The sequence below is a fragment of the Ruditapes philippinarum genome, unplaced genomic scaffold, assembly GCF_026571515.1.
Source record: "Ruditapes philippinarum isolate M1 unplaced genomic scaffold, ASM2657151v2 ctg823_1_1_1_1, whole genome shotgun sequence".
Taxonomy (NCBI): domain Eukaryota; kingdom Metazoa; phylum Mollusca; class Bivalvia; order Venerida; family Veneridae; genus Ruditapes; species Ruditapes philippinarum.
This window is the reverse complement of record NW_026853081.1, coordinates 12,729-73,676: the sequence shown is the minus strand read 5'-3', so window position 1 is coordinate 73,676 and position 60,948 is coordinate 12,729. Positions and strand designations below refer to the sequence as shown.

Here is a 60,948-nt window from a genome sequence, read left to right as displayed (position 1 = left end):
ATTATACTTAACATTATGAACTGCAATAATATTGTCACCTTTAAATATTCAAATATCTACATTACTGTATCTCCCCTATAACCAAATCAACCAAGTACAATGTACATGTATATATAATTTATCATGAAATACTGCCCTAGAAAATATACATTTATGATTTACATCTTAATTCGTCAACACAATTCCTATTTACTCCCACAATTCCAATTAATGCCCATTTTTTAATCACTCAATTATATTGCCGAGAAAAAATATGTCTAAGTTCACGTTCTTTCAAAAAATTCATACATTTATAATAATTCTGTAAGCAATGCACTCTACAACCCAGAATAGCTTCTGCCATAAACAAAAACAGCGAAAGGAAATAACAAACAAACAAGCTTAAAAATAACTCGTTAGCCTGGCCTCGTATTTCATTTCAGAAAATATTTCAAGGACTTGTTAATTAACACAGTACAAGTACATCTATTATTATCGGTGTTGTCATACAAGAAAATCATGTTTCATAGTCATGATATAGAAAATATGAATCCCTTGCGTAAACTGCTATTTCAAAAATTTAATTTTGGCCGTCACTCAGAAATTTTGAAACAAAATACACAAATATTAACTGGTCTATATCACATAACAAACTGCCAGACTTTTCTCCACAAGGCAATGTTAACTTCTACAAATCAAAAGCATAAATCAAAGTAAATGCACCAGGGTGCAAAGTTAAAAATATTAGAAAACCTGAAAGCCAGGACTTTAATATTACATGTATTTCAATTGGTTTTAGAATAAAAGAGCTTTCAGGAAAGGAAATGCTTGATGCCTGAAAACTTGTACCCATATAAATGTCTTTTCCTGATTTTTTTTTTAGTAGATACCCAAATTTGTAAAAATATGCAGTAGTAAAGGCTTTAACCTGGTACCTAAGATTTCATAGTCCGAATTCTCAACATAATGTCAACAGTCAAAGATCTACAAGAAAATTAATGAAAATGCTTCGTAAGGTTAGTTAAAAATTTCAAAGACATTCGCCTTGTACATACTATATCTTATATATACGCAACTCTTTTATATTTAATATAATTTGTTCTTGCAAATTTCCAGTATTTCCTTATACCAATACTTAAAAACGAGATAGCTTTACAGAAATAATACAATTCCATGAACAAAACAATGATGTATTTATAATCTAACCTTTCTGGCATTAACAATCAAAACAAAATAAAAATCAAAAAAACATCATTATGATTCATATAATTTTTTATACAAGAAAATATGTTTTTTTTAATTAATTAAAAAAAAAAATTCAACAGTAAAAAGACACTGAAAACCAGATAGTACTGTATTCACAAAGATATCTTTATCTACACAAATAACAAATAATTCACATTAAAAACAACACATTTGTTCTCAATACATAAACAAAACTCAATATACATGTATATATACTATTATACTATATGGCGATTGAAGTCAAACAGAGTAAAGATGTGACATACATAAAAAATCTGCTTAAAAAAACTTTTTTTCCTATGCTTCGCTTTTGTTCTGTCCAATCTTTAATATTTATTTTTAACACAAAGTTCACTTAAATGTAGGGGGAAAAGAAGGAAGTTGGAAATATAAAATGACTTGGCTAAGTATAGATTTTTGTAATGGCCAGCTTGGTTTATATATGAGGAATGTGTCATCAGCCTGTATTACTCATTGTACAGTTTTAACATTTCTAAACTGTAAAAGACTTTGTCCTGATCTAGTTTTAATACAGATCACTGTAACTTCAAGTTGAACTCTAATTTAATAAAAGCTAACATAACATCATAAGCAGTTTTTGAAGAACAGTTATTATATGAAATTCAACTTCCCTTCCATGCATTAAACTGAACACCTAGGTGATCAAACTCACAACCTATGACTTATATCGCTGATATATTATAGTAGTAAGAAAATTACACCTCAAGACACTAGAAAAACTCCTTTTTTTGTCTACAAAAAGTTGGTCCTTTATTTCTGATCAAATTATTAATAGTTGAGACATAATCAGACAAAGCCCTACAACGTTTGAGCTTATACCGTAGTTCAACTGTCCTTGAGGTTACAATGCAGCAGACAGGCAATGTTGGCACTCATAATAACATAGTTGTGCTGTCCTTGAGGCTACAATTAAGCAGACACATCAAGTTTGTGTAAAGCTGACTCATTCCCTAATTGCTCATCGTTCTTAAAGAAAGGATTACCACTTCATAAAAATAAATATAAACCCTTGAAATGAAATGGACTTGCCCTGTTTTACTAAGGAACAGTCCAATGGAAGTTTAAGGGGTTTCAGGATGATTAATACTAAAATAAAGTAGCATAGTCATAAAGCTGCCCTGGTTGACCGTTTTACACTGGTGGCATATAGACAAGTTTCCATCTCTTTGTGCATCAATAGCAAAACCAACCTTTAAATCAATGTTGATAAAACTTTCAATTTTTGTAAAACTGTGGAAAAGTTCAACAAAAGGTCATCATCAATAAGGCTCATTCATTCATAACCTCAATTATCTGGAATGATTTTCACTTATTTGGTCTTGTAAACTCAACTACCAACTTCAGGGTCATTAGTTTTTTTGTTTTCTCAGACTAAAAAAATATGATTTCATAAAAGGTGTGCCATGTTTACCTTGGAATATTTCCAAAATAAAAATAAGACAAGAAACATGGCAATGCCATGAAACCAGGTTTTCAATTATCACCATTGTAGATAAATATGTTGTATTTGAAATACAAATACAAGCAACAAACAATGTAACTATGTGCAATGTAAAACATGAATAATGTAGGAGGAATTGCCACTGAAGAAGTGTTCACTATAATATTATGTATAAGGAAAAAAACAAAGGGCCATAATTAGGTCAAAAACTATCCAATCACAAAACCCCGACAATATGTGCCAGGGTGCTTGATGACAAAGCTTCTGTGAAAGTTTGAACAAAATCCGTTGAGAAATGTAGGACGAGTTCAGCACAGAAGAATTTGTTCACTATAATTATATTGATAATTCTGTATAATGAAAAACAAGTTACAAAGTAGACATGAAATAATATATCATATCTTTTTAAATTACCTCCAAAGATGATATGACCTTTGACTGCCAAATCAAGTTAAAATCATGTAAACAGGATTTTCAATGTTAATGTCACTGTGACCTTGACCTTGGAGCCAGCCATGCGGAACATGCGTTCTGCACGTCATCTTGATGTGGTAAACATTTGTCTGAAGTTTCATCAAAATTCTTCAAAGGGTTGAAGAGTTACAGAGCGGACAGGATTTTCAATGTTAATGTCACTGTGACCTTGACCTTGGAGCCAGCCATGCGGAACATGCGTTCTGCACGTCATCTTGATGTGGTAAACATTTGTCTGAAGTTTCATCAAAATTCTTCAAAGGGTTGAAGAGTTACAGAGCGGACACAATTTCGTTTGACGCCCGCCCGCCCAGCCGCCCATCCGCCCGCCATACCCCAATCTAATAACCAGGATTTTCAAAATTGAAAACCTGGTTAAAAAACAAGAAAAGAAATTTCCATTTCGAAAACATAAGATTTTTTTTTTGCGTTTCTTAATGATGACTGGCCAACAACCATAACACTCCCTAAAAGTTAAAACCTTAAAACCACATCCCAAACTCTTAAATACCCCATGAAAATAAAAAATAAACAAATAACAATCATTGATTGAAGGCATATGAGCTTGTTTTTGAAGCATTGGAATATCTAAATTTAGCACAAATGTAACTTGATGACAAATTGTACCCGCACAGAGGTATCATATTCCAATGTACCAAACAAAAGAAACGCTGAAGTTCAAAGAGGTATTTTAAGTATAATGAGGCAAAAGAAGATCCAACTATTTGCTTGCTAATACAAAATAATAGTGTTCCTTTACTGCAAATACCTGTATTAAGCTGGTATAGAAACATCTTAGTTTTTGACAAATTAAAGTACATAATTCAGTAAAAGATAACTATTAAACATGAATGCTGATAAAATAAAAACAAAATCTTTTTTTAATCTTTACACAACTCTGACAAAATACTTTAACTAGATTCTATATTAAATTCAGTTCAAAACATCAAGAACAGTGATAATTAAGTTCATCTGAATCGGTGTCGAGTGATTAATATGAAACGCTTAAAAAACTTTCATTTGTCCGAAAAAATAATACTTTTTTCAACAAAAACAAAATACCTTAAAGCCTTGATACAATGTGAATAAAGAGCTGTTTTTTTGGTAGTGGCCTTGTATTACAATTTTGACACCTGTATACAAAACCTATAACTGGTAAACAGTCGCAGTTCAAGGCCAAAAGATAACATTAAGCTGTAAACATGCCAAATTACACCATGATTTTTGTGTTTCCTCAGCATTTTGGGAAACCGTAGTTTCACAATGCAGTTAGTGGGTTTAAAGCATTAAAATTTTGTTAATTATAACTTCATCAGATGATCTGTTCATGATTTTAAACTGTTGAATTAAAATTTCAATTGAATTTTGAAGTGTTGAAAATTTTAATAGACCGCAAAATGCGGTAAACTCAAGTCATTAAAACAGTTTCATTATCTTGAAAAACAATTATTCCCAGTTAATGAATATTAAACACATAAAACTGAGGGACTTTTGTATAATGAATCCATGATTTTCTCATTTAACGCCAGCAAAACAGAAACGAAATTTCAAATAAATTCTTAATTAAGAATAAACTGTCCTATGTAAAATCATGGCCATACGCAACCTTATAAATTACTAGTTACAGATCCTTAGTCAATAACAGCTGAAGAGACATATATAAAAATAACCCTAGCGCGACCCGATTAAAACCACAGTGATAATTCACCATTATTGATTCTAGCAACCTTGAACTAGACCATCTGTCCTATTTTTGGCGATACTAGATATTTGTTTGGCTTGTTTTCATTGAAAAAAAATCCATTAAATAGCAAGGAGATTTTTTTTTTTTGGTTCTTTTATTACATATTGCGCAATACTTACTGATTAACAAATTACTTAAAACAGTATTTTTTCTTCTATCAAATGAATTTATTTCTTGAGATAAAAATATCTGTGTACTTCAATTTGTAATGAGAACTTGTTTTCTTTTTTTCTGTTTATTTTGTCATTTTTATTCCAACCAGATTAACAATACATGTATAAAATTGCTCGCAAGTTTGATATTGGATAAATTCCTTATGGCTTGGACAATTTATGGGGCTCCCATTAGTTTTGCCCCCCCCCCCCCCCCCCCTTTAAAAATGATCTGGACATCCATGGCATCAAAGAATCCATGGGGGATCTTAAAATTCTGAGTACTCATGGCAAATGCACAGTATATGCACTCATGGCACATTCCTCATGACATAAAGTTTGAGTACATATTATATGATATATCCATCAAACATCAACTCATTCCAGGAAAGTATGAATATGTGCTCAATGCAGTCATATAAGATCTCATATAAGATCTGTATACACATGCCATGGAATTCTTATGGCATTATTCTTATGACACCCATACTCAGGTCTGACACTGCATACCATATTTAACATACTTGAGACATGAAATGAAACTTTTTTTGAGACAGAAGAGAAGTTGTAAGAAATCGCTGTAGACTTCACAATATATGTAAGTTGTTTTTCAACCAACCAGTGAAATAAACTAATTTATAATCTTTTGATAGCATTGCCAAAAGTGAATTTGCCAGTATTCTTTCCTATAGGGCATTACAAAATGACCTACATTGCAACACAAAAATAAATCAGTTAGCTTGACATTAAATAAAATATAGTTTAATCAAAGGTTGTATAAAATACTTTGATAATGTCATATTAAAGAAGAATAAAAAATAAATTTTTATGATGGGTATAGGAAGATAAAATTCTATTTCAAAACATTCAGACTTTTAACAATTCATCAAGATAGAGTTTTGCAAGTATTATGCATTGAAATGTAGGTTTTAAATATTTTTGAGTTTATTGTGTGGCAAAAACAGGCCACATTAAAGGCCAGAGTTGGGGATTTACCAAAAGTTTAATTTTTGGAAATAGTTTAAACTACTTCATTTCAATACCTTTATCATAAGAAATACTCAGACGAAAGTATATTATTTCAAAAGTTCTAATTGTTATTTAGATGTGTGGCAAATAAAATATTATTTTATATAAATGCTGCAGTTAATCAATGAAATACAATAGTATAATTTAATAATTAATGCAAAAAACAAGCGTATTATCTGTCTGCTTAAATAATTTCTGACAAATGAATGTATAAAATCCAATAAACAGTAAGTTTGAAACTTGTGAAATAGTTCTGCATCAATTAGCATGTCTCGGCCATATAGATTTTTCTTTCAGAAAATCATGAAAATGCATTACAGGTTACAAAATGTTTAGTCTTTTTTTACCATTTTTTAAGTTTTTAACCAGTTCGTTGTAATTTGCGCCAAAAAAAAAAGAGAGTTCCAAAATTTGATCAAACTGTAAACAAGAAACATTCATTAGGGTACCGCTGAACAAATGTCCGTACATTCTTTACACTGTGGACACATCCTTCATACATACAATAAAATGTTCACATATTTACCTGTCATCACATCATTCACAGATTTGTCAGTCACACTTTATTTGTTACATGTCAAGAAAGTAGTTCACACTTCCGATATGGTCAAAAAATATAGTTTTAAAAGCAGTAAGGTTATGTAAAAAAGCTGCACAGAAAATATCACTGCATATGTAGTTGCCCTATAAAGTAGCTTCAGTGGATATATTTGCTATGCTTTAGTTCCATATAGACATCTTCACGGCAAAGGTTTCGCAAAGAGGTCGTATGAAATGGTAATCATATGCCTTGCAATATGGACAAGGTATCATGTGACTGTACTCACTGAAGTACGGTAGACCGCTCCCGACATCTACGACAGCCCTTCGACAATGCTTACAAGTGAGACGCTTCTGACAGCAAGGCATTGCCGCAAATATGTCGTATGAATACATCGAACCTAACAGCAACGAGCTACCATCCCATTTACGTTTACAGGCCACACAACGTACATCATTTCCACCCTCTAGACAGGAAACACAGACCGCGTTGATATACTGGAGTCGTCCCTCTGAAATCACTTGTAGTGCTTGATTGTCATAAGCCTGGGGAGATAGGAATAATGTTCCATCAACTAACGGGTAACGATCGAAAACACATAGCTCATTTTTGCACAAAAGACAGTGGAGTGATGTAATCTTGTATGAACTCAAGTGGTTGAGAACAAACGAATGAACATCATCATTTCCATTCAGGGCATCATCCTCCATCTTTATATGATAAGGATTCTGCTTGTGCTTTGGAAGAATGCTGAAGGCTGACAAGTCGCAGCGTTTTGCAAACATGCTCGCCAAAGACCCGCTTATAGGACTATTATCAGGACTGGATGAGGATTCCATGAAGCTGAACCTGGAGTTGGACTTGTGTCCAAAACGTATGACTGCAGAATTCTGCGGGGAAGGAGGCACCGGTGAATCAGAACCTGAGGTTACAGATGAGGCAGAATTTGGTGGACTACTTCCGGTACTGCTTATACTGTTGGCACGCAGACGTTCATCATTTCGGTTGTTTATGATGGTTATACTAGGGCTTGCCTTTCGTATATGAATAGAATTGCCATTCACATGATCAGCATTATCAACTTTTCCATTTGTAACAGTATTGTTAGTTTTTGTGTTAGCATTAGGAGTGTTTGCATTTGTGTTGTTGTTACCAGATGGTCTTCTCTCACGTGGTACAACATTGCCAGTATTCAGCTCAGGTTTGCCAGTTGTTTGCTTCTTCTTGTGTTTCTTCTTACCAGCATTATCTACATGAAGCGGTGCTATATAGTCCAAATCTTTTCTTAGATGCCCTTTTCCACAGTTGCAATCACACGCTTTGAATGCAAGATCATACCCTTTCTTTGTCCATAAATTTTGCAATCGTTGTTTTTCACTCCAGCTACGTGCACGGCCGCACGAGCGTAGATACGATAGCACGCTTTCCTCGAAAGATTCAAAACAACTTTTATGCATCCAATTTCCTTCCGTGCATGCATCATTGTTGCATACAACACGGACCGCATCCGCAACATTTTCAGTATCTATCATTTCATCCTTAACCGGGCAGATTCCAGGAAAACAACATTTCTGCATACGCTGGCCATTCTGGACAGGTCTGGCAGGAGCATGGTTGTCGTGATTCCCCGGTACGTTGTTGTTTGTATCCGCCCTATTCGCGTTACTGCGATTAATTTTAACATGCTTTTGGTGCGGCATGATAGAATATATCCACAAGCAACAGATTCAACCTTTCGAATAAGTTGTCACAGAAAATTTCACTAATTAAAAGCAGTTTATTTCGCGTACATGCGTTGAAATCCCGGCGAAATGTTTGTTATGTTTTGCTCGTTCAATGGCTTAACTTAACATGCGTTACGATTGGTTATTTTCTGGATCAGTGTCGTAATGTAAATTTTCATTGGTTAATGGATAACCCTGACCTTGAGGTCGTATTTTATTATGATAATAAGCGCGAGCGATGAAGTTGTTTACTACGATCAAAAGTAGGTCAATGGTGTTGAATCTGTTTATAAATTTAGATATTTATTTTTCATTGAAAGCTTAACTACGAACAATCATTACAGAAAAGGAATCGCTTAGTTTATCGCACAGTAAATTTAGGCCGCATAATATAGAAAGTGCAACCGGCCTGATTTTGTTAGGAGGCCCTGTAGGGGTAATTACTAGTATACATGACAGATAGTGCTCAGTAATTCGCTGAAACCCAACGCACACAACTGTGTAGGCCTACACAGGTACGTGTAAATTATTTTGATAATCCACTGTTTAATTTGAAGTATAAGCCTGTTTGTTCAAAATCAGGGTAGGTTATATCTATTTAATATACCTCAAATGAGGTAAAAAAAAAAAGAAGATAAAATCTGAATTTCTTAAATAGATCAGTTGGGACACTAAACACAGAAAGATACGCAAACATGGTTAAAAAGTAAAAAAAAATACACTAGACTAGTATACTCATCATACAAATTGAAACTATTAAAAAAAAAATTAAGTGAAAAGTGTTGCAACACTTCAAACTTGGGTCATTTTTCATAATAATTATTAGTAATATCATTCTGGAACAACGATTTTAAATTTTGCATACTTGTAAGTTATATGTCAAATTGACTGAGTTCCCTAAATAACCGCAGTGGAGTCCCTTTAAAATTATTTTTTTTTTATAATATTAGATAACAGGTATATCAGTACTTGTGACACGCTCTGTAAGGTAAACAAATGTTTATTATGTGACAGTTTAAACGTTTACCACCGGTGTTTACATTCGGTTCAAACCCAACCGAATTAACATCTTCTCCCCAACTAGATTTAATTAAAATGAATGCAGTTAAGTAGATCTACTTAATTTTGAATTATTTCAATATCTATATATGATGATTTTAGGCATTTAATATATTTGCCTTTACCCCTGTCCCTCATCCTCTCTCCTAATTCAAAATAGGCTAGAATTACTTTCAAAAGCTCTGAAGCTGAGGGTCGTGGGTTCGTTTAAACATTTTTATGTGTCTCTCTCAGATCCACTTTGGAAAGAAAAAAAAGTGTTTAATTTTGATTATATAATCATTAGCCATTATTTATTGACTGGATAATAATAAATTTAATAACAATTAAATATTGAACCTGATATTTTCAAAGTTTGACAAGATCGGCAAATATACTTTTCAGAAAATTTAGGCATACTTTGAAAACAGCGCCTCGATCATTTTAGTAATTTTTAGGTACTTTTTGTATTTTCTGATCGCAAGATCAGTAAATACATAGCTAACATCCACGGTCTAACACAAATTTTCCTAACAGACCTAACAACGCAAAGTAGCTCTCACTCAGAAGTGCTTAAAAACCAGCAATTTAAAATAAAGAATAATTTTTAATGTATGTATTTAACGAATTACAGTGCATTAAAAGTTTAGAGTAGTCAATAGAAATATGAGGTTACAATCACAAATTTCGCGGATGAATATCATTTTTACCCAATGAAAAATGTTCGGCTATTTCCGTAAAGCTTAATCAATAAAATTGCTATTTTTAGCTATGTCGATTACCCGAATACTCCAGAGCGTAGTACACAAATAAATCTGACTGTCGAGTAGTGGAATATATACATGTCGTACTGTTTTGTCGAGAAGATTTTCGCTAAATTATTTTCATCAGTGTTAAACAACAGGTTTATAGTGAAGAAAATACCTCGAAATTAGTAAGGATTACAAACACGGAATGGAAATTACAATGTATTTGTTATTATTCAAGCTACATATGTATTACTTCACCGTGGTGCAGAGGTAGCGCGCTCGTTTAGAGTGTGAGAGGCCCAAGGTTCAAATCCTAGTCGAGGCAACTTTTTTTTTGAAGTGTCTTTTTTAAGGAAGTAGCCACGATATGCAAGGATAAAATATGGCTGTCATAAAATGAAAAAGATTTTTGATGCAACTCTAGTCATGCAAAATTCCATATGTATCAATCTCAAACTGTTATAGACGCAGTCGCTGCGTAAGATTAATTATAGAATATAAAAATAAACTTATATAGGAAAATACATACAGATAGTCAGTATGATTTAGATTGCAAAGATCAGAAAATACCACAGAGGTTGCAGCCCTTTGATTGTATTTTCTGATCGCAAGATCAGTAAATACATAGCTAACATCCACGAACAGACCTAACAACGCAAAGTAGTTCTCACTCAGAACTGCTTAAAAACCAGCAATTTAAAAGAAAGAATAATTTTTAATGTAGGCATTTAACGAATTACAGTGCATTAAAAAATTAGAGTAGTCAATAGAAATATGAGTTTACAATCACAAATTTCGCGGATGAATATTTTTTTTACCCAATGAAAAATGGTCAGCTATTTCCGTAAAGCTTAATCAATAAAATTGCTATTTTTAGCTATGTCGATTACCAAATACTCCAGAGCGTAGTACACAAATAAATCTGACTGTCGAGTAGTGGAATATATACTCGTCGTACTGTTTTGTCGAGAAGATTTTCGCTAAATTATTTTCATCCGTGTTAAACAACAGGTTTATCGTGAACAAAATATCTTGAAAATAGTAAAAATTACAAACACGAAATGGAAATTCTCAAATTAGAATTACAATGTATTTGTTTTTATTCAATCTACATATGTATTACTTCACCGTGGTGCAGAGGTAGCGCGCTCGTTTAGGGTGTGAGAGGCCTGAGGTTCAAATCCTAGTCAAGGCAACTTTTTTTTGAAGTGTCTTTTTTAAGGAAGTAGCCACGATATGCAAGGATAAAGTGTGGCTGTCATAAAAAATGAGAAATGATTTTTTTGATGCAACTCGTCATGCAAAATTCCATATGTATCAATCTCAAACTGTTATAGACGCAATCGCTGCGTAAGATTAATTATAGTATATAAAAATAAATTTATACAGGAAAATACATACAGATAGTCAGTATGATTTAGATTGCAAAGATCAGAAAATACCACAGAGGTTGCAGCCCTTTGATTAAAAAATAGGCTCTGGTGTAACAAGACTTAGTGTGGGGGTAGGGAATCATATTTATGTATTTCAAGCATTTTGAATGTGAATTGTTATCTGAATGCTATCAATTTGTTTCTTAACGATATGAGTCTAATCAACGGGGGGGGGGGGGGGGGGGATTGTCTAATCAACGGGGGGATTCCATAAAGATGATATATTTAACGTTTCCTCATTTCTGAAAGCTCTTCCAATATACATGTACATGCTTAATTTTAGAAAAGCGTCCATAACGCATAAACCATATGGTAAATTTTCTTTAAATTATTACATATAGCACCTGGTGTCTTAATTAATAATTTAGGCATATAACTGACCTCGGCCCACCACACTTGTACATTCTGGGTTAGTTAGTGACACACCTTTCACTGCATGTTCGCACAACGTCAAAATGTTAGCGACATATATATAAAGTTATGGAAGCCACAGAACTACTTCCACTGATATTGCCATAATAGCGTTAATAGAGGTTGTTTGGCGATGAGGTCAACAACCTATACAACCTTAAGCTAAAAATCGATTGTCAAATCTTGCAAATATTTTTTTACGAAAGAAAGAACATTGCACATGTACATTCTTTTTCTCCTATCCTTTTATTGATAAATTTTGCATAACATGACACCCCTGCATTTAAAGCTTTCAAATAGTAGTTAGTTGTTCAAACAAATGTCCGTGTACTAGATTTTTTCCTTTACCTTGACATTTGGACGATAATTTAACGCACGAAGAACGTTACTCAAAAGATAACGTCTGTGCTTTTCAAACATTATAATATCAAGAAATATCTACAAATATAAAATAGTTGAAGTTATTGCGGATATTCATAATCGTAAGTGACATTTCTTAATTACTGTAAAAATAGATAAATTGAAGCAAAATAGAAATTGTTTAAGTGTATTCTACATGGTTTTTCGCGATATTTATAACCTTAACTATGGAAGGCCAGGACTGTCATATTTGATTTGCTGTTATGAAAGCGGACTTGCATCATAATTTAAATTTTATACTTTGGTTTTATTTGGATTTTTTTTTAACAAATTTTTTTAAAAAATTCGGGATTAATTTACTTGTAAAATTTTTCTTTTTTAAAAAACAGTCCCCCAAAACCAAAATTTTAAAATTATTCCCCTTTAAAAAACTTTGGTTTTAGATCTATTCAATTTCTCTATTTTAAATTTTATTGTCTTGTTGTTTTCATTGAGCACTGTAAAAATACAGCATGCATATTTTTTTCTGAACTTTCAATGTACAGTAAAATTGCATTTAATAAGCCTTTGTATTGTAAATGCGTCGTACGTGTATTCATTCGGAACATCTCGCCGATTTTCAATCATCATCATGGAAACAATACCTTTTTTTGAAAATATAGTAATACCACCTGACATTTGATAAGGGTCTTTGCACATTGCACAAATTGGACATCCATAGGGTATTTCAGTAATACTAAGATTAAAAAACAACAACAACAAAACAACAACAACAAAAAACAAACGATGGTTATATAGATATGTTTACGATAAGAAACAAAACGTAAAATACAAAGTTTTATTTAAAGTTTACAGAAAAAATCCCGGGAGGGCCCTTTTCCCTAGATTTTAAAAAAACCACATTTTTATTTGCCCTATAGCAATGAATAAAAGAGCTTACCCTGTTGTGGGGTATATAAATTTTTTAGGGGGTGATTGACTCTTTTTCAAAAAAAAAATCCTTACTCGTGGGTTTTAAACGATAAAGCTGATAAGATCAAACTTTTCCAAAATTTAAATTTTAAAAATTAAATGATAAATTTTTTTTTGAACATGAAAAAATTGTCCAAAATAAAAAAATTGTAAATACTGTAAATTTCGGCAAAAACGGGGAAAACGCATATAAAACTTATAAAAAAATGCAAAAAATCTGAAACGTATATTGTTTTTACTTAGTTTTTTAAAAGACCCTTGTTAAATTATGAATAATAGCAGAAATGTTCCTGTTGTGAATAAGTATCACACAAAGACGGATAGGATCGCAACTCAAAAGTGTCACTGAAAAATAGTTAACTTTTCTGTTGTTGGTTTTTATATACAGAAATGAAATTAAATATACAATTCAAATGATATAAAATAATAAGTCAGTTTGAACAGAGACCAAGGGCCATAACTCTTATATATGAATCGTTCATTTTTCCTCAAATAACAGTAATTGTGCTGTATTTTGAATTAGATTATAGTTATAGCAGGCTATATGGCCGTAAATATATTTGAACCGCGTCACGACAAAACCAACATAGTGGGTTTGCGACCAGCATGGATCCAGACTAGCCTGCGCATCCGCGCAGTCTGATCAGGATCCATGCTGTTCGCTTACCAACTCTATTACAAGTGGAGAAACTGACAGCGAACATCATGGATCCTAATCAGACTGCGCGGATGCGCAGGCTGGTCTGGATCCATGCTGGTCGCAAACCCACTATGTTGGTTTTGTCGTGACGCGGCTCATTTATGATTTTGTACATGGGAAGATGTAGGGAAAACAAAACTGATATGTTTGAATGAATAAAGGGCATTTTTTATATAATGCCTTAAAATTTTATTCAATGTAATAAAGCACATATATAAGTATTAAGTTTCCCGTAAAACATATCTGTGTGGTATATTTGGCTATATCAGAAACTTTTATTAATAACAGAAATTATAATAAAGCTCTGTGGCCATAATCAGTCAAAAACTCTTCTTAACTGTTAAGGTAATGGGGTAAATCAGTTTAACATTATTATTTTTTTATAGTTTCAGTACCCGACTTTCCAGTATGGCGTCAGAATGGTTTAAAAACATGTGCGGGTTCAGGGTGGATGACGAGGCTATCAAGAATGTCCCATACCCAACTACAGAGTTAACGATTCACGTGACCATCAAGACGATTCAAAGCTTCGGTCTTCTTGGAACCGTCTTGGTTGGTCCTATAGCCGCGGCCGTAAAGAAGGACACAAGAAATTGGACAGGCGTAAAACATAAAATGACTCGATGCGGTAGGGGCGGATTGGTTCTAGGTGTTTTTATGGGGCCTTTTATGACGTATATGAAAATTAGAAAGGAAGAAGATCCATATAAGATCTGGGACAGATGTTACAGGTTACGTCATAATCGTGGTCAAATCCTTGTCGACCAATCATCAGTGGTTGGAGGAGTAGGTGGTGCCGCCATAGGCGCAGCGACATCTAGCGGTGCTCTATTTGGCGGGCTTGTAGGAATGTCGTCGGGTATACTTGCAGCGGCAGTTTATAATAATGTTTTAAAGAAGAAAGACTAGGCGTTGCACTGACAGCATTTCCGGTGCGAAAAAGACGGCATTATACTTACTTTTGTGCCATAATAATTCAGCTTGCAATTTAAATTACCCTCCAAACGAGAAGATATGCGCACGCGCGGACACTTGATTAATCTTTTATCAAGTTTAATATAGAAAGGAGTGAGGATTGTGTTTAAAATAGTATTAAAATGTTTGATTTATATTTTAGAATAAAAAATTCTGCTTAGAGAAATGTGTACAGGGTTGAATTGAAACACAATGACCCCATTATATGAACCACAATATTTCTTCGAACCAAATAAATTTGTTTCAATCAAATATATTTTATATAACCAATATTCAATTACTCTATTCTTTGATAGACTGCCATATTAGAATAATATAGTTTATGTATATATGCCGTGTTTGGACATTGTACAAATATGTGTGAAGAATGCGTGAAATGAAGATGTAGATTTATATATATATTAATCAGGGATAAAAATTAGCATATCATGTTTATGTTCTTGTTATTGCATGTGATACTGACTCATTCAAACAGTAACATATGGTAGCAGTGAATCATACAGAAATAAGTTCAACCGTCCGATTTTCACATTAATGGATTTCAGATAATGTTCTAGCATGGTAAACTAAAGTGGAGTTGTTTTTCTGCAGGCAACTCCTCGATTGTTTTTGATGAAAACCATATTTTATACATGTATATTATCAATCCGGAACACGGCGAAATTCAGTTATAAAGCACAGATGTTTAGTAAATGAAAAGAAAAACACACCAAAAACATACAGTCTAACTAATATTTTAAGGTTTGCTCCTTCTTAAACATATATTTGCACACATGCAAAATTTATGTTATCAAATTAATGAAAATGTATTTATTTCAGCTCAATTGTGATGAAATCTTCATATATACGAGGGTCATTCATAAAAGTTCCCGGACTTGGACCATAACTTGTTAAAAAAAATCTTTATATAAAAAAATAATGAACAGCACAGGCAGTAGGAGATTGTCTTCTTTTATACAGTCATAAAATTGTTTTCAATTACATAAAAACGTGTATAATATATATAGCAACACTTTGTATAACCATTGTAAACAACTCACGGAGCACATTACGTCAAAACGACGTCGTATTTAGGCTACTATATCTTGAACTAACAGTACTTTAGTCGTATGTAGAAAACGTGCACCTGGTAGTTCTCGAACTCACGATCCCTGGGTTAAGAACTGAAAGGGACTTCACACATGATGGGACTTGAAATATTCTTTCGAGATGTAACTTGTGAGCAAAATTTTAGATCATTCGCTCACATCATTTTCCAGAATAATTATTCTAATTGTGAGAAATTACCCAAAATTGAAAAGCGTTGCTACGAATAGCACAAAAATATATTTTATATATTTTACAACAGATTTGCGGTAAACCCTAGATATAAATGTTGATTTGAGGAATGTAGAAAAATTAACATATTGTTGCCACTAACAATTACCAAGAATAAGCTTGGACCATGGCGTGTACTGTTCAGTATTTAGGGGCAAGTAATCAATATTCATAATAAAATCAGTTAGCAGTCAGACCGAAAAAACGTGAAGGTCATCAGCGTTGATTATATATCTTAGAAACTTTATTTGGGCAGGTTCATGGGCCTAAATCGCAAGAAGGTTTTAGCAGTTATATGCTGTATGTAATTGAGATAGAAAAAGGTTCAAAGGTTGTTTGTCATAAAATATATAAAGTACGCCGAGATTTGCCACAAGCACATTTAAGTGTAAAGTTCGCCTAGGCCTGCCACAAGCACCTTTAAGTGAAAAGTTCGCATAGGCTTGCCACAAGTACCTTTAAGTGTAAAGTTCGCCTAGGCTTGCCACAAGTACCTTTAACTGTAAAGTTCGCTTAGGCTTGCCACAAGTACCTTTAAGTGTAAAGTTCGCCTAGGCTTGCCACAAGTACCTTTAAGTGTAAAGTTCGCCTAGGCTTGCCACAAGTACCTTTAAGTGTAAAGTTCGCCTAGGCTTGCCACAAGTACCTTTAAGTGTAAAGTTCGCCTAGGTTTGCCGTGTAAAGCTCGCCCAGGTTTGCCACATGCACCTTTAAGTGTAAAGTTTGTCGAGGCTTGCCATAAGCACACAAAGTGGATATAAGCATTTATTAGCGATTGTTAATCATGGACAAAAATGACAAAATACAATATGAATCAATGTCTTTTTATTAGGGGCAATTGGCTTTGTGGCCACTACCACTCAACACGGGTATCGAATTGCTGCCATGACCATTTGGCATAGATCCTTAACGTGTTTGAGTTCGAGTCAGTATTTTTCAGCAATTGTCTACTATATTTGACTATAACGCTGTTTTCTTGGTTCACTATGGTGGGAGACCGCTGTTCTTTTGAAGTGTTCTCGATTTATATGATATCAGATAAAATCTTAATGGCTCAGAAATTCATATTTTTTCTTTAATTTTTTAGAAATGTGAAACATGTTTTTATTAATGTCTCGAGCATGTTGGATGTAATTATTGTTTAACGCAAAACGTTCCATAATGTATCGCAAAGGTAGCAAAATGTAAACAAAGTTGTATTATTTTTGACGTCTATACAAAATACTAATTCACTATAATTATACCAATTGCCAACAGAGCAAAAGAAGTAAAGGGCTGTTCACCTATATGGCAAATTTGTAATTTTTTTCGAAACTGTAAAAGGATACCAAAAGTTAAAAAAAAATATTGAGAAATGAAATTGCTAGCACTTCTGGGACTTAATGAGCCTTTAATATTCAGCAAATTTAAACTTAAAACCAAATGTACATGTATAGTTTTCTATATTTTTTTTAACCTGAATCGATTTTTGGGTCTTGCCGGGGCAATCTTATCAGCTTGTCTCATTTTTAAATCCAAATTAGTTTTTGGGGGGCTCAAATTCAATCCATATTAATTATATCATACCCCTATGCTGTCGGAGATAACTGGTATAAAAACTAGAACATCTTAAAATACATTTTTTCGCTCATGTACATGGTATCTTTGCACCTTTTCATAAAATGTTCTAATATTTGCTTTGCCGACGCGGTTGAAGAGTTAAAGTACATTGTATATACCTGGGTTGATAACAGGAGAAGTGTTACCTTAACATCGGTGATTTCTTAAAACAGTAAGTGATTTTAATTACATTTTTATTTTGTTTTCCTGACATTATTAACTTGAATTTAGAATTGCATACGATAGATCGTACTTATATGTAAGATCGATCTCAAGCTTAAATAAATGCTGATTTAAGAAATCTTTTTATGCATAATATTATATGTATTGGTGTCTTTTGAATATATTTAAATAGGTCAGTAACTCACGAGTTCAAAATGATGGAGCGTAGCAATGTCCAAAATTTAATTGAGATACTTCTAGATATATTTGCAATATCATTTAATTGGAAAAGATGTTTGACTTATCTTTAAAGAAAAACGGACAGTACTATTCAACTCTGTTTAAGCAGAAATGAAACTTCAATGTTTATAAACATATGACTGCGCTTATTGGACGTTTTTTTACGTTACTAAATTTAACTTTTAGCTTAACCTTGACGATGCTACGTTTTTAAGTGCAGTTCGCGTCGATTGTAAGGGGAGGTAATTAGCTAACAAATAGAACCATTTTTACGAATTAAATTGTGCCCCTTTTGTACAAATTTGTCCGACGATTCATATTGAAACTTCTTTTTTAAATCACAAATTAATACAATATTAAAGACAAGTCTTTTTAAAAAATCTCTTTTGGACATAGATTTACAACAATATGCAATTAATTTGCTTTATGTCGTTTTCTCGTAAGTTTTTCAAAATTTGCTTTGATCATCATCATCACGTTTCGGAGTAAAACGCGCAATTGCTGGGACAACTATAATGTTAAAGAGAAAGAAAATATCAGCTTACTAAATTAGAATTCAGAAGTCGAATAACCCGCGTGATGATTTACATTTACTAGTTGCAAATGACATTCTAACAATGTCATCATTGTTGTGGAATAACAAAATTAGCCATTTTTGTTGCCTGTCGTCGAGTTAATCAGGATTTTGTCGTATCCCTAACATCCTTACAGTTTTATATATTATGCTACAATTTTTTCTTTTTCAGAATAACAATGGGTGGCGAATGGATGAAGAACATGTGCGGGGCAAAACTAGATGATGAATCCATGCAGAGGGTAGCACATCCTAGACTCGAACTTACGACCCACGTAACAATAAAAACTGTTCAAAGTTTCGGCTTCATAGGTACTGTATTAGTTGGCCCTATCAATGCCGCAATTCGACCAGAAACTCGAAACTGGGCGAGTGTCCAGGAGAAAATGACCCGAGCTGGAACCAACGGCTTAATAATAGGGGCTGTCTTGGGTCCGGTATTGACATATCTAGCAACAAAGAATGAAAAAGACGGTTATAAGGTTTGGGATAGGTGCTATAGACTTCGTTATAATCGGTGCCAAGTTCGAGTTGATCGACTGTCAGTCCTCGGAGCGGCTACTGGAGCGGCTATTGCGTATGGGACGGCGCATGCAGGAGGTGTTGCGTTCGGAAGTCTTGTCGGAATGTCGTCTGGAATATTACTTGGGGCAATTATAAACGCTACGTGTGTTTAATTGATGACAAAATCTAGTATAAGACGAAGATTTGGAAATAAGACATACTAATCTAGTATGAACTACGTTTTTCAGCCTGTTAATTTTACACAATTAACTTTATGCATTTATGTTTTTTATAAATTGTGTGAAGCAAATCGGAAGATAGGTTAAACCTCAAATCAAAGTTGTTTTCTTTTAATATCGAATAATGACAAAGCACGTGAAATGCACGAAATGCCCTCATGTCGTCTGGATATCCGCAGAGCATGCTAACCATTCATTGCTTATTTGACCCGTATTTGACCTTTTCTGTCGTGACTCTTTGACTTAGCCTGACCGTGAACTTGAGTCTCCTACAACATAATTCTTGTTGTTTACAAAATGTTTCATCCGTTATAACAAAGAAAATTTATTGAATTTCCCCTACGGTGCCCAGCGTTCAAGGCCATGTTTGTTGTTATTTTTTCCTCTGCATGAAAATTGGATATAGTGGATTGTTAAAATCGATATGTGAAACTTAAGCAATTAATCAACTGTCTAAAATCAATTAAAAAAACGGGGAGCCAAAAATGAGTAATTAAAAGAACATTCACCGAGTAAACAAGTACGTTTTGTTTAAAAACATTCTAATGGTATGGGCAAATATTTCATTTGAAATAAACAAAACTCTTAACAAATTCCTATTTGTTCGTCTGTTGAAATATTTGTATTTAAAATGTCCCACGTATTTAACTTACGTCAATAATTGATCAAACGGAGCAACTGATCCATGCAAAAGGAAGTAATTAAATGAATATTTCAATTAAGTTATCCAGACAATTAAGAAAAATAACGAAGATCAATTAAGGTAATGAATTTTATGCTACTAGTAAATGAAAGTATCTTACACGTGTACGAACAAAGTTTCAATGAATTGAGCGAAAGAAGAAATCTTGAAAAAGAAAATGTATTAAAAAGTCTGTTCTGTCATACAATTGTATACTGTAAGGTTTGAAGTAAAAATACTTGTATTAAAATACATCACAGTATAAAGAAAGACAATAATTTGTTTTGACAAAGGTTGGATTAATACTAACCATGGGATATTTCGTTTCAGACGTCCTGCAAAGTCGGTGAAAAGTTCAAACTCATTCTTAATATGTTAAATGTAGATTAACAATTAAACAATCTACATGGTTCAGTCAACAAATTTGATCAGTTGTGTGTTATGTTGTATGGATGATAACAAGAGTCAAACTATTCTACCATTTAATACATGTTGTTAAGACCAGAGCTCGAGTGAGAGTTAATTGATTCCTTTGAAGAAAGTTAAATGAAAATAGTAGAATAGTTTGAATCTTGTTATCATCCATACAACATAACATTGTGTAAAATACGTTTTTGTTCATATTGAAACTCCCTATTAAAAGGGTGGTAGTGGTTTTACAGCATTGTCAGTACATACATGACTACGATGTACTTCAACATAATTATTTAGTGAGTTTGCAAATAGAAAGTGTGCTAATGGTTACAGAGGGATTTTGTTTGTTTTTTTTTATGCATGATATTGGCATATTTGGTATCAATATTGGCAGAAATGTATTGACTGCACGATGGTTTATACTTATTTGGAAATTTGATTACGTGTTAACAACTGGTTGAAAAAAAAACAGTTACAGAAGCTTAGTTGTGCATTTTGTAAATGCGTCTTTGCCCTTGGATACTTGATTTTTTTTAATGGAACAGCATTTAAATAGCGTTAAGTCATGTACGTGCAGTCTTGGAACATTTTCGTTGATCCGTAGATGAGATGAACACAACAGATACTGGTTAAAGCTCACGTAACGAGATAAAAAATACGTTACAAAATCATATTCTGCAACTTTTACTTTTCAGCCTTCCGCTATTTCAACGTAATCAATTCTAATGCTCAAATTTCAGTACAAATTAAACCATTATAATTATGTCCAATACATTTACTATTTTCGCTCTTGTATGTAAGTAACCAAGTACACAACAGAGTATAGTAACGGACAGTATTATACCGAAATACAGGTATAGAAATCTTATTTTTGTTGGTATTATTAGACGCCTTTCAAAATTACTAAAAATAGAACGCTGCATATCATTACTGACCACAGGTTAATTATCTCTGGAGGCAGAAAGCTGTCTGCTAATAGCCAAAGTTCATATAACATTTAGTTAGAAAGGAGTCAACATATGCTTAAAAATAACCATGTCTTTGGATTTAACTCAGCTGAAAATGTCGGATTATGCTTCTAAGCTGTCAGCAACTGATTTAGTTGTTTATTTAGATAAACTAACCATTTCTGCAGACAAAACACTTCCAGATCCTTACGTAATTGACAAAAAATCTTGGATAAATGATCCCAAATTATGGCCAGATATTGGCTACCCTGATATCTACAACTATTTTGTTCAAAGTAGCAATTACTACTCAAATGAGCAAATGAAATGCTACAAATCTATGGATGCCTACCAGTACTTTGTATGTGGACATGTTCAGCCAGTTCTGTTCTACGACACAGGGATTGAGGATTTTACTTATCTTATGGCTGAAGTGTTGCCAAGCCAGCGACAGGGTACAAAAAATACATTGTACAAGGCTTACCTCATATTGAGAAAAGATGGTCGGATCCACACAACCCATTGTACCTGTATGGCAGGGTATGTTCATAAGATTATAAATTTTTATTTATATGATTTATACCTATTTGTTTTATCTGAGCTCTAACACAAGGCCCATAAAAAACATTTAGCAAGAATGTTCTGGCCAATCAGTAAGATTGACAAGATTTTTGTTAATTCATCTGGAGTATTCAAAAAAGTCATATTCTTCAGTAACAGGTGTAATTTTTATGTAAACCTAATTATTTTCCTTTTAATTTACAGAGCCGGTAAAGCGTGTAGCCATGCAGCAGCCATAGCTTACAAGGTTGAGGCCGCTATCCGAATGGGTCTTAATGTCACTGCAAGCACGAGCTCACTTTGTAAATGGAATGATATGTCAAGGCGAAAGGCAGAACCAGCCCCTGTGTCGTGCATAGACTTCAAGAGGCCAAAATATGAAGATGATGTAAGGCAGCCCTTGACTAAATCTAGCACGAATATTTCCACATGTCGCACTTTGGATTTCAATGCACTAAAGCGTATCCAGCCTAATGCAGCAATATTTACTCATTTGGAAGTCAAGGTAGCACCACAGGTCCCGAAAACTATAAAAGATAGCATTAAATCATTACAGTACAACAAAATGACACCAGATGAAATACTTTCTTCCTTGAGTGAACAGCTCTCCATTGAATTAGTTTCAAACTTGGAACAGTCACAAAGTTCGCTTTGGTCAATGCATAGGGAAGGGCGAGTCACCTCAAGTAGGATGCACCGTGTCTTCACTTTGCGAGACACAACAGAAAGATCGGCAATAGTTGATGAAATATTACATCATAAACGCTTTTCTACATCAGCAACCAAATATGGTTTAGATATGGAGGCATTTGCCAGAAAAACCTACCAAAAATATCACACTATTCTTCATGACAATTGTTTTGTGTTTAGAAAGTGGATTGGTGCTAAATAAAAAATATCCTCATCTAGGTGCCTCTCCTGATGGCATTGTGCAGTGTTCTTGTTGTGGAAAGGGATGTCTGGAAATTAAATGTTTGAAGACCTTCGAGAACGGAGTGCCGCAGCCAGACAGTTTAATAGCGAAATCAAATGCCGACTATCCTATAAATGAAAATTTCGAGCTCAAAAAGACACACAAGTTTTACACTCAAGTGCAAGGGCATTTGTTAATATGCAATTTAGAATACTGTGACTTATATTTGTGGAGTAAATCTTCCAGTGTTGGTATAAGGGTATACAAAGATGATACCTTCATAGACAAAATGTTGAAAAAACTAACATTTGAGTACAAACGATATATTTTACCTGCTATTATTGAAAACATTAAATGAAAACAAGAACTGGTTTTTGTAGTATGTTTATTTTTTACACATTCCATATATACAATATTGCTTCAAACTAGCCTTTGACAATTGGGGGGAGTAAGTTATGTAAAGTCCCTATAATGGTTACTATGTCATCCAGTAGATGCACGTGGCAAAGAGGTATGTTGGACTCAAGAATGAGAAAAGTTCTCATTCGACCTATCACCCTCTCTACATGTATTCTAACATGAGAAAGTTTTCTCGATGTTTCGACGTCTTTTCCGCTCAGTTGTTTCTTACCCTTTGTAAAGGACGGAATTCTTAACACCACACCCTGTGATGCCATTTCCTCTGACAGAAGAAACCCTCTATCAGCCAAAACTTCATCTCCGTGCATAAGATTTTCCATAAACCCAGATTTTAATGTAATTTCCTTATCTGATACTCTTCCACCCCAACCAGATGAGAGAAAATTTATCGCTCCTGATGGCGATATAGATATCAGATACTTTACAGTATTGTTATGTTTGTAATTACTCCAAGTTTGAGCCCGGGCGGTAAGGTTCTTCGGGCGTTCAATGAAGATCTCAAAGCAGTCAATAATTGATACACACTTATTATAGTCCGGTTTAAATGACAAAGGCACATTTGATCTTGCAACATCTCTCTCTGGCCAGTGTATCAAAGGCTTCAAACATTTTGAAATAACTGGAATCCATACATTCAATATCCGAGACGTAGATGTTTCCGTTATTCCAAACCTATAAGAAATATCTCTGTTCAACAGTCCAAGACGTATCTTAACTAATACTAATAAAAGATGATCATGGAGTGACAGTGCTCGACTTTGTCGTTTGTTTTCTACTAGTGGAAATATTTGATCATATATCCATAAAAATAAAGCTTTTGTCAGCCCAGTGTAGAAGGCGACCATACCAGCATCCATGCTAGAAAAAGACAGTTTTAATTTACTAATTCTCTGTTCCTGCAGATATGATTTCTTCTCAAGACATTCATTTGCTTTTGTTCCCTTTTTAAGTTTCTTTTCAAGCTCTGTGACCATGGATGTTTGTCCGTCAGTAAGCAAATCACACTGAATGCCTGGAACAAAAGTAAAGAACTCATAATTAAGGTGTGTAAGCTATTCATACTAATGTATTGTAATGAAACTTACACTTGTTTAAGTCTGATTTTATGCACTTTTACCAGAAATTTTATCTAATGCTATCAATTAGATGTTTGACCAACAAGTATTATTATACATTTACCAATGTTTATGTCCAAATCAGGCTCCTGGGACTGATGCTCAGGTATGGAAACAGCGTCATCATGAGACATTCCTGTTTTCTGTCTTTTCTTTGATCTTTTGAATCTTTCCATTGTAGTAATATTTGTTCTGCTATGTCCATTCTTTCCACCTAAATTCTGATTAGGTATGAAATCAGGATGAGTTATTTCCTCACATGGCTTTCCTTAAAAGAAAAGGTATTTCGAAATGTTATTTTATTATACTATCATTATATATAACTTTAGGCAGAAATTGACAGTTACATAATTACAATTAAAAACTACTTTTATCGTGAAAAATTAAACTGAACTATATAGATATATTTACAAGAATTCTATTATGAAACAAGACATACAAAAAATTAGGCAAAAGAATTGGTCTTACCCGTTATAAAATGCATACTGCATACACGAGAACTATTTGTAGGTTGCCAGGGCTTTTGTTTTCCCGGTGTACTGCCAATTTCTAATCTTTTTAAAGCTTTTATCCATGCTTCCCTTCTCCACAATGGATATTTAGGAAATCTATGTAATGATATGTTTTTTTCTGTGCTTTGTCTATTTGAACATCCAACTGCACAACAACTATGAACCATTTTGTTTAATTAATATTCTCAATTTTCACTGAAATATCACAAAATATTCTCTAAATTTCTGAAACCGGTTGAAGGTATTCTGCTGATAATGGCTATTTATCGTTAAACAGTAAATGGCTAATTAATGTGAGACTAATTTCTCTCTGAATCATGTTCTGGAGGCTTATCAGCAAGCAGCTTTCTGCCTCCACTAAATAATGCATTAACGACCTGAAATTGACCTCAGATTTTGCAAGGCGTCTTATAACTGTCAAGGCTATGCGGCGACTGTGGAGGAAGACCTCAGGTGCTCATCCGTGACCTTTAGTGTGTACACATTGACTGACGTGGTAACAAAGACAAAATAATGATAATAAATGCTGCCATATCAAAGTTTTCTTCGTTTTAGACCTGCAAGGTGAACAAAAATCTACAAGCCTTAGTTTCTCCTATCTATATGCCCAGCAGATTTACCTCCCTTGTATTAAATAATAATTCAAAACCTTAAAAGTGAACCTCACATAAATTAGTATTTCTTTTAAATAAAACAAATGCGCATTATTCTAAATTTATTGTACACGTTGTCTTGTTGTTGTTGTATAACAGAATATTAACATTTTATATCTTCATTCACATATCTTAATAATATAAATGATAATAATGTTTAAATAATGACAAATCATACTGACACTCATTCATTTATTATTTACTTGCATGTGAATGTGTATACATGTATATACATCTATTTGTTGGGTCACTGTCAACCTTTACATGTAGAAGGCCTCAGCTGCGGCTCTGTGTATTTGTTTAGGCATCAGCCGAGTTAAACCATTGACCTTTAGTAAGTTAGCTGGTTAGCTTTCCTCATGCGACAAAATTCTGCACTCGCTGGCAGGATTCAAACCCGCGACAGTAAATGTCATGACAATTCAAAACTACTCCGTCTTGGACGCTCTATTGACACTTTTATGGTCATATGAGGACGGTGAATGCCTAAATATCTTATTTGATAACACGGTCAGCATTATGGTAGACTACTAGATTAGACGAGTATGTTCCACAAAGTTTTATTAACATTACTTCCATGAAAAGAATGTCACCATTAACACTTCCTTAGTTCAACATTTTATCTTCCACAAAGCCACGATAACATTAAACTTAAGCAAAAATGTCACAGGCAGCAGTAAGTGGTTCTTACTGAAGTCCCCCGTCATCAACTACTTTCTTGGCCAATATACCTTTCATCGTACTCATGTAATTTACTTGGTATTTTCTCAAAACGATAATACAAATAATAAACATATACTAGTATTCAGTAGAACTCCTCCATTTCTGACATGTGGCAAAGTTGTTAGTAACTTATTGTAGAGATTCGTGCATCTCCATTCTTAGTGTTTCCAGCTTCTTTGGCGGTAAAATTATGTAATATTTAGCATCATATATTACATGTATCGTTATATATGATTGCCCTATGACATGCAAGGAAACCACAACTTGCGCTATGACGAGTTGAACACATAACGTCTTTATGGTAAAGTAGATACTACCAAACTTTTTCATGTACAGAACATTAAAATATTTATATTAATGAATTTTTTTTTAAAGAACAACAAATAGCAAAATAACTTTTCATAAACAAAATTTTATTTTGAAGAGAAATAATAACAGAGTTTATATATATACAGCATATTACCCCAACATAAAAGCAGTTGGCAGTCATGCATCACTTTGCAGATAATAAATATATACATGTTAATGTAAACAAAATAATTATAAAAGATAGTAATTTCAAGCTTAATTTTGCTAAAAAAATAAGTGTGTACCGATCTTATTTAATCTTCAAACAACATTTAATTTTAGAATTAACGGCACACCCTAACGTTAGCAATAGAATTATATTAAAATAATTTAATGCCAAAGATATCAGCGCTTAGCCAGTTAATAAAGAAAAAATAGTAATGTGCATGCACTTAAAACTTGAAATTAGCATCTTAAAAATTTTTCAACAACATAATTTCATTGTCACCAAATAGTTCATTGCTTCAAATTTCAATCAATAAAAAAATGAAGAAAAAAAGCCTATATCACAATGTTACTTGTATTACATAATAAAGTCATTGATAGATTATATAAAAAATAATACTGTTTTAATTTCAATTATATCATGCATTTATAAACTAAATCAATTTAAAAAAAAAATATAATGAAATTTCATTTTTTGGTTATAATTGATATAAAAAATGCCTTTAAAAAAAGAAAAAAATGGTTATTTTCAAAAAAGTGAATTCCATCTTTTTTGCATTCAGTTTTAAAGTATTACATATCTAACTTATATAAATAACATTTTCAGATTTAAGAAGAAATAAATAACAACAGTGATTTTTATAATGTATGCATAATAAATTCTGTAACAAAAAGGAAAGGGAAATAGAAAAAAATAATACTAATTCATCAATGATTAAATTAATTTTAGACCAACTTATTTGTTATTCATTGCCATGCATCAATGATTACATCGCAGTAAGAAGGTTTCTTTATGTATCGATGTGGAGTCACAAAGTTTATTGGTTCAGATACCATCGCTGTATTGCTTTAAAGCTAGCCAATTGCTGCATAACATCACATCCAGAAGTAGTCAGCCACTACGAAAACTAAACAAAAAAAAAAAAAAAAAGTTTAAAAAAAGATCAGTTCAGTTACGTACATGTAAATTGTAACTATCTGTTTTGATTTCCCCTCAGTTTTGTTTTTCTCCTTTTTTTCATTTTTTTTTTCAAAATGAGTTTATAACTCATTTTTTACTGAACTGATCTTGCATACTTACCATTTACCTACACGGAAAACAAAGATGTCCATGATTCTTGTCATGTATGTGCTTCCCGAGTGTATGTTACATTTCTTAAGTTTGAGTGCTTTTCAACCATCTTGAATCCCACTATTCACCTCTACGTGAACTAAAAATGTAGAAAAAGCTATCAAAACTTTAGCCTTTTCCATATCTTGGAAAATGGATAAAAATTTTGATAGCTTTGCAAAAAAAAATAATCTAATTATCCGCAAGCCTTTATCATTTTCAAGACTTGACAACTTGGAGTAACTCTTCCATATTCAAACCGAGGAGGTTACAATGCCGTAATATCGCCTGAATTGTCTCCCTTCCTTGGTTGCCTTGCGTCATCTCGTACATCAGAAACTGAAAGGCAAAAATGTTATTTCCTTCTTTTAACAATCTGACATTATAAGGAATTTATTCAACATGTACTTTAATCCATTCAAGACAGCATACATACTTCAGCAATATAAAACTTTTTTTTTTCTTATTTATTGTCTTAAAAATGAAAACCACACAAATAGTGTTTTCTGACATAAGTGTTTCTGACATAATTCTTGAGATAAAACTTTTTGTGTTTCCTGACATAATTCTTGAGATAAAAAGCAGAAAAATTGTTATTTTGAAATTTCAAAATGAACGTGTATATGTTAATGCTAATTTTACAGAAATTCAAAACTTACTTTCAGAAAGTTCTCCAAACAATGGAACAATTTTCTCAAATAACAAAACATAGAAAATACTCTAAAAATGAGTAAAAATCTTCTTTGTAAAAACATTCCTAAATTTGAAATCTATATATTTTAAATATGTTTTAAATTACAAAACTACGCCTCTTTTTATGTTAACTTTAATTATCGAAAATTATTTGTATGCAATTATTGGATGGTTAAAAGTTATCAATCTAATAATTTTAATTAAAAGATGAAAGTAAACAATTTAAGTAAAGAAACACATAAACAAGCACACACTAACATATATTTCTATATGAATACCGACCAAAATTCTTTTTTATTTCAAATTGGTGCATTACGTCCATAGCACAATATATCCTTATATATTATAATTATATATGTATCTTGTCTATGATTAAAATTCTGTACCTTGTCCAATGATGTTACTGTTAATGCTTGAAGATGACAGCGATAATTTTCATGTAAAACCTAATGTGCTACATCATGTGGTGTAAAATGCAAGTATTTATGTCTTCAATACCAATAAAAATCTATTTTTTTACGCATTTTTGTTGTTTATTTTTCTCGATTGATTAATGGAAACAAGTGTGTTGTAAACGGTACTTTTGCTATAATTGGCGTATGTTCAAAGTTGAATAGTTGTCTTCTATCACTATATTCAGATTTCGATTATTCGAACCCATCGATTATTCGAAGTAAATTTTCAGTCCCCAGCGATTTGATTAATTGAGGTTGGACTGTATTCTTTTTCAGAATTCAAAAAAAACAAAAAAAAAAGAAGTTTTTTTTAGCAAATATTTAGCTTCAGACACTTTAAAGTGAGGACAACATGTGTACAGACTACATGTATTGTACAAATGAGCCACGTCATGACAAAACCAACATAGTGTGTTTGCTACCAGCATGGATCCAGACCAGCCTGCGGATCAGGATCCATGCTGTCAGTTTCTCTACTTGTAACAGAGTTGGTAAGCGAACAGCATGGATCCTGATCAGACTGCGCGGATGCGCAGGCTGGTCTGGATCTATTCTGGTCGCAAACCCACTATGTTGGTTTTGTCGTGACACGGCTCAAATAGATACTGACAATAGCTGTTTCACCATTGTTTATTGTTAATTTAGATGTATTTTTACGAAAACAGATAAAAATAATAAGATGTTACATTTTTCCAGAGATTCACGCTGTATGGCACTGCCTGTACTCCTCTACGAAATAATTTCTCTATCTGAAATCATAATATAGATACAACACTTTATAAATGTCAAACTTATATATATATATTTGTTTACAATCATAAGGTAAAAAAAATCCAAAAATATTCTCAATCTTTAAGACCATTATGTATATGCCAGCAGTATACAGCCAGACATGTTATACTGTACACCTTTTCATTTTACCCATACTTTGATCAGATATATGCTCAATTCCAGTATTTTTAAAAAAACATCTTTTATTGGGTCTTATGTTGCACTAACACAGTAGAGATCATGTTGCGACTTTCCAGCTTTACTGGTGAAGGTACTTATTTCTGGCACAAATGGGCATCTGAGTAGAACCACTGATGTACTGTAGGCTAGCTTGATAGCTTTCTCACATGTAAGAATCCGAACACACTTGCATGACTTGAACCTCCAGCAGTGACAGGCATGTGCTTTAAAGTCAACGACCTTATCCACACGGTCACAGAAGTCCCTTGTATTTCAAATCATATTCCTAAAATTCATACATGATTATTAACTAACCTGGGTATGTGACCTCTGTTTAATCGCTAAAGTTGTTGCACTGAAAACATAGTTATCTCAAATTATAATACACTCTTACAAAAATGGATGTATTTGCTTTCAAAAATCATTTGTCAAAAGAGTATAGCATAAAAAGATTTTTGCCATTTAATTGTGTACTGAATGAAATCTGAGGGCCTTAATATAAATATGGTAAAAAATTATACTTGCGACCTGAAACAATGTTGATATTCTTTGTTGCTCTTGGACCTTATAGAAAACTGACACCTATTTTATTAAACTATTAAAGACCAGACTATTGACCACAGTAACATCTTGTAACTTATTTACGAACCTTAATACAATTTCAAAAGGTGAAGTTTAAAGTACACATTTTCCTATCAGCTATTTATCACCAAAAGTTAAATTCAAACTAAAAACTGTTGGAAAAAAGGACCATTATCTACTCATATTGCCAAAGAGTTATTTAAAACCTGAGTAAAAAGTCCACATAGGTTTATGTTTAAATAAGGATAAAAATGTTATTACAGTTTCCAGATGTGAGCATTGTGGGTTCCGTCACACAAGAGAGGGTAACACAGACTGAGGGCTTGCTGGTCACTGCCTTGTCTCAGGTACTCTTCACACAACCTGATTATACATATAAACATAGAATAACATCACATAAATCTTATTATCCCTTTTCTCCATAGATCAGCCTGCACGGATAGCCTGCACAAACATCTGTGCAGTCTGATTAAATCTCCACTGTTCGCTTTTCATTCAGAAATATTTTTATGAGTATAAAAGCAAAAAGTGGATATTCTGATCAGACTGTATGAATGTGTAGGCTGATCTGGATATGCACAGGTCACATATGTGTTAAAACACATATCTATGGGGTAAAGGGTTATACAATAATGTACAATACAGATTACTTTAAACAAAGGGGTTACAGTCTGAGAGATCAGCACAGTATCTAGATAATATCTGGTCTTGATGTTATAAAACTTTTCCCGGAGATCTGTCTCAAATCTCTGCATTTTTATTGGTCACTTCATGCATATTCTATGCTTATTTCTGACCAATCAAAACCCTGAGATCTGAGTTTGAAATTAGGTAACCTTTTCTCATAACCTATGACCCAGGACTGTTAAAAGTTGAGATAATAAAATGTAAGTCTGTCAATTAGCATATCTGATTTTTAATGACACTTGATTACAACTGATTATTTTGCATTAGTAAAACCATTATGCAAGTTCTTTTTAGGTTATGCAAGTTCTTTTTAGGTACATTATGCATGTAGTTATTATTAAGCAAAGTACAGTTTAACCTGTATCCTGCTAAAACCAAAAGTGATTAGCCCTTGCCGCTAGTATAGAGCCAGGTTCTATACTGTTGGATGGCTTACTTTAATATTTGAGCCGTGCCATGACAAAACCAACATAATGGGTTTGCGACCAGCATGGATCCAGACCAGCCTGCGCATCTGCGCAGTCTGATAAGGATCCATGCTGTTCGCTTACAAACCATATAACAAGAAGAGAAACTGATATCGAACAGCATGGATCCTAATCAGACTGCGTGGATGCGCAGGCTGGTCTGGATCCATGCTGGTCGCAAACCCATTATGTTGGTTTTGTCATGACAGGGCTCATTTGATCTTGATATCCCTGATTTCATATTGAGCAGTACTAAAAATTGAAGCCAAGCTAATCCTGATTCAAGAATATCAGCGGATTAATGCTTTAATAGAATATTTCAAATTGTTCGACACATTCTCCCAAACTGCAAAAAAAACCCTCATTTTTTATTAATCATAATCTATCAATTTCTGGGAGAAAGAGGAGAGGCATAATCACCTTAACACCAGCTTGACGTTGTTTGGCATAATGTTCACAATACGTTCCAAGGTCAAGGTCTGTTGCTCTGGTAACATGTAACACAAATAACCTTCTATCACTTTATTAACTGGCCCATAGTCTAAAACATGTTCCATGTTCCAGTGCTCAAGTGGCAGTTTTTTCGGCATGGTGACAATACATCGATGAAACAAATAATTAAGCCGCCTCTGTTCTGTTGCTTGTTGCGTAATGTCTTTCACACAGTTTTGTAACTGCCTGTACTGGAAACCAAGGTATCTGAAAATGATCATACTGATTTCTTTTTGTTTGTTATTTAGTGAAAATTTCAAAATATTTACTGACAGAATACCAAACAGTGCAGACTATGATCTGGCGGCACAGATGTACTGACTAAACTTAGTCTGCACTGGTTGCATGGGTGGAATCTTTGCCACCAGTAGGCTAATGGTTAGGTTAATTATTCATTTACACTGGATCATTGGTCACATTCAAATTTGATAAATTCATACAGTAAAATAAGTGCTACATGATAAAAAGTCAAATACATTAATCAACAAAGATGCTTGTGAAAAGTATGTATTTACTTTTACTCAAAATCTTACTTATTAAATCTAGTTTACTTACCTTGAATCGAGTCACTTACCCTAACCATATTTTACCAGTATCTCTAGCATTTATCACAGATCCTAATGCAGTCTCATACATTTCTATCACAGTGGCGTAATTCTTTCTCTGTTCAAGAAACAAACTGAAACACAGAGATATAACACAGACAGTATATGAAACATTGTTCCTACATGGTTCCATATAACACAGACAGTATATGAAACATTGTTCCTACATGGTTCCATATAACACAGACAGTATATGAAACATTGTTCCTACATGGTTCCATATAACACACACAGTATATGAAACTTGTTCCTACATGGTTCCATATAACACACACAGTATACGAAACATTGTTCCTACATGGTTCCATATACATTGTAATACACACAGTATACAAAACATTGTTCCTACATGGTTCCATATAACACACACAGTATATGTAACATTGTTCCCAGATGGTTCTAAAAGAAGGTAAACTTTTACCTTCACTAGTAAATCATTTTATTTAGGAAAATGTTAGATAATCTTCAGTGAAGGATAATTGTAGTATCATCTAAACACTATCAATAAATGTAAACTAGGGGGGGTGGTGGCCTAGTGGTAAAGGTGTCTGCCTCTCTACCCAGGGATCATGGGTTCGAGCCCTAATCAGATCACGACCATGTTACTATATGACACCAGTACTGGTCAGACTAGAAAGTGATTAATATAAGCTGCAAGAACCTGTTTTGCAATCCAGCTTAGATAAATATGTTTAAACCAAACTATCAACAATAATCTTTCTCTTACTTAAAAACCTTTAACTTGCTTATTTTGTATAACTGACTTGACTTGTACTGGATTTAAGAATGCTAAATGCTCAAGGAATATTTTAGTATCAAAGTACCAACAGTATAGAGAACAAGTCTGACTATATAGATGGCATAAGTCACTCATTATTACAATTACACTCAACTCCAACAGTTTAGATATTCTAGAGATCTAAAAATCAGCTCTAGATACAGATTAAAAGCCAAAGAAAAAAAATTGAACCAAAAAGCCAGAGAAAATAAACAACATACTGAATTAAGCTCTGCTTAGGGAAAAAAAACTTATTTAAATCTAGATTATTTACCTCTTTTTCGTATCATTATCTCACATAATCAAAATTTTACCTGAGTAATAAATAAAATAAATAATTTTCAATGAAACCGCAATTATGCATCAAAACTAACTTCATTATCATAATTGTTTAACAAAAGTAGAGCCATTAAAACTAAAAAGCATGACAAAATCATAAACAATAAATGAGCCTTGTCACGACAAAACCAACAAAGTGCGTTTGCGACCAGCATGGATCCAGACCAGCCTGCGCATCCGCGCAGTCTGATCAGGATCCATGCTGTTCGCTTACAAACCCTATAACAAGTAGAGAAACTGATAGCGAACAGCATGGATCCTGATCAGACTGCGCGGATGCGCAGGCTGGTCTGGATCCATGCTGGTCGCAAACCCATTATGTTGGTTTTGTCGTGACGCGGCTCAAATAATGAACGGTAATCACAACTAAATTTCTGTTTCCTTCAATTTAAATAATGCTCCAGAAACTCTAACTAAAACAGAGATGATATTACCAATAGTTAAGCCAGATATCTGTTTGCTGTTGAGAGATGAGATCCTTCGAGACTTCTTCCTTCATTGGCGGAGGAGTGTAACCCAGAGGTAACGTCTGATTCAATAACACACTGTAAATATAACATAACAATATCTCCTCATCTCTCTCAAAATCAATATCATTTAAAATCAATATCGTAACTTGTTTGATTTTCTGGTGTTTACACCGATTTTAACACAGGTATTTGGTCATATCTTGGTAGACCATCCTCAAACTAACCAACTTTCCTGGATAACTAACCAGTAATTACAAATTCCTCCCTAAAGTGACCAATTACTAATCCCATATGATTTTGAATCAGTGTTGAGAGACAAATGACCATTGAGACACAAAATATTGTAAGATTTAAATAAACTACTATAGCTGATTATAATGATTCATTTTTTTCCATCATCTACAGATTATCAAATATAAAACAGCATTCTCACACATACTGTATTCGGACCATTTGCCGGACAAAAAAACAAATATTTTTTGCCATTGCTAATATATAATAAACAATTAAAGAAAAAATTTCAATAACAATTTTGAAATTTCAGCAATTCTTTTTAAAAGCCCAAGATGGTTTTGCACGACACCTCACATATTCTAAAAGATGAAAAAATTTCACAATCATGTATTTAGGCTTGAAATAACTGAACAGTTCATTATACATGTACTATCAGTTCCTTGTTATTTTTCTTTTTCTTTTATTTTATAATCAACTGTATAATTGACATTACGATTTCAGAAATCAGAGTCTGTATTTCATATTCAACTAAAATTTCAACAAATTGTTATCTGGCTTTTGGGGGTGTCTTCTTAAAAAGTTTTTACTGTATAACTTACCAGTACAGTGAGAGAGGATCTGGTAAAGTATTGTCACCAAGTATAAAATATCCCAGTGGGCAATTCTCCAGACATTTTGTTGTAAATTCAGCATTCTATAAATAGAAAATTAGCATTTTACAGGAAATGTTATATACATAATTATTGTGGTAATTAAATATTGTTAATAATGAATATAGGATTTTCAATACTTATCTGTAATTTTATAATCATATAATCAGAATTCTTTTCCTTTGATGAGAGTTCTTTTCTATTTACCAAGCAAACTTAGAATTATTTTGTTAACATTTTTTATTAACACTTTACGCATACAGCAACTGGAAATAAACAGGCTCAAATAACAGTGTGTAATATTTTACATCTTACCATGCTTCTAAGCACTCAAAGACATTGATCAAATCTTTCAAATCAGAATAACATGAAAGACTAATTGCTTAGTAGCTTATATATGGGGAATACAAAATAAATACAGTGTTACTTACATGAGACATTCCAAACTGAGCGGCTATGTTGAACACTCTGGCAGACAATGGATTCACTTCTAAGGCATCATTGAACACCTGCCACATAAAATTACTTTTCATTACAATAAAGAGGTAACAAAAGGAGATAAGTTGTTAGTTTAGCTCTGGTTTTAACAGTATTTTAGTCAAATATCAACTAGCAGAAACTTAACGAAATTCCCTGGATTCTACACCAGAACTAGCTAATTTCCTTAACCTTTCAAATTCTTCGAAAAGTGAAATAGCTGTGAAGAATAATTTGCACAGACTTAAAATGGTCTCTGAAATATATATTCTATGCTATGCATTTGGCTTTATCCTGCAAAAACATTTGTAGAGCAAATACTGCCGAGTTATTCAGACAGACTTTTCATTGGATAATTGTGACGTTTTATAAACTATATATAAAACTGCTATCAATATATGAAGTAAATTCCTTTTCTCTCTCTCCGTTACATAAAGATTGGTATATTATAAATCCATGATAAAGGTTCTTGACAGGTTATATGGCCGTATATACACAGTTGTTTGCAATATAACCTTTGCCAAGCACCTTGGGTTATATATGCAAATAACCATTTATATAGGGTCATATTTTCTGTCAAAATCTTATAACTAATAATATAATTAATTTTTTGCTGTGTTACTTACAATATTATCAACAATAACTAAATAACATATTTTTACCCACCTGAATAGTGGCATCTATATCACCATTCTCAGCATATAGATTAGCTACAATAAGCCAGATATCTATCAGAGATTGATCCTTCTGTAACAAATCTCTACATACAGACAATATCTCCTCCAATCTGGTAATATAACAAACATGTAAGGTAGAAAGTGTTGATCAAATTGAGGAGTAATATACATAATGGCCTGAGCAAACTGGATTAAGATTTGTGACAGATGTTTTTAATGTTTATTGGGTGCTAACGGAAGATCTTTTAAGGCAGCATTTTTTTATTTCACATTTCTATGGCTACATAAATACTACCGAAAAATGCTGATTCCCGACCTTTCATTTAAAGAGAAAAACTTTGGACATGGATATGTTTTTAAAGTATGATCCTTATTTTAATGCATCAAAATCAAGTTTATTTTGTACTATAATGATTCAATATAAATCTAATATAAACAAGATGATGGCCCTGAGGTCGCTCACCTGTATATAGGCCCCCGAAGCGGGGCCAGTTTAAACCCCAGGGCTTTTATTTGAACAAACTTTGAATTAAGACACCCATTAGAAGATGTTTCATGATGTTAAGTTTTTGCTATACACATATAAGGAAAAACAATGACCTCCCCCCCTGGCAGAGTTAATTTTAACCCAAGGGCTTTTATTTGTACAAACTTGGTAGACACCCATAAAAAGATGTTTCATGCTAAACATCTAAGCTTTAGCTCATTGGGTTTTTTAAAAGAAGATTTTTTAAGGTTTTACTATACACATATAGTTAAAAACAATGATACCCCTGGGGCTGGGCCAGTTTTGACCCCAGGGCTTTTATTTGAACAAACTTTGTAGACACTTATTAGAAGATGTTTCATGCTTAATATCTAAACTCTAGCTATTTGGGTTTTTTCAAAGAAGATTTTTTAAGTTTTTGCTATACACATATAAGGAAATCAATGACCCCCGGGGCGGGGCCAATTTTGACCCCAGGGCTTTAATTTGACAAACTTTGTAGACACTCACTAGAAGATGTTTCATGCTTAATATCTAAACTCTAGCTATTTGGGATTTTTTCAAAGAAGGTTTTTTAAGTTTTTGCTATACACATATAAGGAAAATCAATGACCCCCGGGGCGGGGCCAATTTTGACCCCAGGGCTTTTATTTAAACAAACTTAGTAGACAGCCATTAGAACATGTTTCATGCTAAATATCTTAGCTCTAGCTCTTTGAGTTCTTTAAAAGAAGATTTTTTAAGTTTTTACTATATGCATATAGGGAAAATCAATGACCCCCCTGGTGCGGGGCCAATTTTGACCCCAGGGCTTTTATTTAAACAAACTTAGTAGACAGCCATTAGAACATGTTTCATGCTAAATATCTTAGCTCTAGCTCTTTGAGTTCTTTAAAAGAAGATTTTTTAAGTTTTTACTATATGCATATAGGGAAAATCAATGACCCCCTGGGGCGGGGCCAATTTTGACCCCCGGGCTTTTATTTGAACAAACTTGGTAGACACTCATTAGAAGATGTTTCATGCCAAATATCTAAGCTCTAGCTCTTTGGGTTCTTTAAAAGAAGATTTTTTAAGTTTTTACTATATGCATATAGGGAAAATCAATGACCCCCTGGTGCGGGGCCAATTTTGACCCCAGGGCTTTTATTTGAACAAACTTGGTAGACACTCATTAGAAGATGTTTCATGCCAAATATCTAAGCTCTAGCTCTTATGGTTCTTTAAAAGAAGATATTTAAAGTTTTTTCTTTCGGTTGCCATGGCAACCAGAGTTCTGCATGGAATTAAATTCTTTGAACAATTTCTAAAGGTGACCACCAAAGGGACATTCCTGTGAAGTTTGGATGAAATTGGCTTAGTGGTTTATGAGGAGATGTCATTTGAAGCAAAAGTTTACGGACAGACGGATGCCGGACGAAAAGCGATCACAAAAGCTCACCCTGTCGGTTTGTGACAGGTGAGCTAAAAATAAAATTCATGTGATTAGATTTGTTTTATTTATTTATAACAAATATTTAAACTGTTAAAGTACCTATGTTTATTTGCAATGTTCCATCACACAGTTATGTATGCATCACACAGTTATGTATGTTAAGTCACAATGGTATGTAGATGGTATTTAAATTTTAATTTTCTTTGAGACTGTATTGAGAGACTCCCTGTCATATGTGACCTTTTTCTGAAGGTCCCTTGGAAAGTCACATATGACAGTCTCGACTGTACTGTCCATTTATTGAGTACAGTAAGTTACAACAATACTGAATACACAAAATTAAAACAGCATTGAGTGCTTTAAATGTGTATTTTTATCCTTTACCTGATCTTTTTGCAAATTTAAAGGGCTAGTGATGAATCTGGAACTATCCATTGTTAATGTAAAGGGTTTTCAAATGTAATAAGTACAATGGGCACAGCTTAATGCTTATCAAATGATCAAAATTTTAATATTAAATCTCCATAAACTGTTGAAAATAACATACACATGTACAAAGAAGATTCTCAATAAACACATTAAAACATTTTATTAGATTTATCAAAACTAAAACAAACTACACCAAATAAAGAACCCTAGAATTACTATAACGACCTTCTTTGTAATAAAAAAACCACATACCGATTTTGGCACTGCAGGAGCAGTATGATATTTTTATACAATATAAGGCCTTCCTTGAGCGAGGTTGGACGTTTTGATTCCTCATTTGTTATACACACACTAACAGCTTCTTGTAGAAGCGCCATCTGCTGGTCCCTAGTAAAACCACCACTAGGTGGCCGCTTCCATAGTAGCACCAGATCATTCTGAAATTACCAATATGTTTTTTACTATTAAATTCCATTATCCCTAACACTGCTAAATTTGTACAATAGACTTGCTCAATTTTGAATTTGGAACAGTTCATTACTGTTTTAAGGGGCTTAAATACCAAAAGTCTAAACCTGTGCATCAGGCAGTCTGTTCAAACTACCGAAATAACCAGGTTTGCCAGATTCCCTACAGCTGGCACAGGCATCTGATTATTGGCCTTTACCATTTAAAGAGTAAAAGACCTATCTTTATCCAGTCATGTATCAGGCAGCACAATTAATCTTGCAGACACCTTGCACATCCTTTGCCCTTTTATTATACAACAAGACATAGGTTTTTTTTAATATTATTCAACAAGACATAGGTTTTTTAAATCAGGCATAATATCAACTGAAAGTATTCTCTCTATACTGCTTTATCTGTGGGAAAATATAAATGTTTAAACATTTAATATGATGCAGTAACAACTGATAATTTTAACGTATCATAATTTGAAAAGGAATATATGCTTGAAATTTGAATATCACATCAAACCTTGAATTCCACAAGAAAATAAATTATTCCATCCATATCTTACCTTGTTAATTATTTTCCCAGATAAATTACTATCCCACAATGCATCAGGTAAATGTTGCCATGACAACACATGTATATAACACAACCAAAGTATACAGCGATCCAGCACTGTAAGATTTGATTGACAAGAAGCTTTACCCTCACTCTTCACAAAATACCCCTGTAATATTAAAAATATGTCAGCTTTAATACATATAGCTTAACAACATAAATGAATGGTCACATGGCCGATTGGTTAACTAGTAATTTCAAGATCGCTAGCTGGATGGGTTCAAATCCAGTCAGGGGCAAGTGTTGTTTCCTTGAGCAAGAAACTTAACACTCATTGCTTAGTTCTGGTTGGTTCCAGGAACGGATTCGAAAGTTTGTCTATAAGCTTATAGCTTCCTACACAATCAAACTAAAATAAATTCTGTATAATCAAACATAAATGAGGAAAAGGAAGTGAAAACAGTTGTGTAAAACAGTGTAAAGCTATTCACTAATATAAATATACATCAAACTATTCACTACTCTAACAATTAACATAGATAAAACTATTCAATACTCACAAAATAGGCTAATAAAGGCATTGACTCAATTACAAGAACAAGCCAAAGTATACATTTTGATGTAAAGATTTTTTTTCCACTTCATATAGTAGCTGAGACAAACTGATAATTCAACATTTATTAAGTGTTTTCAGAGAGGAAAAAGCCTTCAAGAAATATACTTGTTTGTATTTTACCTGTAATATATTTTTGGAATACTGTAGTTTTCCTGCCATGATAGATAGATGAGTTCTGTACAACATCACCTCCAGCAAATGATGTGATATGGTAGGACTGATATCATCTTTGGCTTGTATAGAACACAGGTATTCTATGATTTCACCGCAAACTTCATTACGGTCTGTGTATGATACCAGACTGTGTAGATACTGGAGGTAAACATAAATAAATATTTCATTATTTAGAAACGCTCACTGTCATGTCAACACTATCAACGTCACATGGTGAGGTTCAAACTTTTCCGGTGGAGGTAAACATTAGCTGCCCATCCAAGCATTGCTTCAGACACATAAACACATATAATTAACTACTGAAGTCGAACCACAGACTTTCCATAAGCTGCTGGACAGCTTCCTAACTTGAAAGATTTAAAAGTCCCTTTCGGGACTCCTACAGTGGCAATGACTTTGTCACTTTATGTAATGAACTTTTCCTGCCTTATCTCAGAAATTGTCATTTGTTAGTTTAATCATATTTTATTTGTCAATATAAATATACATATTACAGTTTACAATATATACTAAGCATAACAAAATTTAATATTCTTTCAAAATGGGATTAGAATGGAAGACAAAATCTTACAAAAGTCTTCTCTTTTTTGTTAACTTTATGAGGTTTCCATACAAATAAAACCCTACTAAAATTGAGCTGGCAATCAGATTGTATGAATGTACAGCCTGACCTGACTCCATACTGGATGCACTGGCAATTCAAGATTTTTGCTGACATATTACTGCTGTACCCTGGTGGCTAGTTAAAAAGATCACATATATAGAAGCTGAAATTTACTGTACCTTCCACCATATCTCAAAGCTGGGGGCATACTGTAGTGCCATCTGACAGAGATCGGAGAAGTCTGAGGCTTCTTTGTGCCGTGCATACAACGTTAAATACTCTAACCATAATACTGAACTGTCTTTGTTTGATTCTAGTCCTCTAGCTAAAACATTCAGAGCTTCCTCTAAACACGACTCTGATGATCTGTAAATATAATTAAACATCTGATAAGAGAGGTTATTTTCAGAGAAGAACTGTTGATTTTGTTAAAGAATGATCTTTGTAGAGATTAAAACCATATTTAAATGTGTTACGTTTAATAACTTCTCCCAGAAGAGAAAAATTCTGAGTCCCATTAGAATAAAACACTTCTGAGAAGTAATATATTGAAATGGAACAGTACTGCAAATAATTGGAGTGACTTTTTATAATATCATTACTTGAAAGTTTAAAAATAAAGCACCTATTGAGGCTCATTCAATACATTGCCCTTTTTGATTTATTAAAATGTGTGTTACTAACAAAACTATAATTTGTCAATATATTGTCTACAAACTTACAAAACCAGTTCATATACTTATTAAACAAATTTCAAATGTATATATCCAGTGCCTATAGGGTAAGCATTAACACTTACAGCTGAGAGCTATGTAGTTTATTGTGAGCAAGTTTCAGCCAAAGCTGTGTATCTGTCGGGGTGGCCAGCACTGCAGACTCCAGGTCTTGAACTTCTGACCCACCATCCTCGCTGAAGAAGTACCTTCGATCTTCACTCTGTATCACTGTATCTTCCGGTCGGGACTGGACCGGTGCAAGAAACTGGAATGCTGTAAAGGTATTAAATAAAGATTAGAAGACTTATAATTAAATATCATCTATAATTAAAGAATCATTATGCTAATTACCTACTCAACCATTTGTAACATTTCTAGGAAAGTGGCATTATTTCTTCAAGGGTTACATAAAATGGACTAATTTAAGATTTCTTTAATTAATTAGCATATTTAACCATTTTTTTTCCAGAAAAAAATGATTCAAATAGATGTGTGAAGCCAATGCCACACCCAACACTCACATTAAAATTTAGTAGAACTCTTTCCCTAATAAATTTCTATAATAGACCTGTCCTAAAACAAGAGGGCCATGATGGCCCTAGATCGCTCACCTGACTTATCAAACTCATCCAAACAATTACCTAGACAAGCATTCTGACCAAGTCTCATGACAGGTGAGTCAAAAATGTGACCACTACAGTATTAACAAGGATTATCCATATTTGAGCAGTGCGACCTAGTTTTTTACCCAGGTGACACATATTCAAACTTGACCTAGAAATCCTCAAAACAAACTTTCAGACCAATTTCCAGGATACTTGGATCAAAACAGTAGCAACTAGAGAGTTAACAAGATTTTTCTATTTTTAGCTCCAGTGACCTAGTTTCACATGCGATTTTGAACTCATCCAAGCAATTACCTAGACAAGCATCCTGACCAAGTTTGATGATAATTGAGTCGAAAATGTGACCACTAGAATGTTAACAAGGTTTTTCCATATTTGGGCGGTGTGACCTAGTTTTTCATCCAAGATGACCCATGTTCGATCTTGACTTAGAAATCATTAAAACAAACTTTCAGATCAATTAACAGAATATTTGGATCACAACAGTAGCCACTAGAGTGTTAACAAGATTTTTCTTTTTTTTAGCTCCTGTGACCTAGTTTTTCATCCGAGATGTCCCATGTTCGATTTATTCCCAGCAATGACCTAGACAAGTTTCTTGACCAAGTTTGATGACAATTGAGTCCAAATTGTGACTACTAGAGTGTTAACAAGGTTTTTCTATTTTTAGCTCCGGTGACCTACTTTTTCATCCGAGATGACACATGTTCAAACTCATCCGAGCTATCACCTAGACAAACATCTTGACCAAGTTTGATGATGACTGATGCAAAAATGTGACCGCTAGTGTGTTAACAAGGTTTTTCTACTTTTAGCTCCCGTGACCTACTTTTTCATCCGAGATGACCCATGTTCGAACTCATCCGAGCTATCACCTAGACAAGCATCTTGACCAAGTTTGATGATGATTGATGCAAAAATGTGACCGCTAGAGTGTTAACAAGGTTTTTCTATTTTTAGCTCCGGTGACCTACTTTTTCATCCGAGATGACCCATGTTCGAACTCATCCAAGCTATCAACTAGATAAGCATCCTGACCAAGTTTGATGATGATTGATGCAAAAATGTGACCGCTAGAGTGTTAACAAGGTTTTTCTATTTATAGCTCTTATGACCTAGTTTTTCATCCAAGATGACCCATATTCGAACTCATCCGAGCTATTATCTAAACAAGCATTCTGACCAAGTTTGATGATGATTGGTTCAAAAATGTGACCACTAGAGTGTTCACAAGGTTTTTCTATTTATAGCTCCTGTGACCTCCTTTTTTATCCGAGATGACCCATGTTCGAACTCATCCGAGCTATCACCTAGACAAACATCCTGACCAAGTTTGATGATGATTGGGTCAAAAATGTGACCTTTAGAGTGTTCACAAGGTTTTTCTATTTTTAGCTCTTGTGACCTAGTTTTTCATCCGAGATGAGCCATGTTCGAACTCATCCGAGCTTTCAACTAGATATGCATCCTGACCAAGTTTGATGATGATTGAGGCAAAAATGTGACCGCTAGAGTGTTCACAAGCAATTGTGGACGTATGACGGACGCCGGACATTCACCGATCCTAAAAGCTCACCCTGAGCAAGCTCAGGTGAGCTAAAAATTTGGAACAGACTATTGTTAAAAGAGAGTTATTTTTTTATCTAAATGATAAAATTCAGCAAATCAACAGTATACAGTCTTGTTAGACTGCCTAAATCTGTAGGCTGGAATGGCTTTTTCTTGCCAGGATTATCTACTGTTTACCCACGTGTCTTACATCCCACATGTAAGACCATTCGAGTGCTTTGAATGACGTCATTGCACATGCTTTTTATGAATTAATGGCGTTATTAGGATGACATCATTTTGCCATTATGAATGAAGTTGTTAATTTGTACATACTATAAGTAAAAGGTTTACAGAAATGAATATCTAGCCCTCTAGTAACTGTTTAGCAGAAACTCAGCAGAGTCTTGTTACCAAAGTAAACAGGTACCCTCGAGCTAGATATTTTGGTCTGTACATATAATATTGCTGACATAAGAAAATAATCATTTCCAAGAGCATTGACAAAATTATAGTCTTTTTACAGAAAATCTAGTACCTGTGTGTAGGGCTGGAAAAATGTACTTATCACCAAGGGCATTAACAGCAATTAATCTATTTCAACAGAGAATGTAAAAACTGTGTGTACGGCTGGAAAAATGTCCTACTAACCTTCATCATCTTTGGTGTGTTTAAATGTTGGACTTTCATCTTTAATATAAGATTTCTCATCCTGTCTAGGGCGGAACAATCTTGGTGTGTACAACATGGTGTGTGGTGCGACTATAAATAATAGAATAAATACACTGTCAAATATATCTATAAGATTATAATCTTATGAAGTTAGTATCAGCTTATAAATTACAGTTTCTGAATGACTTCTGTTTAGTTTTTCTAGTATCTCAAGCTTGAATAATGAAAAACTATCTCATTAATACAGGTACATTCTTACATGATGAACATAAATATTCAAACAAATTTAAGAAGGATATTTACTTAGTTACGCATTCACACTTACAGTGAATGCATTTTTGTTGTTTCTTATAAAGTAAATTAACTTAAAATTGGATCCAAAAATATATTTATCTTATTTATATTTTATTTATAAGGCACTGACAAAAATAAGCAAGTGAGTTATAGAAATTATTAAAATAGTTTAGATTGCAGTTTTAATTACTGCTACTTATAAATGTATAGCACACAATTATTAAGTATATATGAGATGAAAACCTGTTTGCATGCATCTATGCATACTACATAATGAACAGAGCTTCATAATGAATATATATTTATTTTGGTAATATACAAGGAAATGTATGCTAATACCCATTACCCTTGAACTTCAAAAGAATAAAATATTATTCTAACCCACCCCCAAACACACTAGGCCACACCTCCTTGTATGTACTTACAATGTTTGACATGGGCATTTATTTTATCCACTAGTATCAGGCACATTTGGTCTACAGTAAATCTTCCTTTCTTCTGTTTCAACATATCATCTACAAAATCCCCTGAAAATACCAAATATAAAGATATATAAATTAATTAACAGAAAAAATGTATTTAAACCTTAGCTTTTAGACCTTAGAACTTTATTAACATTTTTTCAATCAGCATTTCATAAAACTATCCAAATTATACATTTCTATTGCATCTATCAATATTTATATTCTTAATGGAAAATGTGCCCATTGTAGACCTATCCACTTTATGGAGTTTTACTGGTAGTTAAATCAAATCTGTCAAGAAAACAGACTATTTCCTTTTGCTTCTGCTTCATACCAAATCATGAGAAACTTAATTTAACATTCAGATTCTTTATTATATTTGAGCCGCGTCACGACAAAACCAACATAGTGCGTTTGCGACCAGCATGGATCCAGACCAGCCTGCGCATCCGCGCAGTCTGATCAGGATCCATGCTGTTCGCTATCAGTTTCTCTACTTGTTATAGAGTCTGTAAGCGAACAGCATGGATCCAGACCAGCCTGCGCATCCATGCAGGCTGGTCTGGATCCATGCTGTTCGCAAACCCATTATGTTGGTTTTGTCGTGACACGGCTCATATATTATATGAACTGAGGTATGATGTTGTATAACTTACCCATGACCTTCGAGATTTTTTTAGGAGGCGTATCTTTCTGTACACCTGCTATAGTGGGACAATATGCCACAATGTCCAGCAGGATCTCTCTGTCCAATGGTAAATACTGTTTCTGATGCTGTCTGAAATGGTGTAAAATCATAATATTAAAGGGCCTCCACTGAGGTTTTTTTTGACATGTCGGGACTGGAAATAATCTTTTGAGATTAGTGTTCCATTTGATGTAGGTCTAGACCAATAACTTGTGTGCAAAATTTCAGATCGTTCGCTTACTCTGCTTTTCCTGAATAATTATTCTACTTGAGAACAAATAATGCAAAATTGAAAAGCATTGCAACCCTCTTCAATCAAATCAGGCTTAAAAGAGCACAAAAATAAGGTTTTTAATTTATTTCTACAGACATTTGTTTATATTCTTATTTATCTCTTGCATATCTTTCTGTTTTAAGTGCCCAAGCTGATCTATGTTCAAAATATTTTTTTTATGTTTTTAGGCTTTTGGACCTTAGTGGAGTTCCTTTAATACATATGCCACTCAATGTAACAAATAGGATTTCAATGACCAAGTGTTTAAAGTTTCTGCCTTTCAAATTGAGACAGATTCTGGAATCTTTCATGTGATAAAACTATTCAGTTTACAGATGGTCAGAGATTATACTCAGGTGTACACTCATGTCTGAAATATTGTAGGGAGGAGCAGATGTTTAAATCCACCAGTAAAGCTGAACAATGGCCATCTGACCCTCAAAATTAGTTGCAAAAATTACTCAAGTCAGTGGCATTTATTATCATATATAGTAAATTTGAAATACATTCAGTTAGAAATGAATCTAAATGCATGTGAAAATATCAATTTCATTCTAACAACTGTCATATTATTAACAACAATCAGACACATATCATCACCTTAGTGCAGTAACAACTAGAACTGCCACTGTCATGGCTTGAAAACCCCCGCATACCACTTTGTCAGAATCAACAGTGACCATTGAGAGCTCAAAGACAACCTCCCTGCAAAATCTGAGGTTACTAAGCCAGTGCATTGCTAAGTTATGTATTCTTCATGCTTCAAATGTGAAAATGTCACTGCGGATAGGCATTCTTAAGCATTTGAGCAGACAAGCTTATTATAGTAAAATCCCTGTGACCTTGACCTTTGACACAGTCGCCTAAAAATCAAAAGGGGTCATCTACTAGTCACAAACAACCTCAATACCAAATATGAAAACTGTTGACCAAAGCCTTCTTGAACAATTGAGCGAACAAGCTTTTTTAAGTCAAGGCCCCTGTGACCTTTGACCTGGTGACCTCAAAATCAATAGGGGTCATCTACTAATCATGACTAACTTCCATGCCAAATATGAAGACTGTGGGCCAAAGGATTCTTAAGTTATTGGGCGGACAAGAAAAAAACCGACGGACGCCAGACGGCCGGACGGACAAGCTGATTCCAGTATACCCCCCTTACAACTTTGTTGTGCGGGGGTTTAATTAGTCACATAGTGTAGAAACAGGTTAACTCCTATTAAACTATATAAGGAGTTAACCTGTTACTGCATTAAGGTGGTATTATCCTATCCTTTATGCATTAAAATAAAATAATTAAGATATGCATGTAATGCAAAGAAGATGCTTCTTCCATAAATTTATGTCAAATGAATTTTAATTTCTTAAACGTCCTATTTTATTAACTTTGTAAAAAAAATATCAGATCGAAAACAACATACCCTTTACATTTTTCATCATTGCACGTTCCTTGAAGATCAAATCTACACAGTACAATTTTAGGTAAAAGTTTATTAGCCACACAACGTGAAGTCAAATTCTTACATGCTTTAGTCCGGAAATATGGGCTAAACCTGTAAATATAGAAAGGCATATAACAAATGTAATGAAAGCCACAAGATTTAAATATCAGACAATACATGATTTTTTTAATACAGTCTTTTAATTTTTTTATAAAATAAAATTTGTCGCAATAAATTTCACATTACTTTCTCTGTTTTGTATTTGGAACTTAAAACTTTGATCAAAGGCACCAATTTTTTCTGTCTGTAAAATAAGTGCTAAAATGCTTACACTTCATTGATATCATTTTCATTCTTATGAACACTATATATAATTTTTATTTTCTTTCTGATTTTATTAAATTGACTATGGTAAGGAATACTTGCTCTGAAATATAGAACAGTACCTGTATGATTTAAAATGGAGAAGTGGGCTTTTATACACAAAGTCAGAGATTTGATTGGAAGAACTGGATGTGCTTGTTTTGGCTGGTGCTTTATATGCATGTAAACACGATAACTGAAAAATAAGGAAACAAAAAGATGTTACACAAATACCACATTGAAAACAAAGTTTCTGAATTCTGATAATTTGACCTTGAAGGTTATTTCAGAATGAGTTATATTTCAATACAATTTAAATCAAGCTCTACAGGACAAGTAACATCTGTTTAAGTATAAAAAGCTCTAGCTGAAAGAATGTAAATGATACAATAACATGTCAATGTGAAGTCACATGTACTGGTTTAGCAGAAAGAGGGCTTTATCATAAATGTGCAAACATAAATATTTAAACAAAATAACTAATCTTGATAACTTCTTCTAATATAAGGAAAAGCTTTTAAGTAAACTATGCCTCAATCACACTACAAATCATTTTGAACCATTGTTTCTAAACAATTTTAAAGTCATAAAATGCAGGAATGTTTACAAATTTAATCTCTTCGTTACACAACTAGTATTCGATTTACAATATAACAATATGATTATTTTAAGAAACTTGTCTTGAGGCCGCATTCTTTTGAGCTAATTTATTTTGAAATCCTATCAATTTAGGCCAATTCAAGGCAAGCATGATTATATATATTTCATTTATAGAATGATCACACAATACAGGACCCTCAGCCATACCATTGAGGGAACATATCAAAGTAAGGACACTTCAGTATTAGAAAAATTATAACCATATTTATTTTAAATTATAACCATATTTATTTTAAATTATAATCATATATGACAAGTGCACCTGTCGCTGTTTTATACACAGGGCCGGATAATCCTGCTTAACTTTGTAACTGTCTGATGACAAATGAGAGAATGCCTTCAAATCATCATCTATACGCTGTTTCTGTAATACACAACAAATTTCATATCTTCATTTATACAATATAATAGAGATATATCAAAGAAAAATTCTAGTGATAAAGATGGTTGCTCAAAAATGCTGCTTTGATTCTATAAAAAAAATTTATCAACGGCAAAATGTCAGAAAAATCTCAAAAGATCTTAGAACCCACAGCAAACATAGCTAGTCCACGTGTATAGGTCTATCCCAGATATGTACAAACCAAAGATATATGAAATAAATAACTGAAGCGCTCAAGTACAATAGACAAATGAATGTACTTATTTAATATCTTTTTCTGACACCAGTACTAACAGCGACTATCATGCTCCTTTTTTTAATTTCAAAATTCAAACAATCAGTAAAACTCTAAACAAACAAAAAATTTCCCAATTACTCATCATGACATATAGTAAATTAAAGTTATACATACATATCATGTAGTTTTATCATTTTATAAACTAATGCAGACACAAAATGGGAATATTAGATAATATTATCACCTGAAGTTTAAGAATCCTCAGCAGATTTTTCCCTTCTGGTATGGAAATTTTAAATATATTATCATTTGTCTTCACGCATTTACTTTTTATCAATTCTTTTAACTTCAAATCACTTAGTACTTGGGGTTAAGTTTAGCAAAGACTAGTCTTTTAGTTTTATTTTCATTTTTCTTCATCGGTCAAGTCGATCGGATCCGATCCTAACTCAATCTTCTCCATCTTCAGCACGCTTTTACTCATTGCTAAATCTTTCTGTTCATTCTTAAGCCTCTCAGCCTTTTGTTTATCAATCTCAGCATGTTTTAACTTCATCTCCCCGAGTTTGATTTCGTTTCTTAGTTTCATTATCTTTAATCTTTTCTCTTCTTTTGCTTTCAGTATCTGTTCTCTTTTCTTCCGTTGCTGTTCTAACTCGATTTTCTTTTGTTTCTCCAGTAAAGCCTTCATCTCAAGTAAAGACTGTTTCTGTGTATGAATAGAGTTCATGTTTCTAGACTGTTTCACAGCTTCTGTGACCGGGGTGACAATCATGTTTCCTTTATTCTCAGAGTTTGGCACACGGTCATTGTCAAGAACATTGGTACTTTGTCCGATAGATGGGTTATTTATAGTAACAGTCATATTCTCTTTCATTGTATGCTTGCCAGCAGGTTTAGACTGTAAAATATATATGAAAGCATTTAGTCTTTGATATTTTAAATTTCATTTATTTAACACTATATTTATAACCTGAAGTCACTTAATTGATAGTGAAAACTTGGAATATATTTTCAGTTAAGTAACTTGTAAGCTACTATAACTATTAATTCAATAGTCTTCTGGATTTATCAGGCAATCATTCAGGTCATTCTACCACTAGGTTATGATTAAATGCTGATAACAAACAAGAACGAAGGCTGAAACCATCTCAACATAGGCAATTTTAAATATCTAACTTATTACTTAGATATCAAATATCAATAACTTTTGTTTTCGTTTCATAGCAGAACACTGGCGATCCATTTATAAACAATTAATACAACATCCAATTTTTTAGATAAACTGTTAAAATTTTAAAGAAACCTGTTCAGGGAAACAAAATGTTTAAAGCTCCAGTTAAAATGGGATGAAAGCAATTTTATATGCCAGGAAGTCAGCGACATTCACAAAATTTCTTTATAAAATATTTGTAAACAAGATATGTTTGTAAAACATGTATGCCCCCTATCAGCAGCCAATTAGTCATGTGATAAGGTTATTATGCATGACTTCTGACCCAGTGATCAAACAATTAATAAGGGTTATCAAGTATCTACTGGTCATGACCTTAACCTTTGACCCCTTGACCCAAAACTCAATAGGGGTCATCTGCTGGTCACGACCAATCATCATACAAAGTTTGAAGTTCCTAGGCCTAAGCGTTTTTAGTTAATTGATCGGAAACCGTTTTTACCTACAAGGTCAATGTGACCTTGACCTTTGACCCCTTGACCCAAAATCAACAGGTCATCTGCTGGTCATGACCAATCAACATACCAAGTTTGAAGTTCCTAGGCGTAAGGGTTCTTTAGTTATTGATCGGAAACCGTTTTAACATACAAGGTCAATGTGACCTTGACCTTTGACCCCAAAATCAATAGGGGTCATCTGCTGGTCATGACCAATCACCATGCCAAGTTTGAAGTTCCTAGGCCGAAGCGTTCTTTAGTTATTGATAAGAAACCGTTTTTACTTACAATGTCAATGTGACCTTGACCTTTGACCCCTTGATCCCAAAATCAATAGGGGTAATCTGCTGGTCATGACAAATCACCATACCAAGTTTGAAGTTCCTAGGCCTAAGCGTACTTAAGTTATTGATCAGAAACCGTTTTTACTTACAAGGTCAATGTGACCTTGACCTTTGACCCCTTGACCCAAAACTCAATAGGGGTCGTCTGCTGGATGACCAATCATCATACAAAGTTTGAAGTTCCTAGGCCTATGCGTTTTTAGTTAATTGATCGGAAACCGTTTTTACCTACAAGGTCAATGTGACCTTGACCTTTGACCCCTTGACCCCAAAATCAATAGGTCATCTGCTGGTCATGACCAATCACCATACCAAGTTTGAAGTTCCTAGGCCTAAGGGTTCTTAAGTTATTGATTGTAAAGCATTTTTACCCAAGAGGTCAATGTGACCTTGACCTTTGACCCCTTGACCCCAAAATCAAAAGGGGTCATCTACTGATCATGACCAATCACCATACCAAGTTTGAAGTTCCTAGGCCTTAAGGTTCTTTAGTTATTGATCGGAAACCGTTTTTGCTTACAAGGTCAATGTGACCTTGACCTTTGACCCCTTGACCCCAAAATCAATAGGGGTCATCTACTGATCATGACCAATCACCATACTAAGTTTGAAGTTCCTAGGCCTTAAGGTTCTTTAGTTATTGATCGGAAACAGTTTTTGCTTACAAGGTCAATGTGACCTTGACCTTTGACCCCTTGACCCCAAAATCAATAGGGGTCATCTACTGATCATGACCAATCACCATACCAAGTTTGAAGTTCCTAGGCCTTAAGGTTCTTTAGTTATTGATCGGAAACCGTTTTTGCTTACAAGGTCAATGTGACCTTGACCTTTGACCCCTTGACCCCAAAATTAATAGGGGTCATCTACTGGTCATGACCAATCACCATACCAAGTTTGAAGTTCCTAGGCCTAAGGGTTCTTTAGTTATCACTCGGAAACCATTTGGTCTACGGACTGACGGACCGACAGACCGACGGACCGAAAAGTGCAAAGCAATATACCCCCTTTTCTTCGAAATGGGGGCATAATTAAAATGGTAAGCGTGTCAATTTTTCTCACCACTATGGGTCTGTTCTCTAATTGTGAATTGACTAGAGGTAGATTTGTAGATTGTACGACACGTTTTCGAACAGACTGAGGAGCACCAATCTTATATTCTGCACCGTGTAACTCACGCCCAGCTTCTATCAAACCCTTCTGTAGAGTCTCGTACTCAGTCTTCTTCTTTAACAGTCGGTCTTTAACCAACCTTGCCTTAAATATGAACAACAAAATCATTGCTTTTATGTCATGAACCTCAATTTGTTTGGGACTGATCAAATGCAAACATATCCTTGAAAACTTTGTTCATTTGTTTATAAACATAATTATTTGACTATAAAAAATTGAACATAACCCTTTACAATAAGTGAATAAGCAACACATATGCAACATTTTATTCCCAATATAACCATTGTATGCCTTTAGCAGTAGGTTTACGAATATATTCCTACAAAGAAATGTCCAAATATAATGTAAGACTTTGAATCTGTAGAGGATAGACAACGATGAAAAATTCTTTAAGTTGATTTTTTTGCGAGATTTAAGTTGCACCCTTGCTGTAACTTCATTGGTGTAGGAATACCACAAATGCAGCTATGTATTTTTTTAGGCACCCAAGAAGAACCACTGACATTATGTATGCCAGCTGGATGGCTTAACAAATTTCATATACTTAAATTAACAAGAATTCATAATGACTAAAAGAATGACACCAACCTGTTTTTTGGCTTTCTCCAGATTGTCTTTATTTGCAGTGGCAACTTTCTCGGCAGCTGCTAATTGTTCCGTTAACTGTTTAACCTTTGCTTCAGATATCTTTACATTCTGTAGATACTTAGATGCCTGGTTCACTAGAGTCTTCAATAAAGTTTGGTCTTTTGTAATACTTTCACTGAAATATATATGTAATATCATCATTAAAAAGTTTTTGTCATAATCAACTAATAATAATAATAATCTCTAATACAGTAAACTCCTTTCATAATGATATTCAGACGGACCGCTGAATTTATATCATTATATCCGGATATCATTATCCTAGAGGCAATCAAGTACAAAAACATGAGTCCCGACTGCGACATTAGCAATAAGTGGAGTTTACTGTATACTAAATGGGTTGAGAAATCATTTATGAACACTGTTATGTAAACATGTTTATAGTACTAAATTTGTATAGGAATTATTTAAGAAAACTGTTTTTTTTATACATTTTAAAGTAAGAATTTAAGTCTCTCACATAAATGTCATATGGCAGATAACCTGTCAAACTGTCAATCTGTTAGACTTATTATGTTACCCATTTAAGTTGTGTATATTAGCTATTTGTAGATCTACTTGTGCCTAAGCTCTGATAAAATCTGCTTATAATCTATTTTGTGTTTTCTGTGCCTGAGATAATTGCACATGTTGGAAAAAAGAACACAATTATAAAACAACTTATTTTTTAATCAATATAAAACATTAAGGTAATTGTTTAGCCCTTGTACAAACTACATAGCTAACAGTTGTTAACTGAAAATGAACTATATATTATAAATTATTATATTTATTCTGATTATGTCTGGGCTAAAATTTCCAAGGAAGTACAGACCTTTGTTTGAGAAGATTAATTTCCTCCTGTCTGACTCTAGACATCAACGCCTGTCTCCTCTTCATCTCTAATACTTTCTCTGTGTCAACTTTCTTTGGTGACTGACCTCCAGTTGTCTGGAAATAACACAATTTATTTCAATATACCTTGCCACTCAAGTAACAAATCTAAATGTAAAAAATATATGATATTGAATTTCATCAAGCTAGTAACTAGAGTTTTCCATTACACAATCTTGTTAATAAAAATACCTCTGTTGAGCGTCTAGCCTCCTTTAGGAATGAATCAAGTCCACCCAGTAGTTTTTGTACACCAGATGGCGCTGTTTGTAACTTTTCTTCCTCCTCATCTGAAGAGTCCTCTCCAAGGTTGATAATCACTGGCTTATGAATCGGCAGATTCTACAATATCAATTTTTATATTCAAAACATAATGACAAGTCACTCTTTCAGTGTAATATCAAATTGCTCTTAAGGAAAAGTAAAATACACCTTGAAAATTTAATGTTTAAATAATAACATGTTCATAAAACACAATGCTCCTGTTTCAGTCACATCATATTTTTTAAGTCAATCATTTTGGAGTCATGCTCAGTTTTTTTTAAATGTTAGAGTAAAACCCATCTTTTTCTAAATGAATAAAAGATGGTATGGCAAAGGTTTAAGTTGTTTTCATACATGATAAAAGCAATAACCATCCTCTGCTTTGATCTGGTGACAAAAAAAATCCTGCAAATTCAACTTACTGCCATATGAATTCTACTGTAAGCTTGTTTCTGTGGGATTGGTTTAGCTGGTCTAACTACTGTAACTGAGCTAGGAGACTGGCTTCTTGATAGAGAACTATCACTTCTACTGGCATCCTGAAATTCAAAAGAAATGACAATGTTGTTAACTGTTGAAATTCCCTTATAAATAATCATATCTTTGAAAATAACTATTAAGACTATATGGTAGAGTACTTTGTTTTACAATTTGTCTTTAAAAAAATAGATATAATGAATTTTCAAAATAACTTAGCCGCAGACTTGTGAAATCATTTAAAGAATTAAAATACATGTAGTTCATTACATCAAGAAATTTCCTTTTCAACTTTTTTTTATTCTTAACAAATCCCTCAAATGTTAATAAGTTGATTTTCAAATCAGTTTAAATAGAGCTATTTGATTCATTCAAATCCTTTTCCTATTTGTTAAATGACCTTTATCACTTAAAACAACAAACTTAAATAGACCAATGACACTGTGTTTTTTTAAGAATCAGGGAAAAAAGTGATCCCTCAGAAGCATTAAAATCTGCAAAATTACATGAAAATTGCAGACTTGGTTTGACTGAGTCTGTACATGAAGGATAATGAAAAAGTGCAACATCCCTCATGCCGTCTGGCACCCAACTTTTTAAGAAAATGTCAAAATACAACGTTTATATAAAAAGTTATATATACAAACCTCAAGCAGTTTTTGTTTCTCTTTCATTTTTTTCATCATAGACTGTAACAAATGTGCTCTAAGCATGGCTTCTTCTTCTTCCCCATCATCTTCTTCTTCAGTAACAACCTCTGGTACCGCCAGGGGGCGCCTTTCGTTACAATTCCTGTAGTGTCGTCTGCTAAATTACCAAACTCTCCACTCCTATCTAAATTTACAACTTCCTTATTTCTAGAATTCCAGCTGTCTGGTATTGTTGTTGGACTGTATCCAGCTAATTTAAACAGACGTGACTCCGACATACCATGATGACTGACGTCGTGATTTATTTCTATGTTTCCGCGGAGACGATAATCCTGATCCTCATGACCATTTAAGTCATTGTTACTGTTATTAAAGTTTAAATTAGCCATATACTGTTGATTAGGCTGGAATGTGTTTGTCATTGGTAAATTATTCATGAATTGAATCTGATCATGTGACTCACTATCGCCCTCTGGTGGAGGCGGAGGTAGACTCTCTGTTGGTAACGGTGGAGGGAACACGCTGGAAGAGGTGGGGAGTCTGATGGAGGTAATGGCGGATTTGGTGGCGGTTCACACGGCAACGGTGGAGGTGGCGGGGGCGGCAGAATGTCTCTTAACCCGCTCATCTGATCGGGAACCATTTGTAGGGAATGTTGATCCACAAACTGGTAGGGTCTACTAATATCTTGAAACATGGCCGTGTTATATGGCATCATAGAAACGTGTGAATCGGAGAATGAGATCAAAGGCGCGGGAGGATATTGCTGTGGTTGAGAGGCTGACGCATGTATAGCAGTATCGGAGAATGACGGACCTTGTATAGACCAGCCCATAGCAGGATCATACCCTTCATAAGTCGGTTGCATTGTCTGAAAAATTGAATAACATATCTTTCTTTTCTTACACTGACATACTTTATTAGTTAAAACAGGGCCGGCAAAATCTTATATTGCCATACTTATATGTACTGACTGAAGCATTTGTTTACGTGTCTGTTTAAAATCTTATAAATTTAATTCTTGAAAAAATTCACCTCTCTATACAGGCTGTCAGACAATCTGGGCAAAACAGACAATTGACTTTGCCACTTCTGGTGGAAAGAAGTTAAACCATTTGAAATGTCCAATACGTTGTACAGGGATTGCAATATAAAAACTTGGCAAAAACAGTATAGCCTTGTTGACTGCAATGTTCTAAATATTGACTCAGCTTTAAGCTGTTGACATAATCCTTCAATTATTGCCAAAAACTCTCAAGACAGTCAACTGAAATCTACACATTCACATCATAATAAATGTTATATTTTCCTTTTTTATTCTTTGGTTGTCTGAACAATGCTTTTGATTTGTGTATAACATGATACAGGACCGGTTCTTTGACAACTAAATTACAATTAATTTACTACCTCGCTATAAACGGTATAAAATGAAAGGATTAATAGAAGGCATAAGGCTGGGACACAGTAGAATGTACGTTATAAGCGGAACCGGGTAAAAACCGATCTCATTATAAGTGTAGTAGACCGTATATAATGATACATTTCTTCCACATTAAGCAAATCTTGGAATGCTATATAAGAAATTGTTAAAATTTTTTTAATAATTTGTATTGCATTTGTATTACCATATACATGGGTTGCATAGCATTGTAGAAATCCGGTTCAAACTGCAATTCTTCAACTGGGTTAACAGGAGCTGTAACATAAGAAATCCCCAATTCACCATTTTATGAATTCCATATTTATATTACAAAATTTTCCGCAGCAAGTTGACCATGAATGAGTCTGTGATATTATTCAACAATTGAGTTGGTTATCAATTAGCTTTGTCAAAATAAAATCACTAAAAAGCATTCAAGTAGAATACAGGCATGTCACAAAGCTCAACTCTAAAGGACCTCTATCGCTAAATGGCTAAGGCAACTGTTTCTTAATCATTTGCCTATCACTCTAGTTGGTTCTATTTTCAAATCCCACTCGGGGGCTATGAATTCTTGCATGTGATGAAACTGTCTACCTTGCATGCTAAAGATAAGTGGTTCAACTCATAGAGACAACTTATGCCTGACAAAATGGATGGTAGAGTTCCTTCGGCCTTTCTCCAACAGTGAAGCTTAAAATTTGCTATAGATGACCATATATCAAGTCATTACATTGATTTCTATTGCATGAACTCAAAAGGGTCTTGACAAGTTTTTACTTCATTTGAAATTTAAATATTAAAATTGAAAACATGATAAATAGAATACCAAACAAGTGTCTGATATTTTAAATTTTATCAGACTCAGCATGAAAAAATGAAGTGCTCGGCAGAGCCTTGCCCTACTTTATTTTCTTAACCTCTCCTGATAAATTTTGTAATATTGGACTCTAGCATAGTATTCTCTATTTTTATGTTGGTAAGACTTCAAATCAAAACCCCTATTAAACAAAAAGTAGCAGAATTTGATCACTTTCTTCGAAAAATACAATTTCAATATTTTGCAGATAGAGATATAATAGCATAAGAAGATATATTATTAGTTATAAAGATTGTTGACAGGTTATATGGCCCTATATAAATGGCTGTTTGTAAATATAACCCGAGCCACTAGGCGAGGGTTATATTGGAAACAGCCGTTTATACACGGCCATATTACCTATAAACAATCTTTATAACAAATTTATAATACAGCAAACATCATTTTTTAGAGAAAAAAGTAAGATTTCTTCATGAATCGACAACAGCCGTGGGTATAAAACTATATTAAAGTCATGATTATCCAATGAAAAGCGACGTTACAATCGTGCAGTATTATAAAAGTATATATACCAGCAGGGGTTGATTCCGGATCACTGTCTATATCCATCTCTACCTCTTCATAATTGTCATGTGTGGGCTCTGAATCGACACCCTCTATAGTCTTTGAGCTCACCTTGATTAAACAAGAATACAATGTTTAAGTGAAGAACATAAAAGAAATTTTATATTGAAACATTTTATATAGCTTCAAATCATGAAACTGACTTTTTCTATTACCATTTATGGGTTTATATTAATTTACAATAAAACATACTTATAAGTTACATTGAAGATAAAAAAAGTAGTTTTTAGATTTAAAGCACTTGTTTGTCAAGCTTTACTCAAGAGGAAAAATGAACACCAATTCCTTTCCTTATAAAGCTTACAAAAAGTCTCTGGAAATTTACTAGAATTTGAAGCATGTAGCTAGAATTGAATTTTAAATGCCTCTTAAAAAGATGCAAATATCATGAAATACAAAATTTTAAATAGATAATATGCACCCAAAAAACTTAAAGGCCCAAAAATGAGTTCATCTTGATAAAAGTTATTATACTTTTAACAATTTCTTCACCTTATAACTAACAATGTGTTCCAAACGTAATAGACAGTAGATACATGTACAAATACAAAAATTCCATCAAACAGAATAGATACAGCTAAAATTAAAGCTGCATGCCTCCAGATGAGTCAAAATATTTCAATAAAATCAAACTTGAGAAATATGTACTACGATTTTAGGAAAAGTAAAATGATTCAAGATTCAAGTAATATTTTACATGTTATGTGCGGTTAATGACTGATTTTTCGGTATTTACAAGTATATTTCTACTGCGTTACTAACGCAGTAAGGGCTATTTATGCATATTTTGACCACTTTTTGGTAATTTACGTGGGTTGTAAGTGCCATTGATAATGTGTAAATTGCTTCCTTTTGGTTATTTCACAATATTATACATTCAAATACATTTTCAAAATTTTCATGAAAATTAGCATGAATCTGGAGGCGTGCTGCTTTAAGATACATTCAAAAACAACTACCTTCACATCCAAGGCTCTTTTCTCCGACTCTTTCGACAGATTTTTATCGAGCATAGACAGAAGTCTAGCAATTTTTTCCTCCGGGTCATCAAGACTAAGTATTTTCTGTATATCATTTGAATCTGCTAGATAACTTCTTTTGTCTGACGAGTTACGTCGAGTGACCGGTCTTTCCTCTTTGCTGCTCAACCGTAATCTTCCAGTACTAATACTTGACCTAGAAGGGTAGCTATTTTGTCTAGTTCTAGTATATGGAATGGGTTTTCTTGGTGTTCTGTCATCTATTTTATAAGGTCTACGTGAAGTAAATGAGCTTGTTTTGTAAGATCGTAAAGCAGGTGTCCGTGCTCGTAGAAACCTGGAGTGTCTTTGAGTCCTTGCTGAAAATTCCAAAGAGTACAATAAGGTAAATATCCTATAAAAAAAAAATTACTTGAGTATGATTTACAAGCAATTTTAAAGTATCATCTACATAAAGTTTATCATATAACAGAAATGAAATCAGGTATAGAATAATTTAAGAAGGAACACATTTGATCAATATGAAAAGAGAGCAAGAATAAATTTATATTTTAACATCAACATTCTAATTTTCGGAAGAGTGTAAATGGGTTACTCAAAATTTACTGCCTTCATATGATGGGATTATAAAATCTGTAATAAGTTATTACAAATGAGCATCAAGTAAGAGGCAATATTATTTTTATGTTTAAGCCAAACTAGACAACAATGTTATGATGAAACTTAACTTTCAATTCACACAAGCTTACCTATTTAATGAATCAATAATGTTATTATATAAATTGCAAAAGAAATCAATGCAGTTTGTTACCATCATTTTTGCTTTTGTTCCTGTTCTGTGATTTTGACAAACCATCTCTATTAGAAGGTCTTTGAAATGTTTTAGGTGATGATTTTTCACGAGATGTTCTTCTTGTGGTTTTACTTGATTCATCACTTGCCTAAAATTAAAAATGACAAAAAGATTAATTCTTGCCCTGAAAATTGACACTGCCCTGGCAACAGATGGACTATGAATAGAGCTCATTAAAGGTCCACAAATCTCCCTTACTATCCCTCATGTATGGAGCTCATAAAAGATCCACAACTCACCTTTACTATCCCTCATGTATGGAGCTCATTAAAGGTCCACAACTC

General features: G+C 33.5%; 6 protein-coding genes across 7 annotated transcripts; 2 read left to right on the top strand and 4 right to left on the bottom strand.

The window, feature by feature from the left end:
• Positions 1–4,468: 4,468 nt before the first annotated feature.
• On the bottom strand, positions 4,469–8,479 carry LOC132733318 (headcase protein-like). Its single transcript, XM_060719948.1, has one exon. The coding sequence runs from the start codon at positions 8,324–8,326 to the stop codon at positions 6,806–6,808; it is 1,521 nt and encodes a 506-aa protein (XP_060575931.1). The 5' UTR covers positions 8,327–8,479; the 3' UTR covers positions 4,469–6,805.
• A 3,825-nt stretch (positions 8,480–12,304) lies between these two features.
• On the top strand, positions 12,305–15,417 carry LOC132733304 (uncharacterized). 2 transcript variants are annotated; one of them, XM_060719927.1, is made up of 2 exons: positions 12,305–12,463; positions 14,400–15,417. In XM_060719927.1, the coding sequence occupies exon 2, from the start codon at positions 14,422–14,424 to the stop codon at positions 14,920–14,922; it is 501 nt and encodes a 166-aa protein (XP_060575910.1). In that variant the 5' UTR covers positions 12,305–12,463; positions 14,400–14,421; the 3' UTR covers positions 14,923–15,417. The 2 variants fall into 2 exon arrangements, with proteins under 2 accessions (XP_060575910.1, XP_060575916.1); XM_060719933.1 differs by having other exon boundaries at positions 12,308–12,463; positions 14,421–15,417.
• Positions 15,418–17,894: 2,477 nt separating this feature from the next.
• LOC132733252 (uncharacterized) lies at positions 17,895–19,718 on the top strand. The gene is made up of 2 exons (XM_060719860.1): positions 17,895–18,076; positions 19,053–19,718. Exon 2 carries the CDS (start codon positions 19,060–19,062, stop codon positions 19,555–19,557), a length of 498 nt encoding a protein of 165 aa, XP_060575843.1. The 5' UTR covers positions 17,895–18,076; positions 19,053–19,059; the 3' UTR covers positions 19,558–19,718.
• Positions 19,719–23,564: 3,846 nt separating this feature from the next.
• LOC132733242 (uncharacterized) lies at positions 23,565–24,939 on the bottom strand. Its single transcript, XM_060719848.1, has 2 exons — positions 24,740–24,939; positions 23,565–24,572 (listed from the first exon to the last, which is right to left on the bottom strand). The coding sequence occupies exons 1-2, from the start codon at positions 24,849–24,851 to the stop codon at positions 23,566–23,568; spliced, it is 1,119 nt and encodes a 372-aa protein (XP_060575831.1). The 5' UTR covers positions 24,852–24,939; the 3' UTR covers position 23,565.
• Positions 24,940–26,955: 2,016 nt separating this feature from the next.
• Positions 26,956–50,176, bottom strand: LOC132733293 (zinc finger C3H1 domain-containing protein-like). Its single transcript, XM_060719916.1, has 22 exons — positions 50,112–50,176; positions 49,510–49,611; positions 48,671–48,783; positions 48,204–48,335; positions 46,477–46,598; positions 45,782–45,883; positions 45,042–45,152; positions 42,300–42,489; positions 41,680–41,866; positions 40,843–41,034; positions 40,117–40,275; positions 39,348–39,532; positions 36,734–36,854; positions 36,022–36,099; positions 35,540–35,634; positions 34,671–34,781; positions 33,089–33,193; positions 32,443–32,721; positions 31,130–31,231; positions 30,602–30,641; positions 30,022–30,084; positions 26,956–28,526 (listed from the first exon to the last, which is right to left on the bottom strand). The coding sequence occupies exons 5-22, from the start codon at positions 46,478–46,480 to the stop codon at positions 28,407–28,409; spliced, it is 2,244 nt and encodes a 747-aa protein (XP_060575899.1). The 5' UTR covers positions 46,481–46,598; positions 48,204–48,335; positions 48,671–48,783; positions 49,510–49,611; positions 50,112–50,176; the 3' UTR covers positions 26,956–28,406.
• A 96-nt stretch (positions 50,177–50,272) lies between these two features.
• On the bottom strand, positions 50,273–56,398 carry LOC132733284 (zinc finger C3H1 domain-containing protein-like). Its single transcript, XM_060719905.1, has 7 exons — positions 55,965–56,398; positions 55,263–55,379; positions 54,769–54,918; positions 54,518–54,633; positions 53,644–53,818; positions 52,945–53,139; positions 50,273–50,768 (listed from the first exon to the last, which is right to left on the bottom strand). Exons 1-7 carry the CDS (start codon positions 56,028–56,030, stop codon positions 50,274–50,276), a joined length of 1,314 nt encoding a protein of 437 aa, XP_060575888.1. The 5' UTR covers positions 56,031–56,398; the 3' UTR covers position 50,273.
• Positions 56,399–60,948: the final 4,550 nt, after the last annotated feature.

Coding starts and splice junctions, on each gene's coding strand:
- LOC132733242 (XM_060719848.1), bottom strand. CDS start 24,851: ATGGAAAGATTCAAAAGATCAAAGAAAAGACAGAAAACAGGAATGTCT. Junction 24,573..24,739: donor TGATTTGGACATAAACATTG/GTAAATGTATAA, acceptor CTTTTGTTCCAG/GCATTCAGTGTGATTTGCTT.
- LOC132733318 (XM_060719948.1), bottom strand. CDS start 8,326: ATGCCGCACCAAAAGCATGTTAAAATTAATCGCAGTAACGCGAATAGG.
- LOC132733252 (XM_060719860.1), top strand. CDS start 19,060: ATGGGTGGCGAATGGATGAAGAACATGTGCGGGGCAAAACTAGATGAT.
- LOC132733293 (XM_060719916.1), bottom strand. Junction 30,085..30,601: donor AACAGAGGTCACATACCCAG/GTTAGTTAATAA, acceptor TTATGATTTCAG/ATAGAGAAATTATTTCGTAG. Junction 28,527..30,021: donor GCGTGAATCTCTGGAAAAAT/GTAACATCTTAT, acceptor TTTGCCTTTCAG/TTTCTGATGTACGAGATGAC.
- LOC132733284 (XM_060719905.1), bottom strand. CDS start 56,030: ATGCTTAGAGCACATTTGTTACAGTCTATGATGAAAAAAATGAAAGAG. Junction 55,380..55,964: donor AGAAACAAAAACTGCTTGAG/GTTTGTATATAT, acceptor TTTGAATTTCAG/GATGCCAGTAGAAGTGATAG. Junction 53,140..53,643: donor TGGAGAAAGCCAAAAAACAG/GTTGGTGTCATT, acceptor TTCATATTTAAG/GCAAGGTTGGTTAAAGACCG.
- LOC132733304 (XM_060719927.1), top strand. CDS start 14,422: ATGGCGTCAGAATGGTTTAAAAACATGTGCGGGTTCAGGGTGGATGAC.